This window comes from Miscanthus floridulus, chromosome 12 (genome assembly GCF_019320115.1).
Source record: "Miscanthus floridulus cultivar M001 chromosome 12, ASM1932011v1, whole genome shotgun sequence".
Classification (NCBI taxonomy): Eukaryota; Viridiplantae; Streptophyta; class Magnoliopsida; order Poales; family Poaceae; genus Miscanthus; species Miscanthus floridulus.
The window spans coordinates 44,929,928-45,000,741 of record NC_089591.1 but is presented as its reverse complement, the minus strand read 5'-3'; the positions used below and the strand labels follow the sequence as shown (position 1 = coordinate 45,000,741).

The following is a 70,814-nucleotide window of genomic DNA, read 5'->3' as shown; positions in this document are numbered from 1 at the left end:
ACGCCATTATGACCGTTGCTACTCATGTCCTTGTGGTTGTTCGGTCCCACTACCCAACCATCGACGTTCAGTCGATAGGGGGCGGTTTCGCCGAAGGACTGAGCGATGCAGAGACCCAGAAGCTGGAGGATGAGGTAGAGGACACAACGAAGAAACTGGCCGGCGACATAGATCTATTTGGTGAGATAGATGGCAGTGACGTAGCCCAATGATCTGCTTGGGTGATATCATCTGTAATTTCTGCACAATGCAATTAGAACGCGCGAAAGCGCAAGAACACTTATATATACGATAAATGTTATAATGTGCATGTGTATGCAGTTAGATTGTATTTCGGCAAAAAAATCTTCGTAGTTATGACCATAAGATATTTATACTGAGTATAAGTAGAGTTCGAGCAGTTAATTTGCTACTAACCCCCATGGCCTCAGCTAGCCCATAGTCCATGACGTCGAGCGCGGAGCCCGAGTACATGTAGGGGGAACACGTGTGACCAAGGGACCTTAGCCGACCACCCATAACGCAGAGCGCGGAGCCCATAGCATGTGTAGGGAGAGATCAGAGACTAGGTCTTCTCCATAGAGAAAAGAGTGAAACGTATGCTGCTCGGCAGCTATCGAAATGACTACAGATGGCATAAACGGTGACCGTGCAATAAATTCTGCTCTGAGCTCTCAGCCTCAGATAGCCCATAACCTATAACGTCAAGCACAGAGCTCGTGCACGTGAAGGAAAAATAGGCGTGACCAAGAAGCCACAGCCGACCACCCATAACGCAGAGCGCAGAGCCCGTGGCACGTGTAGGGAGAGATCGGAGGTTGGGTCTTCTCCGAAGGGAACAGAAAATAAAGTAGGTTGCTCGCTGATCGGCAAAATATCTTTAAAGGTTTACAGTGAATTATTCGGCGGTTTGGAGAAAAACATGTGGCGAGACACGTTGGCGATTTGGAGGAGACGTGTTTGGAGAAAAATTATTCGATGTTTTTTGGCGAAAATGTGTCGGTGTTTTGGAGAAAACATTCGGAGTTTTTTGGAGAGAACCGTTCAGAGATTTTGGAGATTTGGAGAACTTTATTCGGCGAAATCGTGGTCGGCGATTTGGAGAAATTGTTCGGTGATTTTGGAGAAAACCGTTCGGCATTTTTTGGAGAAAACCGTTTGGCGATTTTGGAGAAAACTGTTCGGCGATTTTGGAGATCGTTATGGAGTATCATAATGCTCGGCGACCGTATGCGGAGATCAAAAGTTAAAGGGGAAAAAATGGAGACAGATTATGGAGACCAAAACTTTATTCATCATAAAATGGAGAGTACATATCTGAAGCGTTTCAAGGGTAGAAACATACGAGGTGCTTGATGTGCCATGAGTTTGGAACATCAATCCCATCTAAGCCGCATAAGCGATAAGATCCTGGTCGGGTGACCTCTTTGACGACGTAGGGCCCTTCCCAAGGGGAAGAAAGCTTGTGCAACCCTTCGGTCTTTTGTTTTCTGTGGAGAACGAGGTCGCCGACGATGAAGGAACGACCTTTTACGTTGCGGTTATAGTTCCTTCATAGGTCTTCTAGATACTTGGCTGTGTGGACACAGGTGATCAGGCGTTCTTCCTTGGCCCGGTCAATGTCCTCTGTTCGAACAGACATGGCTTGCTCTTCAACATAATTTTCCACAATAGGTGCTCGGAAGGCAACATCTGTTGGTAGTATGGCCTCTGAGCCGTAGACCAAAAAATATGGAGACACGTTGGTACTGTGACTTGCTTGAGTGCGTAGTCCCCAGACCACAGCCGGTAGCTCTTTGAGCCATCTGCCCGGAAGCTTTTCTTCTTTCTGATATAGCCTCTTTTTGAGGGCGTCAAGGATGATACCGTTAGCCCGCTCGACCTGGCCATTAGCTCTAGGATGAGCAGCGGAAACGTATTTAACGGAGATGCATCGGTCTTCGTAGAAGTCCCAAAAATGATGGCCGATAAAAGTGGTTCTAAGGTTGGTGATGATGCTGTTCGGGAGACCGAATCTGTGTATGATATCTTCAAAAAGCTCGACTGCTTTCTTTGTAGTAGCTGAAACGAGCGGTTTGTACTCAATCCACTTGGAGAACTTATCAATGGCGACGTACACATACCAGAAACCTCCTGGCGCTGGCTTGAAAGGCCCGATCATATCCAGTCCCCAGCATGCAAATGGCTAGGAAGCTAGGATGGTCTGCAGTTCTTGTGCCGATATATGTATTTCTTGGCAAAAAACTAGCACCCCTTACATCATCGAACGTGGTCTTCTACATCGGAGATGGCTGTGGGCCAGTAAAAACCTACTCGGAAAGCTTTGCCGACCAGGGTTCTCGGAGCCGCGTGATTGGCACAGGAACCAGAGTGAATTTCATAAAGTAGCTTCACACCGTCGTCTTGGATGATGCATTTCTGTAGTATCCCTTCCTTGGCACTCTTCCTCATCAGGTTACCATCTATCAGCATGTAATGCTTACTTCAGCGAATTAGACGTTCGGTTTCGATCTTGTCGGCGGGTACTTCAGCATTGGTGAGGTATTTGATGAACTACTCCCTCCAATTGACGACCGGCGAAGGCACCGCAAGTACCAACTGCTTGGCAGGGGGAACCTCCTCAACTTCCTTTTCTTCTTTAATGGATGGCACCAAAAGATCTTGGACGAAGACCCCCGGCAGAACCACAGCACGAGACGAACCTATTTTTGAGAGCTGGTCAGTTGGTTGCTTTTGATCTCGTACCACATGGTGGTACTCGATACCGTAGAATTTCCCTTCGAGCTTCCTGATTTCAGTGCAATATGCGTCCATCTTCTCACTGGAATAGGACCAATCTTTGTTGAGTTGGTTAATAACCAGCGTGGAGTCCCCATACACCATGAGGCGTTTGACGCCAAGCTCGATAGCTATACAGAGACCATGGAGACATGCTTCGTATTCCGCGGCGTTGTTGGAGGCCGGAAAGTGTATGTGGAGAACATATCGGAGTTTGTCCTTGGTCGGCGTAATGAACAGAATGCCCGCACCAGCACCGTTGATGTTAAGGGCGCCATCAAAATACATCACCCAATGCTCGGGGCAAGTGGTGGCAATGGGTTCTTGGATCTCGGTCCACTCAACGACGAAATTAGCAAGTGCCTATGACTTAATGGTAGGTCTGCTTCTAAATTCAATGGAGCAAGTGTCGAGCTCAACAACCCACTTAATGATGCGGCCATTGGCTTCTTTGTTGCGAAGAATGTCCCCCAGAGGGAACTCAATAACCATGGCGATCTTGTAATACTCGAAGTAGTGTCAGAGCTTTCGCAACGTAATCAGAATTGCATATAACAGCTTCTGTACCTAAGGATAACGAGTTTTGGGCTCATTAAGCACCTCGCTGATGAAGTATACCAGACGTTGCACCTTGTAGGCATGGCCAGACTCCTCGCGTTCGACGACAATAGTCATGCTGACGACGCGAGAAGTGGCGGCGATGTAGATCAGTAGAGTTTCATCTGGCCGTGGAGCTATCATGATCGGAGGTTTGTTAAGAACAACTTGAGCTGCTCGAAAGCTATGTCCGCCTCCTCTGACCAGGAAAAACACTCGGAGGCTTTAAGGAGCTTGAAGAAAGGTAGCCCTTTTTCGCCGAGTTGTGAGATGAAGCGACTTAACGCAGCCATGAAGCCTGTAAGCTTCTGTATATCCTTGACGCATGTCGGCCGCTTCATGTTGGTGATGGCGGAGACCTTGTTAGGGTTTGGTTTGATGCCTCAAGCACTAATGATGTAGCCCAGTAGTATATCGGATGGAACTCCAAAGATGCACTTTGAAGGGTTTAGCTTCCATCGGTATTTGTTCAATTTGGAGAAAGTTTCTTCAAGGTCGGCGATAAGATTGTCGGCAGTTTTGGTCTTGATGACCACATCGTCGATGTATGCTTCGATGTTGCGGCCGATCTATTGGTCGAGGCACATCTAGATAGCCCTTTGATAGGTCACCCCGGCGTTTTTGAGTCCGAAGGACATAGTGGTGTAGCAGTATGCACCGAAAGGTGTGATGAACGACATCTTGACCTAGTCTTCTTCCTTGAGGGAGACCTAATGATAGCTGGAGTAACAGTCAAGAAAGGAGAGCAGTTCGCAGCCGGCGGTGGAGTCTACAACCTCGTCTATCCAAGGCAGGCCAAAGGGGTCTTTAGGGCAGTGTTTGTTAAGATCAGTATAATCAACACACATTCTCCATTCTTTATTCTTTTTTTGAACGAGAACATGATTAGCTAACCAATCTAGATGATACACTTCTTTTGTAAATCCGGTAGCTAAGAGCCGTTTTATTTCTACCCTAATAGCCTTCTTCTTGTCTGGCGCGAATCGGCGGAGTTTCTGCTTGATCGGTTTGGCGGTCGGTGAGACATTCAAGGAGTGCTCGATCTTCTCCCTTGGTACCCCTAGCATATCTGCATGTTTCCAAGCAAACACATCGGCATTGGCACATAGGAAGGAGACGAGCGTGCTTTCCTATTTGGGGTCAAGGTGAGCCCCGATCTTCACAATCTTGGAGGGGTCATCGAGGCCGAGGTCGACCTCCCTGACTTCCTTGGACTTGGTAGAAGTGCGAGGAAGCTCCAGCTCTGGGATCTCCATGTCATCAGCGGGCACCATCTTGGCTTCGGCGACTACGCTAGCCATCTAGATGGAGAGGTCGGTGGCTTCGGCGAGGGTGAGACTCTCTATCTCGCAGGTGTAGGCGACGGAGAGGTTGGCGTGTAGAGATAGGACTCCTACAGGCGAAGGCATTTTTAACACCAGATACGCATAGTGCGGTACGTCCATGAACTTGGCCATAGCCAGCCGACCAAGTATGGCGTGGTAGGCGGTGTCAAAGTTAGTGACGTAGAAGTTGATATGCTCAACGTGGTAGTTGCTTGCCATGCCGAACTATACTGGTAGGGTAATCTCTCCAAGTGGTCTGGATGCCCTGCCAGGTACCATGCCCCAGAAGGAGGAATCCAAAGGCATGAGATCTGTTGTCCTGAGACACAACTCTCTTAGGGCCCCGACGAAGAGTAGGTTAAAAGCGCTCCCACCGTCGACAAGGACTTTTCTAAAGAGTACCTTCTAGACGGTCGTGTCGAGGATGAGGGGAAAATGCCTTGTGTAGGGTATGTCTGCCCACTAGTCAGCCCTACTGAAGGTGATGGGGACCTCGGACCATGGGCAATAGATGGGGTTGGCAGTGGTTTCCTCTGAGGTGACAGCGAGCACTCATCGGGCGGTGAGCTTCCATTCTCTCCTGCTCTCATTGGAGGCAAGGCCCGAAGATGGTGGCGACCACCTTGTCATGATCCTGGAAGGCATTATTATTGCCCCTAGGTGGTTGGCGGCCTCCATTCCCATTGGCGTCATCATCTAGCTTCTTGTCCTAGAACTCCTTGGCCAAGCCAAGGCAGTCTTTCATCTTATGTTTTGCGTTCTTGGGCAGGGGGCACAGGCCATCAAGGATCTTCTTGTACTGCTCATCATAGTTATGCTTGGCTCATGGTTCATTGATGTTGTCAATGAAGTGGTCTGGTCGGTGGCGGCGATTCTGACCAGGCTTGAACCCTTCTGGCTGATCACGGCCGCTGGCCCGGTGGAAACCGCGGTTGTCATAGCGGCGGTCGTTGTGCCATCGGTCGTCGTAGCAGCGAGGTGGGCGATTAGTGCCTGTATCTTCATTAAAATGCACCTCTGCTTCCTCGGCGTCAGCGTACTGGTTGGTGGTCGTGATCATCTCGTCGATGCCTGTAGGCGGCTTATGGTTGAACTTGGATCGAAGCTCGTGGTGGTGAAGTCCTCGGACAAAGGCGGTGATGACCTTAGCTTCCATGATGTTGGGAATAGAATTCCTCATCTTGGAGAAGCATCTGATATAGCTGTGGAGGAGCTCGGATGGCTTTTGGGTGATGCGGTTGAGATCATGCTTGGTGCCCGAACACATACATGTAGCCATGTAGTTGTCGATGAAAACTTTCTTCAGCTCTTCCCAAGATGCGATGGAGTCCGGGGTGAGGCTTATGAACCAACTCATGGCGGCTGGTGTGAGCATGACAGGGAGGTAATTTGCCATGATGTTGGTGTCGCCTCTAGCAGCGCGAACGGCCATGGTGTAAGCCTGCAGCCACTGGGTTGGGTTCATCCTTCCTTCATAGGGCTCGACCCCAGTGATTTTAAAACCATGTGGCCACTAGAGTGTTTGGAGTGCCCTAGTGAATACTGAAGGTCCTTCAAGATTGCTGGCTCCATCATCTACGATGTTGCCGATGGCGATCGGCTCTAGAGCTCAGTCTGGGTTACCGTACTCTCGCTCGCACTCCTGGTGGCGTACTTCATCTTCATGGTGACCGAAGCAACGCTGCTCGATACGCCGTCGTGCATCCTAGAGATTACTGAGGTGCACTCAAGCGTCCTATTCGACCACCTGGTCGTGTTGGCGATGGTGCTCAGCGCGGTGGCCCCCAACTCCACCATGGAGGGGCAGTGACTGGTCGGCGAAACGACTTTGGCTAGGGCGGTGATTGGATCTTGGCGCAGCTGATCGATGAATTGTGCTTGTCGAGCACGAGGGTCTTTGGTCCTAGTGGATCTCGTTGACCTGACAGTGCGCCACTTTTAGCATGGCAGCAACCTCAGGAGTTTGCGAGAGCTGAGCGAGCTCATTGGCTGCTACGGTTAGGTTAGCGCTTGGAGTTTTGTAGATGTCGTGACCGTCGACACGGAGAAAATCTTTGTCAAGGTTGTGATGAAGTGGCCTCCCTTGCGAGTCGAATTGGTTATTGCGAGCGATGCGTGTGGTTGATGTTCCTGTTTTCATGAGCGGCGCGTTCCTCATCGGTTTCGCCGTTCCGAGGGGGCTGTTGATACTAACATTGAAGATGGCACCACCCCAAAAAGGCGGGAGAGAAGGTTGCTCGGTGAAGGTTTCGGCGAGGGTCTCCGTGGAGCCCTGAGATTCAGAGTCTGGACCTTCCTCCAAGATGGTTTGGAAGGATGCTCTAGGGCATCGGCTGGTGTGCAACATGTTGACCATCGGCGGGAGCTGGTCGACGATCTGGTCGGCAAGAGGGTGGATATCCCCCACCTGGTCGGCGAATTTGGCCCTCAGGGCATCTTGGTACGTGGCGGTGGTGTTGGCGAGCCCAAAGGGTAGGGCCGTAATCCCTGGAGTTTGCCGAGCAGCTTCTGATAGATCCAGATCAGAGAGTGGCCGGCGCCGAATGAAAGTGTCTAGAGCTAATTCGGTGACGGAGAGGCAATCGGTGAGCTTCAGGCTAACCCGATCGATGGATTCGATTAGATTGTCATTGTTGATGTGCCTCCTCTGGTAACGAGGAAGCGAACAACGAGTCATTGATGAAGGCAACCTTAGAAGTGGATCCAAGATTGGATCTGTAGTTGCAGGTGCGAGGGTAGTCGGCACAGAGCGGATCTGTACCGGCTCGAGGAGCTCTCCAACTCTGTCAACGTTGATGACCCATGAGATGGATCCAACCGTGAAGATTTGGCCAGGCTGCAGGAGGGATGAAGAGCCTACAGAAAAAGCCATCTTGTTCAACAAGGAAACAGCACGCTAGCCCCTACCTGGCATGTCAACTGTCAACATAATATCATCGACAGTCCTCTGAGGGGTATCCCACGAAGGTAGATTGATCGGTAGAGGAGCACGAGATCAAGAACAAGAAAGCAACAGAGACACACGAGTTAGACAGGTTCAGGCCATCAGTATGATGTAATACTCTACTCCTGTGGTCTGTTGGTTTATATTAGCTATCGTATGATATGCCATGATTTTAGAGTGGGTCCCTGCCCGCCTTATATAGTCTAGGAGGCAGGGTTACAAGTTGGTTAGATCTGAGAGATAACCGAAAAGTAATAACTGATTACAGGAATCTTAGGATCATACATATCCTAACAGATCTCGTTGTATCTTCAGGATATCTTCCCGATGTCTTGCGGAAGGCGCCGAGCAGAGTCGTGCCTCGCAAGGCTTCTTCTTGTGGGCTAGGCCACCCCTAGGGGCGCAGCCCATGTGGTCTACCATGGGTATCTAGGGTTGTACCCCCCACACTACTATTGTACATAATTTTCTCATGATTTTTTATCATCCAAGATTAAAGATATAAGCCGAAGAGTGCAGACTGCTCCAAAAAGATAGGATAGGGAAAATAAAAGAAAACCAAGACCCGACTATTTATTTCATTAATCCTTATATCTTAGGCCTATAAGCTAAATGAAATTGTAGGCAAATGCCATAAGATCAATGCAATCATTTCAAAGATGCAAAACAATCCTAAGCACAATGACAATTCAACAAGCAATAAATATGCATAATTCAATCATTGACTCAACTTGCGATACTATCGTCCTCATTATGCTAGGGGTAACAATCCTAAGACTCTTCTTTAGATTATGCAAGAAGATGATGAGGAACCGTTCTAAAAGCATATCAAATCAAGGAGTGGAGATGAGAACAAGGACTTTTAAATAAGCACCAAGGTAGAGATGAATAGCAAGAATAGAGATATAGTAGAGAAGAAAATATCAAGGTTTATAGAACAAGGATTTTATATCAATTTCAAAATCTTAAGACGACCAATTTCTAACTAGGCTTGCGTCCTATAGTTAGCATTGCTTTGATACCACTCTGTAGCACCCAATTTTATGAACAAAACCAGATACACACCATATGTGAGCCTAGGAAGTCAAATCTCATATATAGCTACAAATAAGGGTAATATCAATAAACAATGCTTAAATATATAACGTATTAGTTTAAAGAATATAACCTCAGAGTATAGACAGCAAAAAGACAACTCTGATCTTCAGGCAAAGACTCCAAATCCACAGGGACAACTGACTGGTTGATCACAAGCTTAATTCCTCTAAACTCTAGCAATCTGGTACCCATCCGAGATTTTTATCCAAATAATTGAAAAATAAAGCAAGCGTAAGTACATGCCATACTCAACAAATGTAACATGGGGTTCATGAGACTCAAAAGACTGACACTGGTTTAACTGTGATTAGCTTTTAATGAGTCATGATTTTAGCAATTGAGTAGCAACAAGTTTATCCACAAGCCCATAAACACATGATCATGTAAACATGAATAATGAATAACATAAACAATTAACCATTAGTGAGCATCTTCATCACCCATATCATTAGTGTCCATCATCTATTCTATAAGGGTTCCAAGGCCGCTCGTGACCGTGAGCACATCGGATATACCAGTTTTACACTCTGCAGAGGTTGTACACTTTCACTGTGAGTCATGATTTACCCTTTCGCCCAAGGTGATCAGCCTCTTGACCCACTACCAAGGATGGTCGGCAGGGTTCACTATGAAGCCTTTCAAAGGTTCGTCTAATAAGTTAGGGCCATTAGATTCACTCGGCAAATAGATGTAGAGCCCCCCTTCCCGATGGCACAATGACGCGTAGCCTATACACAAGGGGATAGAGGCCGCACTATACCTGATTTGGCAAGCCATTCTTACGCCAATAAAGGTAACCACTAACAAACTAGAAAAGGTCCTCATACTGAGCTAAAGCCAGAGCCATGTAGCCCTCACAACTGTACTATAAGTCCCAGATGATCACTTACAAATAAGTCCTTAGGGAGAGGAATCTAGAGCACCATAAAATAGCCCAGTGCTCTAGCCCCCTTGTTCCATGTTGCTAAAAACATCTTTTAATGTTTATTGCATACTCCATTAGTCAAGTTACAAGATCTTGGTTGTAGTGGAGCACTAGCATCGTACTACCCAATGCAATAACCCATAGGAATCAAGGCACAAGGTACAAAGTACTAGGAAATCCTTAGTGGTAGTCAAGGTAGACACATGCAGTATGAATTAAATGATTAAAGGTGAATAGGCAACAAGAAAGATCCCATGCTATACTTGCCTTAACTTGCTTTTCCCCCAAAGCAATATGCTCAAAAGCCTTTAGTATTCAACTTTCAATCTTCTGCTTCCAATTCTTAGCTTCTAGTCTTCAGAGAACAACTTCTTAATCACCACGTAAACCTCACTGATTGACTGAACCATATATCACCACACAAGTATCCATATAATCATACACGAAGCAAACAATAGATCTAAATTAGAACAGTACACCAAACATAAAATCAAGATGAAAAGTTTGTGAAACGAATCTACGTCTCGCTACGAACACAAAGACGCGAGAAGCACGCTAACCGGAGCTACGGTTGAAAAGATACATCTACCGAAAGATCTACACATGAAAGAAAAATATAAAACCATTAGCTTCATGTGTTTTAATGGTATAAAAACATATAGGATATTTTATAGATAATATAAATTAAGTCAAACTTAGATTTGAATTATAAAACTAAAGTAAAAAATCATATTTTATTTACAAAACCTAGTTGCATAATTCTTATTTAAGATATGATTAAAACCATGAAATTCCAGTATTAGTGACATGATAAACAATGTTACTAATGCGTAGTTTATGTTGTTATGAATCCAACGCAACTTGAATGGGCTAAAACAGAATTAAAACGCAGAAGATATGATTTAAACAAGATTTCCTTTAATAAAATAATAGATTAAATCTAACCTCGAATTTTAAAAGTTCAAAGCTTTTCTAATAGTAGTATGAACATGTAGATTATGAAATTATGAACCTAACGCAATTTGAACGGATCAAATCGGAGTTAAAACGGAGAAGTTATGGCTAAAACAAAATCAGTGGCAAATCTGTAAATAAGTGAAAACGTATTTTGGATCTAAACCGAAGAAACTACGCTTTTCAAAGAAGAAAACGTAATTTGTGATTTCGCTATGGTCTGCGGGTTGATTTTAGAAAACATCAGGGCCCTTTTGCAAAATTCCCAGATGAAGGGGTATGGATGAATATCGGTCGTCGGATCAGACGCAGGCGGCCGAGATTGGATCAGCGGTGGAAGAGGCAACAGTGGTCGACCGTAAGAGGGAAAATCACGGCGGTGCGCCATGGCCGGCGACGGTGCTCGGCGGCAAAACTCAAAAATGACCCTACGGTGCATGGTTTTTGATGGAGAAGACTCGGAAGGATAGAGGGGGAGATGGTGAACTTACTGTGAAGGATTGCGGCGGCGCAGAGCAAGCGGAGGCGGCGCGGAGCTTGGCACAACGGACGGCTCGTCGGTGGAACGGACAGCGTGGCGGCGACGACAACGGTGACGGCAACAGCGAGAGAAAGAGGAGAAAAAATATAATTTACTATACAAGGGATTTTCCAAACTAGGGGCTTCCCTTACGGTAGTTTTGGTGTACTTTGCCCAAAGGGTTGGTTGATATATATAGGAAGAAAAACTCACCATATCTACGTCAACTAGCGATATGGTATTAACTGATGTTACACCCTCCACATTTACTAATGTGCCTAAATAATCATTAAAGCCCATTAGTAAATAAATGCATGGGCCTTTAGGATTTATTAGGATTATTGCACATGGGCTTTGAGCGTTGGGAAAAATGAGAGATTTATTATTTTCAGAATTAATTAATTTCGTGGATAAAATAATTCTAGAAAAGTCCAGAATTGATATTTAAGCCACGAAAAATACTCTGAGACCTCCAAAAATTGGGGGAAAATTCTTAGAGACACTTTGGAACATGATGAACCCAAATAAAGTATTTGGAGCTCATAAAAAGATTGTTGGGAACTTGGAACATAAAGATTAAAGTGAAGGAGGTAGGAATTAAATTCCAGAGTGAAGCTGGTAAATTCCTAGAGATAGATATTCGTCTCCTAAACGTATAAAAAACACACATTTTTGCACATAGAAACACGAGGTGCGACCGACATGAATGCAACAAACACGTTTCTACCTTATGATAAATTTTAAATTAATGAAAAATTTTATTTTCCTATGTTTTCATGTGCACAAAAATTCACAAATAAATTATTTTAACTCTATTTTCAAAAGTGGCAAATTTTAGGGTGTTACATCTCGTTTCTAGGTGGCTAGCCGTTCCTCTATTTCTTACCCAATTGCTTGCTCCAATAGGATTACTCGCTTATCTCTAATTACATATTGTTCTTATATATATCCATCTATGTGGCGAGTCGGTGTGTTTGAGGTTGCTTGATCATTGATAGAGGGCAGTGATAGCTAAACTCGGTGCCAAGCCCATAAGTATGGATTGAGGCCAAGCCTCGCAAGTGTCAGTGGGTAGCGATTGCATGGTCAGTGGCAGTGGTTCTTGTAGTTGACCTTGTTCAGTGACAGTTGTTCTCTCAATTGATAGTCATGGCTTGTAGCAAGAATGTCGGGGGTGGTCTCGATGATGATGAGAGGTGTCCACCTCGTCTGACAGAGCAGGAAAAGGCAAAGGGGCCAAAGAAAACGGTTACAAAGAAGAAGCGCAAGTGTGGTGACATAGATGCAGAGAGGACAGCAATAGTGGACACTGCATCAGAGCGTGCTGAGAGAGGTGGCAGGTGTAGTGGTGTTTGTATTGGCGATCAGTTGTCACCAGCTCAGAGGGCCATAGTGGAGGAGTTTGAGGCTAGGCATGGTAGTCCACGTGGTACTATCATGCTTGGAGGTCAGCGTGTATCTCTAGAGGAGGCACCAGAAGGCACTCGTGTGGAGGAGATTAAGCCCTAGTAGGAGACCGAGTAGCACCAGGAGGAGGCAGAGCAGGCTGAGCAGCTACGGCTTCGATGTTCTAGTCGTACTCGCACCCAGGTGTCACCGAGGCCTGAGACATAGAGACGTGGTTCTCGTCTGCCTCCTAGACCACATGGTCTGCCTCTAGTGGTACACTTAGACTTGAGGGCAGCCACAGCTAGGCAGGTGCAGCAACTCTGTTTTGTGGAGTTCGAGCAGTGGTTTCCACCGGGGCGGTATAAGCGAGCTTCAGAGCAGTTCTACACAGTGTTGCAGGAGGACTTCTACAATGCCTACCTCAATAATGGTGTGACATTTAGGTCTCAGAGAGTGTGCTCTAAGAGGCTATAGTTGCAGTAATAGGGGAGCAGATCCATCCCCATCTTAGCTACCTGCCAGGTCTGGTAGATCTCTTAGGACGGACTAGTCGATATGTTCCATCATGGGTCAGAGAGTTCTTTGCTTCTTTATGGATTGACCCAGGGCATAGGTACATTCACTTTGCTTTTAGACACCATGACTATAGGCTACAGAGCTCGAGGGCTAGATAGATATTAAGGATTCTAGAGTCTTCTATTTGGATTCATGAGATCTGCTATGGAGAGACAGAGCCACCGAGATGCCCTCATGGCGGACGGGTACCACCCACAGACTTAGTCAGAGCTTGCTTCACTGAGCCATTTGGAGAGGGACCGAGCCACACATCGCATGACCTTACACCTACAGCTCGTATCTTTGACTCAGTCATAAGGAAGTCTTTGCTCCTGAGGGGTGGCTATCATAAGGGATCAACACGTATTCAGCTTTGGTTAGTCCACCACTTGATCTCTGACTGTGTTTGATATTTGGGATGTGATGCTCTCAGAGATGGAGGACACCTTAGCAGAGGGTTTCAGGGGCCATCGTCAGTTGCCATATGCTCACTGGATCACCTTTCTTATTTGGAAGGCAATTTCATAGATGTCCCCAGAGACAGTGGCTGCATGGAGTGGTGCTACTATAGAGTTCCCAAAGTACGACAAGAGCCAACTATTACATCACAGTCATGGGAGGACTCTTAGCCAACCGAGCCAAAGACCAGAGGTGCCAAAGACTATAGCTGAGCAGGATGAGGCCATCAGGGCCATTGTTGAGACCGAGCTAGAGTAGCTAGAGGCACAGCAGAAGGACATGTTGATGAGCGACCGACTGACAGCTTAGATGAGGACTACCAGCCTATCCTACATATGCCACCATGTGCACATGATAGAGAGGCCGGTGGCTCTAGCTTAGCTCCACCACAACCACCATAGATAGACCCTGCCTTGCTCGCTATACTTGAGCGCATGTGGCAGGACAAGGCTCATTAGGCATAGGAGACAGTAGCTACCATTGCTCAGGTGTAGGCACGTCAGGATTAGTTCTAGCAGCAGCAGCATCTAGTCACTCAACAACTGCTTCTTGGTTTTATGCATCATGTCCTTTTGGCTACAGGGATTGCTCCTTACCATCCCATGTTGCAGCTTGATTAGATTGTTACTACTACCCTAGTGACTCTAGCTATACAACCTAGTGGGCTTTAGAGTCAGGGATAGCTGACTACACATTTTGCCTCATCTTCTGAGCAGGTGTCTTAGTGGTTTGCTTCACCAGGGATAGAGCAGGCTCAGCGCTTCACTCCAATAGTTACAGGCTTCACTCCTACTCAGTTCGAGTCAATGCTAGTGACAGACACTCCAGTCTCCAGGAGTTTGGGTGCTACTTTTAGCGAACTCATAGTACAGCCTACACCTCCTAAGTTCTGAGTCCTTGCTCCTACCATAGCACTCCAGTCATAGGGACTACTGAGACGATCCCATCTTCTGTTGTCTCGTCCGAGCCACCTCTGATAGTCACTCCTACACTTGAGGCTTCAGCAATAGAGATAGCGGTAGTTGTGGCTCCACTTCCTACAGAGACACCTTCTGAGCCATAGGGCTAGGCTACTACCATAGCTTTAGAGTCTCTATAGGCCGACCTAGCTACCGAGTCCACCGAGCAGTCCTAGACCGCTTCACCTCCACTTCCAGTGATAGAGGGTCTGCTTGAGTCCGCTCTAGAGGGTCTGACTGCTTAGAGTTCAGGGTCCGAGGATGATGCAGCTCAGTTTCAGATCTCTCACCGCACCTTAGCACCTGACTCATCTGCTCCTATCCCGCCGTCCGACCCTTAGGTTTTGGTGCTTGACGCCAAAGGGGGAGAGGGAGCGAGTATGTTAGACTTAGGGGGAGCGTGTGAGATGGACTTGTTCTTTTGTGTGCTACTTCATGCATTCACGTTTACTTTCATGCATTGTGATATATGTGATATATGTGTGATTGTGAGACTTATGTGACATGTGTGCTCTCTACTTGAATATATTTATGTCATGTCACTTGGGTTATGCTCATTTGCTTAGCTTCCGTGTTCTACTTCGATTCAAATGAGCTTTATATTTTGTACTCATGCTTAATTCATATCTTGTGTGTACATTGTGTTGGCTTGGGTCATATAAGCATGCCTAACCCCCTGTTCTTATTGTCAAATGCTTATATGAACATGGACGCTGAGGTCCAGTGTTCGGTCAACACGACCGGAGCGTCCGGTCAGCTCGACCGTTGCCCAGTGAAGGGGTAACGGCTAGTTTAGCCCTTGGGGCTATAAATAGAAGTGGCCTTCGGCCATGGCTGGAGTGGAGCACCTCAAGGGACTTAGTGTCCATGCTTGTGAGTGCTTAGGAGCCCTCCATCACACATATACTTGATAGTGATCATTCGATTGTGTGAGTGAGCGATTCTAGTGCGATTGCATCGTGAGGTTGCATCGAGTGGCACTAGGTGATCGAGTTGCAAGCCGGTGGTGCTTGTTACTCTTGGAGGTTGCCACCTCCTAGACGGCTTGGTGGTGGTCTCCGTCGAAGCGCGCAAGAAGCTTGTGCGGCGCTCCGGAGAAGTGCTTGTGAGGGGCATTGTGCTCGCCCCGCGGGAGCCGCGAAGAGCAACTCTAGTAAAGCATGTCATTGAGCTACCCTCACTCAAGGGGTAGGTTCTTGCGGCGCCCGACGTGTGGGCTTAGCGGGTGATGCTAATTAGCCACCGAACCACCAAGTGAGCGGTTGACACAACGGGGACTAGCATGTTGGCAAACACATGAACCTCGGTAGAAAAATCATCGTGTCAACCTTATTCTTCCTGTTGGTTTGCATCCCCATTACACAAGCTTGCAATTACTTTTATACATATTAAGCTTGTGTAGTTGCTCTTGTAATTAGATAGCTTGCGTAGCTTGCTAATTACCTTCTTGCTTGTGTAGCATAGAAGTAGCTCCCTTGCGTGGCTAATTTGGTTTTAGTAACCTTGTTAGTCACATTGCTTAGTTTGTGTAGCTAAGTATTTGCGCTCTCTAATTAGGCATTGGTTGCCTTGTTATTGAGCATTGCTAGTGAGCTTAGTTAGCTTTGTGCTTTTGCTTACTACATGTGTAGGAGCTCCCTTGTCGCTTAAAGTACTAGTGGTATAGGTTTGTGTAACCTTGCTCCTAGAATTATTTAGGAGAGCTCTAGCTAGCCTGGCACCTTTGTTGCATAATTGTTATCTTTGCAAGGTGCTAGTGAACATATATAGTGGGGTGTAGTCTTGGCTAGACCGTTAGTTTAAATTCCGCATTTGTATTGGTTAGCCGACACGATTAATTTTAGAAAAGACTATTCACCCCCCCTCTAGTCCACCATCTCGACCCTTCAAGTGGTATGTGAGCCCGGTCTCTCATTTGTGGTCTTCACCGACCTGAGAGGATGGCGTCTAATGGGCTAGATGGTTGTGAGAATCACATTTTTAATGGCACTAACTTTGTACTTTGGAAAAATCATATGCTTGATCATTTTCGTGCAAAGGGACCTAAATTTTGGTGGGTTGTCACTAGTGGTCTCTCCCATGTCTTGGATCATAGAACTCTAACCAAAGCTCAAAGAGTCCTCTATGAACTTGATGCACATGCTTGTTGTTTTCTATTGGATGCTTTACATTTTGATTTGATGAAGCAAGTAAACTACAAGGGGACCGCTCGTGAGATATGGGACTCCATCAAGGACACCTTCGGTGATTCCTCCACATGGGATGATGGAAAATTCAAGAAGGAGGATGAGCCCAAGAAGGAGACACATGAGTGTATTGAGCATAACCACAATTTGGTGATTGTGGAAGATTGCTCCACCTCATTGTCAAGTGAGGATGATGATGATCAATCCACTACAAGTTCACTTGACAAGGTTGATGATGTTGCCACGAGTGTTGCAAGTGAAAATTCTACCCCATGCACACTTGATGGTAATGATGGTTCATGCTCAAGCCATGATGATGCTACTACAAGCTCATCCACTACACCACATTGCTTCATGTCACAAGGTGACACTAAGGTATCAAATGATAATATGATTGATCATGTTAATTCATATGATGAGCTTATTAGTAGACTTGCTAGCATGACCATGTCTTTAGAAAATGAGAAAGCTAAAACAATAAAATTAGAAAATGAAAACTCATTTCTAAAGAACTCTTGTGAAGATCATAAGAAATTACTTGATGCATATAAATCTTCACTTGATGAGCTTAAATTGAATCATGAGACACTACTTGCATCTCATGATGAATTATTAGAAAAACAAGCTTCTCTCATTAAAATATTTACAAAGAAACTTAAAAATAATGAGAGCTCATCACATGGGTCAATTGATCAATCACATACTATTGCTAACCCTTGTGATGTAGGCAAGAAGCATGTATCCATCTCTTGTGATGATTTATTAGATATGCCATGCTCTTCACATATAGATGCTTGTTCTACTTCCATGTCTTGTGAGACTAACCTTTTGAAGGAGAACAATGAGCTCAAAAATGAAGTGAAGAAATTGAGCAACAAGTTAGAGAGGTGCTACAACTCAAAAGTCACCTTTGAGCATATGTTGAAAACTCAAAGAAACTATGGTGACAAGTGTGGCATTGGCTTCAACAAGAGCAAGATCAAGGGCAAAATATGGGGTAAGAGACGATATGAAAGAGAGATGAAGAAGCAAGAACAAGAGAAGCTCTCTCATTTCATGTGCTTCAAGTGCCATGAAGTGGGACATCTTTCAAATGGTTGCCCCAATGAAGAAAAGCTCAAGTTGAAGAAAGAAGAAGAGAGGCTAAGGTATGTCAAGTGCTTCAAGTGCTGCACTTGGGGTCATCTTACCTCAATGTGCCCAACCAAGCAATTGGTGAAGCAATAAGTGAAGCCTCAACCAAAGCCACAAGTTGAGCAAGAGAAGACACCATAAGAGCAAATCAAGATCAACCAACATGATGGTGATGATTTGATGATCAAGAAGAAGAAAACAAGAAGGGGTGGAAAGGCAAGGCATCCAATGAAAATTCAAGATGCCAAGATGATGAGCAAGAATGACAATGAGAAGAAAGTCTATGCTCACATCAAGTGCTTCAAGTGTGGAAGTACGGGACACTTTGCCTCTAAGTGTCCTAACAAGCTTGAGAAGAAGGCTCAAGCAATCCATGAGAGGCAAGGCAATGAGAAGCACCACATGAGCAAGGAAGAAAAGGCTCAATCAAAGAGGAAGTGCTACTCATGCCGGGAAAGGGGACACATGGCACATTCATGTCCCCTAGGTAAAATTTCTAAGCCTATTTCAATTGATGATCATGATATGCTTAGAAATGATGAAAATGGTACCTCTATGATTGCCATTGTAAAACATCCCGCTACTCATACTAAGGCTATGCCTAAGTATGTTGCTCCTAACTTGAGAGTACCCAAAGTTGTTTGGGTACCATCAAAAAGTGGATGAATGTGTGTAGGTACCATTGGCATTGGAGGCTTTGATTCAATTGTCTTCATAATGATCATCATATGTTGAATCAAGATATGAAGCTTAGTGCACATCCAATCCCAATGCCATGACAAATTGAATGAAGTCCAAATGCTACAACATACAAGTATCATATTCAAGTTGTGGTGATTTATTGGAATATTTGATGACTTGCAAATAATTAAGTTGAAGCTTGCTAGTTGGATGATCATGAGCTAATCAAGGTATATCTCTTGTTGATCATTTCATTTGGGTGCATATGAGTTGATTGAATTGGATAAATATGCAATGTTGCTTGCTATGAGATGTTTGAATGGATAATTGCTTAGTAATCAAGTTTGGATTGATTTGTGTTGGATAAATTTATGAGATGACATTTAGTAAGTGATTTGAATGGATATATGTCTTATGGAAGTATTCAAACAAGTTAGTATCAAGTTTGATTCATATTTGATGAAGTATAGCTCAATTGCTTGAAATCTGTCCTATATTCAAAATCTGAGCTAGCTGTGATCATAGCCATGTTTGAGTGATCAAATCTTATTGGATTGGCATGAAAATTGGTGTACATGCTCTAGACTTATGATATGAGATGCTGTAGAAATTTCATGAAAATTGGATAAGAAATGCTTCGGTTTTGGAGTGGTTCTTGTCAGCTATAGTGCAGCAGTTTTCAGCATGTAGTAGTGGTGGAAGCATTAAAATTTGGCAGTTCATATGAGATCAAATGAAGCTAACATTTTTATGGCTGCTAGATAACTTAGTGAAGCTCATCTCCACCAAATTTCATGGTATTTGGATTTGTACTTTGAGAAATATGCTTATTTCTTCGGAGGGTACAAAATCTGTCAGAAAAGTGACAAATGTTGGATTGATCTAGAGTCACTTTGATTGAAAGGTCCTCAAGTTGGAAACATGTTTACAAGTGTTTGAGGTACCTAAGTTTGGTTTTGAAATGATCTAGAAGCATGACAAGATATGAGTACAAGGCCATTTGATTGAGGAGTGTATTTTGCACATATTTGGTACTCAAATTGGAAGATCAAGATCAAACTCAAGATGAAGATGAAGTTTAAGTTCTAGTTGTGATTGGAGATCATTTGGTAGAAAGAAAAGGACTTAAACAAGTAGAAAGAAAAGGACTTAAAGAAGGAATCAAGGTTACTCATCAAGTTAAGTCTATCACTTGGATCAATCAATCAAGTTATTTCAAGTGAGTGTCAACAATGGTTCTTGGAGAGAGGTCACTTCTCCCTAGTGTAGGGGCTTGCCGCCTATGTGTAGGTAAACCAAGTGTGGTACTTGGAAGGCTAACATGGAAGTGGTGATCCGAGGAACATTTTGAGATGCTTAGTTGAAGCAATCAAAAGGGTTGATCAAGAAAAGCAAGCAACACCCAAAAGAGAGCTAGTCATGATATTTCAAGTAGTATTCTCATATTGATGCTCTCATGCAAGCTAAGATCAAAAGATGAAGCAAGTCAACCACAACAAGAAAATGCACTTGATCATAAGTGGTATTCATTTCATATGGGTGAAGAATGGAATTCAAATTGGTATCTATTGGTCTTCACCAAGCTTATAATTGGACTTCACATTGCTATTGGAGTAATGAATTGGAATCTATGTGACTATCCTCTACTCCAACATAGCAAAGGTATCATTGTAATGTGCATGATCATTTCATCCCTTACTAGTATGCGGTCAGTGCATATAGTACATGCTTTATAGGATCATGCATTACAAATGAAATGTTTAAAATTCATAGCCTACCACTATTGCTTGAATGATTACTTGATCTAGTGGTTAGTACATGAATTTGTTCATGAGCTAGTGATCCCAAGTATTTGACTTAATTTGGATTGCTAAACAAGTGACAAGTACAACATTGACAAGATAACCCTTAAAAGAGGTGTGAAGAAGCTTGTCATTGGTTCAAACCGGACTTGAAAGCTTAGGCAAATCAATTTAGTTCAAGTCAATCATAGAAGCTCATGATAGTGATAAGAGTACAAGCACAAGACAACAATAAAAATGGATATCTAGTTTGTATGTTTCAACACACAAGTAATATCCTATAAGTGGTACTCATAAAGATAGCAAATGTTCAAGAAATGGTCTTTATTGATAAATCAAACAAGTGGTTCCATACTAGAAGATTCTTTCAAATGGTATTCACTTCCTACAAGTGGTATCTATACATAGTAGATGATGGTTCCACAAGTGATCCTCAACTTTAAGTGATCAAATAAAGAATGCATCCCTCACCTACAAGAGCTTAAGTGAAATAAAATGGATGACCCATACATAGAATGATAAGATACAAGTAGTACAAGTTGCAACTTCTAAATGATATCTACAAGTGGTGTCATTCCAACATTCAAGTAATGTCCTTCAAAAATGCAAGTCTCAACCATCTACCCCAAAGTGCATACCTTGGCATCAATAAGAAGCACACCTTTTATGGAAATTGATGACAAAGGAGGAGAAGTTGTACAAAGATATGAAGCTTGGGGAGAGATTGTACAAAGGGAGATGAGATATAAAAGAAATAGAGGTTGGACATGGATAAAAAGGGAGCAACATTGAAGAAAAGAGATGGATCAAAATTCTTGGACAAGAGAAGCACACAAGTAGGGGGAGCAAGCTCATGAACTTTGATTGATTGCACTTAATGTGTGCATATTCATATGATTGCTTGCATTGCATAAGTTCTTAAATTTAATATGCATGCTTGTGTGATGTATGCTAGTTGTAGAACTTGGATGATGATTTGATAACTAGCATGCATAGGATGATAGCTAGACACTTGGTATATTCTTTAAGTAATGCTAGTACCTTGATTTTAATGATGATCTCATGAGGTATCTAGTGTTTTATTATCAAGTGATATCTAGCTAACCATTGTGCTAAGGATGAACTTAAAGGTGCAACTCCGATTGGTACACGCTTCAAAGGTTTATTCTATACACCTTAGCATCATTTTGTAGTATTTACTCTCCCACAATTTCAATCTATGCATATGTGCAAGCTTCAAATTAAATACTCTAGCACATATGTAGGGGGAGCTAATACTACCATTTCGGGTTTATGGTACTTGTCCAAAATCATTTTGACATGGTAAAATTGCTTGGGCAAGCAACATGAATCCAAAAGAGCTTAATTTCCATATCTTTGTAGAGTTGTCATCAATTACCAAAAAGGGGGAGATTGAAAGGTCCTTGTTTGGTTTTGGTAATTGAGTGACTACTTAGGTGGACTAATTGTGTTTATGTGAGATACACAGGTGATTAGTCCATAGGTACATGTGTGTGAGCAACATATGCCATGAAGGTGAAAATGGCTTGGAGATGTTGCAAAGCTCACACATATGATGATGAAGGAGCTTAAAGGCACATGAGACATGACATTGAGTCATGTGATCAAGGTGGAGAAGATCAAGACAAGACTTGGCTTGATGGACCAGTTGCAAGCGTGAAGGGCAAGTCGAAGGCTTTGGAGTGATGGACCGCGTGACGGTGAAGCTTGAGCAAGACTTGGCGCCGATGGACGATGGCAATGGTAAAGAGCAAGTAAAGTCAAGATCGATGAACCAATATGATCATGTGATGATATGAAGTGGATCATATCATTGTTGATCGTGTTGGTGCATGTGTTGCATCAACATTGGAGGAGATGGAATGGAATGCGCAAGGCAAAGGTATAACCTAGGGCATTTCATTTCACCGGTCATAGGTGTGTAGAGAAGTTTATGACTGGGTTTAGGATAGATGGCCGTACTATCAAGAGGGGTAAACTTGTTTGCATATCGGTCATCTAGTGCCACTCTAGTGATCTAACTTTACATTATCGCTAGGATCGAGTGGCGTGGCAAGTTGAGTGGCTAACATCCTTTGGGAAATGATTGTGAAAATGCTAACACACATACACATGGTGGTGTACACTTGGTGGTGTTGGCACATTTACAAAGGAGGTGGTGTTTGTAGGGGTGAGATGGCTTTGACGTTCCAGTCGTACTCGCACCCAGGTGTCACCGAGGCCTAAGACATAGAGACGTGGTTCTCGTCTGCCTCCTAGACCACATGGTCTGCCTCTAGTGGTACACTTAGACTTGAGGGCAGCCACAGCTAGGCAGGTGCAGCAACTCTATTTTGTGGAGTTCGAGCAGTGGTTTCCACCGGGGCAGTATAAGCGAGCTTCAGAGCAGTTCTACATAGTGTTGTAGGAGGACTTCTACAATGCCTACCTCAACAATGGTGTGACATTTAGGTCTCAGAGAGTGTGCTCCTTAGAGGCTATAGTTGCAGTAATAGGGGAGCAGATCCATCCCCATCTTAGCTACCTGCCAGGTCTGGCAGATCTCTTAGGACGGACTAGTCGATATGTTCCATCATGGGTCAGAGAGTTCTTTGCTTCTTTATGGATTGACCTAGGGCATAGGTACATTCACTTTGCTTTTAGACACCATGACTATAGGCTACAGAGCTCGAGGGCTAGATAGATATTGAGGATTCTAGAGTCTTCTATTTGGATTCATGAGATCTGCTATGGAGAGACAGAGCCACCGAGATGCCCTCATGGCGGACGGGTACCACCCATAGACTTAGTTAGAGCTTGCTTCACTGAGCCATTTGGAGAGGGATCGAGCCACACATCGCGTGACCTTACACCTACAGCTCGTATCTTTGACTCAGTCATAAGGAGGTCTTTGCTCCTGAGGGGTGGCTACCATGAGGGATCGACATGTATTCAGCTTTGGTTAGTCCACCACTTGATCTCTGACTGTGTTTGATATTTGGGATGTGATGCTCTCAGAGATGGAGGACACCTTAGCAGAGGGTTTCAGGGGCCATCGTCAGTTGCCATATGCTCACTGGATCACCTTTCTTATTTGGAAGGCAATTTCATAGATGTCCCCAGAGACAGTGGCTACATGGAGTGGTGCTACTATAGAGTTCCAAAAGTACAACATGAGCCAACTATTATGTCACAGTCATGGGAGGACTCTTAGCCAACCGAGCCAAAGACCAGAGGTGCCAAAGACTATAGCTGAGCAGGATGAGGCCATCAGGGCCATTGTCGAGACTGAGCTAGAGTAGCTAGAGACACAGCAGAAGGACATGTTCATGAGCGACCGACTGACAGCTCAGATGAGGACTACCAGCCTATCCTACATATGCCACCATGTGCACACGATAGAGAGGCTGGTGGCTCTAGCTTAGCTCCACCACAACCGCCGTAGATAGACCCTGCCTTGCTAGCTATACTTGAGCGCATGTGGCAGGACAAGGCTCATTAGGCATAGGAGACAATAGCTACCATTGCTCAGGTGTAGGCACATCAGGATTAGTTCTAGCAGCAGCAGCATCTAGTCACTCAACAACTGCTTCTTGGTTTTATGCATCATGTCCTTTTGGCTACAGGGATTGCTCCTTACCATCCCATGTTGCAGCTTGATCAGATTGTTACTACTACCCTAGTGACTCTAGCTATACAACCTAGTGGGCTTTAGAGTCAGGGATAGCCGACTACACATTTTGCCTCACCTTCTGAGCAGGTGTCTCAGTGGTTTGCTTCACCAGGGATAGAGCAGGCTCAGCGCTTCACTCCAATAGTTACAGGCTTCACTCCTACTCAGTTCGAGTCAATGCTAGTGACAGACACTCCAGTCTCCAGGAGTTTGGGTGCTACTTTTAGCGAACTCATAGTATAGCCTACACCTCCTGAGTTCTGAGTCCTTGCTCCTACCATAGCACTCTGGTCATAGGGACTACTGAGACGATCCCATCTTCTGTTGTCTCGTCCGAGCCACCTCTGATAGTCACTCCTACACTTGAGGCTTCAGCAATAGAGACAACGGTAGTTGTGGCTCCACTTCCTACAGAGACACCTTCTGAGCCATAGGGCTAGGCTGCTACCATAGCTTCAGAGTCTCTATAGGCCGACCCAGCTACTGAGTCCACCAAGCAGTCCCAGACCACTTCACCTCCACTTCTAGTGATAGAGGGTCTGCTTGAGTCCGCTCCAGAGGGTCTGACTGCTCAGAGTTTAGGGTCCAAGGATGATGCAGCTCAGTTTTAGATCTCTCACCGCACCTTACCACCTGACTCATCTGCTCCTATCCCGTCATCTGACCCTTAGGTTTTGGTGCTTGACGCCAAAGGGGGAGAGGGAGCGAGTATGTTAGACTTAGGGGGAGCGTGTGAGATGGACTTGTTCTTTTGTGTGCTACTTCATGCATTCACGTTTACTTTCATGCATTGTGATATATGTGTGATTGTGAGACTTATGTGACATGTGTGCTCTCTACTTGGATATATTTATGTCATGTCACTTGGGTTATGCTCATTTGCTTAGCTTCCGCGTTCTACTTCGATTCAAATGAGCTTTATATTTTGTACTCATGCTTAATTCATATCTTGTGTGTACATTGTGTTGGCTTGGGTCATATAAGCATGCCTAACCCCCTGTTCTTATTGTCAAATGCTTATATGAACACGGATGCTGAGGTCCAGCGTCCGGTCAACACAACCGGAGCGTCCGGTCGGCTCGACCGTTGCCCAATGAAGGGGTAACGGCTAGTTTAGCCCTTGGGGCTATAAATAGAAGTGGCCTTCGGCCATGGCTGGAGTGGAGCACCTCAAGGGACTTAGTGTCTATGCTTGTGAGTGCTTGGGAGCCCTCCATCATACATATACTTGATAGTGATCATTTGATTGTGTAAGTGAGCGATTCTAGTGCGATTGCATCATGAGGTTGCATCGAGTGGCACTAGGTGATCGAGTTGCAAGCCGGTGGTGCTTGTTACTCTTGGAGGTTGCCACCTCCTAGACGGCTTGGTGGTGGTCTCTGTCGAAGCGCGCAAGAAGCTTGTGCGATGCTCCAGAGAAGTGCTTGTGAGGGGCATTGTGCTCGCCCCATGGGAGCCACGAAGAGCAACTCTAGTAAAGCGTGTCATTGAGCTACCCTCACTCAAGGGGTAGGTTCTTGCGGTGCCCGACGTGCGGGCTTAGCGGGTGATGCTAATTAGCCACCGAACCACCAAGTGAGCGGTCGACACAACGGGGACTAGCGTGTTGGCAAACACGTGAACCTCGGGAGAAAAATCATCGTGTCAATCTTGTTCTTCCCATTGGTTTGCATCCCCATTACACAAGCTTGCAATTACTTTTATACATATTAAGCTTGTGTAGTTGCTCTTGTAATTAGATAGCTTGCGTAGCTTGCTAATTACCTTCTTGCTTGTGTAGCATAGAAGTAGCTCCCTTGCGTGGCTAATTTGGTTTTAGTAACCTTGTTAGTCACATTGCTTAGTTTGTGTAGCTAAGTATTTACGCTCTCTAATTAGGCATTGGTTGCCTTGTTATTGAGCATTGCTAGTGAGCTTAGTTAGCTTTGTGCTTTTGCTTACTAGCATGTGTAGGAGCTCCCTTGTCGCTTAAAGTACTAGTGGCATAGGTTTGTGTAACCTTACTCCTAGAATTGTTTAGGAGAGCTCTAGCTAGCCTGGCACCTTTGTTGCATAATTGTTATCTTTGCAAGGTGCTAGTGAACATATATAGTGGGGTGTAGTCTTGGCTAGACAGTTAGTTTAAATTCCGCATTTGTATCGGTTAGTCGACACGATTAATTTTAGAAAAGACTATTCACCCCCCCTCTAGTCCGCCATCTCGACCCTTCAGGCACCCAAGCATACCTACACAATCCACCAAGTCTCAAGGGTGCTCAGCTTCCAGCCCAATGCCGGCCACCACTTCTATTTATAGCCCCATCAACAAATTGAGTCGTTGCCCCTTCACTGGGCTAAAACCGATACCATTGGACCCTCAGATACGGGGCGTTGGACCGTCCAACGCCTGGGTCTGATACCCTGCTCAGCCACTCCTACGCTGCCACATGTCCCTATTGAATTTCCTGACCGTTGCGTGCCCAACGGTCGCCTGCCTCGCGCTGAATGAGCCATCGGACCCGACCATCGGACCCACCATTAGACTCCACATCAGGAGGGTCTGACACGGTCCAGTAAGGTCTAGAGATGGTAAAAACCATCAGATTCTAGTCCGATGCCTCCCATCGTACTCAGGGCTAAGTCCGACACTGCCACGTGTTAGCACCACGTCAAACCTCTCTTCTCTCGCGCGAAGCAACAGTGCGCGCGTCTGGTCCGATGCCACCGAACCCCAAGGTCTGACACTTTCCAGAGCATGCCCACAGGCTAGGGTTGGCCGTCGGACCAAGAGCCACAGGGTCCGATGCCCCTCCTTGCCAGGGTCTGACGCACCTCTCTTTCACTCTTTTCTTCTCCGAGTTGATCCGTTTCAACTCCAACGACTTATCCTTTATAAATGTGCTAACACCACCATGTGTACAACACCTTGTGCATGTGTGTTAGCTTTTCACAAATATTTTTCAAAGGATTAGTCACTCAACTTGCCACGCCACTCGATCCTAGCAATGACGCAAAGTTATATCACTCGAGTGGCACTAGATGACCGATATGCAAATAAGTTTACCCCTCTTGATAGTATGGCCATCTATCATAAACCAAGTCATAAACTTCTCTACACACCTATGTCTAGTGAAATAAAATGCCCTAGGTTATACCTTTGCCTTGCGCATTCCATTCCATCTCCTTCGATGTCGATGCAACATATGCACCAACCATATCATAAATGATATGATCCACTTCATATCATCATGTGACCGTATTGGTTCATTGATCTTGACTTCACTTGCTCTTCACCGTTGCCTCGATCCATCGGCGCCAAGTCATCACTCAATTTGCCCTTCACACTTGCAACCGGTCCATCGAGCCAAGTCTTGTCTTGACCTTCTCCACCTTGATCACATACTCCATATCATGTCTCATATGCAATGAGCTCCTTCACCACATGTGTGAGCTTTGCAACATCTCCAAGCCATTTCACCATGAAAGCATCTAGGCCCCTAGCTGGGTTTTGGTGATTATGTCAACACAAGATTACTATGACTAACGTGTGTTTTGTAGAGGTAATTTAAGTTAGGTCATGGTAATGATGATTGTTTAGGTAATTATGGTTTTCATGCCCCTATCAATGGCAATTGTTTTGGTTTTCAAAGTATGAACGACAATGTTAAGGACGGACTAGTTCTAAGTGTCGTTTGGAGTTGGAGAGACACTTAGAGTAGTTTAGGACTTTATTTTTCCTTTGGCCATACTATTAAGGGGGTATAAACGAGTAGCTTGACCTAGGAAAGTCTAATGGTTTAGGTGTGGTGCACACTTGTCAAACTTAGCACTAGGTAGCTCAGGGTTTGCCCTAAGATCGATTGGAGACAAACTTATTCACAAATATGTTGAATTGGAAGTGAATGGAGTGCTCATTTACTGACCGAACACTGGTTTGATAGTGACCGGACGCAGCAGTGAGAGTCCGGTCAATACATTTGCTCGGGAGCAGAAGGCAGACTGCGACCGGACACTGAACAGTAATGTTCATCGAACGCACTGACGATTGCACTGTAGCAGCATGGACTTGCTATTGACTAGACTAGACACTGGCAGGTAAGTGACCGGACGTAGGGCTGGCAGAGTTTGCTCAACAACAGAGAAGGTTCAGAGAGGATAATTCTTGACCAGACGCGTCAGGTGGACGCTGACCGGATGCTGACCAGCGTTAGGTCACTCTAACGATCAAGTGTGACAGCTAATGTGTTCATGGCCGTTGGCCACTGATCGACGCGCACGGTCACCTTGACCTGCGCGTCCAATCACTACGTAAATGTGCTGAGTTGGATAGTAATGGTTATGTTTTGAAGTGGGGAGTATAAATACTTCTCCCACTCATCCAACTTAGCTCTCTTGCCCATTTGTTCAGCTGAGAAACACCTTTAGAGTGCAAGGGAGAGCAAGAGTCTAGTGGGGTGATTGAGATTTGAGAATCCAAAATTAAGGACCCCATTAGTGCATAGGGAGTAGCAAGTGTGCATCCACCTTTCTCTTTAGGCTTATCTTGGTCAAGTGAGAGTTTGTGCTTATTACTCTTAGTGATCGCCATTGAAACTTGGTGATCATCCGGTAGAGCTTATGGATGACCCAAGTCATGGAGTGAGCGGTTGTGGGCGATTCACTGCGACGGAGTGTCAAAGAATCAGCCCGTAAAGAGCACTTGATCCTTGCGCGGATCAAGGGGGAGCTACACCCTTGCGCGGGTGCTCCAATGAGAACTAGTGGGGAGTGGTGACTCTCTGATTTCTCAGAAAAACATTGTCGTGTTCCTCTCCTTCTCTTTACTTTGAGCATTTACATTTGAGCAATTCAATTCATGTCTTTACATTCTTAGAATTGCCATGCTAGAGTAGGATTGGAACCTAGGGTGCAAAACTTTTATGCGGTAGAACAATAGAAACACTTCTAGGCATAAAGGGGTGAAATAGGCTAAGTGTAGGGCTTAATTATTGTAAGAAATTTAGAATTAGCCCAATTCATCTCCCCTCTTGGGCATCTTGATCCTTTCAACCTCCATGGCAAAGGTTGCTCACACATGATGTACCTGTGGACTAATCACCTGTGTATCTCACTCAAAAACATATTAGTCCACCTAAGGTTATCACTCAATTACCAAAACCAAACAAGGACCTTTCACCCCAGCGTCACCAATTAGCGACCATTATCTCAGGTCATCATAACGGCGGAACGAAAAGAGACGCTCTCTTTTATGCATTATAGCTACTGGCAATTGGGAAGAGGACCCCAGTTAGCCCCAACATTTCGCCTAGGCGAAATAGCAATCCAACAATGGGGCCTCCCATGCGCTAGAGCGGAGCGGCCCAAAGGAGTATGAGTTATAGCCATTACTCTTGTGAATCTAATTGTGTTTTTAGGTTTCGCCACGGTGATCGGCCGTGCGGTTTTAAAGCGCCAAGGGGATTTCGCTCAGTCGGGCCCGCGGATATAAAGGATGCGGGGACCAGGCGGGAGCTGAGGCCGGCGGTAACCAGGGGAGGCATTGTCCATGGTTGACGCCGGTGTCCAGATGAAGACGGAATAGACCTCGAATATGTAGTGGTTGCAAGGGTATTTTTGTCCATTGAAAGCCTACGGGCGTGCATAAATAGTGCCCCAGAGGGGTTGTAAGGAGAGGAAGAATAAAACCCTAACTCTTTCGATTGACAGTGAATATTTCAACATCATTCATTCCTTTCTTTCATAGTCATCCGAGTGGATGGTTGGGCAACAACATGGTGTTCGAAAGCTAAGGGCTAGAACAACATTGGCTTCCACCGTGGTTGTTGCTCGAGCTTACCATGGCCCCAAAGAAACGAACGAAAACAGGCAGTGAGAATGCGGAGACATCCAAGGCAGTTGCAACTGCCACTGCGGCGAAATCAGCAGCGAAAGCCGCGGCGACAGCTGCAGCGATAGTGGCGAAATTGAGAGGCTACCATCCACCAAATAGGTAATCAAGCCTTGATTTTGACCATCCTCTTTAGCTCTACAGATGAATATGACTAACATATCTGCAACTAGATTAAAAAAATAAGTGGGAGTGGACCACCTTGCTGTAGGGCTTTTTTGTTTTGAAAATAACACCCGACATTATTGTTCAATTTCACAACAACACTCCCACTAGAAATAAATTATTGGATCCATTGATGCAAAAATGTGCAAATCCTTTCATCCTTAGTGTTTGCTGGAGGAAAGTCCATTTTACTTTGTCATATACTTTCTTAAAATAAACTTTAAAATCATTTTTTTGACTCGGACTTTAAAATTATTTCGTTTAGTTTTTCCTTATGCAATTCACGGATTATTTCGTGCAAAATCATCTCTCCCTTTAAAATACATCAACTTGAAAGGAAGGTTGTCCGGGAGGCTTGTATTACCTTCTATAAGCCACATTATATATTTTATTTGTCCCTACTTTTGTAAATATTGTGAAGCTCACATTTAAAAGTTAGATAGATCCGTATTGTTGAATGATAATTGCCTCTTAGCATTTTGGTAGAAGTGTTATGATTCCGAAGTTGAGAGAAAAAAAAGGGGTAGATAGTGAAAGTGAATGAGCCCACGACGCTTTGGCACTTCGCTTGTCAGTTGTGTTTTTGGCATCTTGTGAGTGAATTAGGGTGACTATGGTCCGTAGAGGGCCATACATAATACACAAGAATTTTATAAGAACTATAGAGAAATATAGCAAGCACTGTAATTTGCAATGCGGATAAGTTTCGCTGAAATTTGGCTTATGCTAATGCTTATACTGATTTGTTATGAGAAGAAAACTACTGCTAAAGTAGTTCAGGCAAACATGGCTATATCACGCGGGTGCGTTTCTTCTTTTGGTAATGCTATGAAGTGGGCGTCCAGTAATGCTCCGCGTGCCCCGCACCTGCCTGCGCCATTCCTCGCTCCCCACGGTCGCGCTCGCTCTGCGTGCACCGTCTGCCCGCCCGCACCATTGCTCGCTCCCGCCCGCGCGGATCGCCCTGGCCGTCGCGCGTCTCGTCTATCGCTGTTGTCTCGCCAGGCCACCTCTACTGCGTCAGTTCACCGTGTCGCCTGTCCATGTTGCACTGAAAAACGTATGTTGCAAATGTATGTGTCTAAGTGTTTTATATGGATGTTGCAAAAGTATATCTGGATGTTGCATATGTTGCAATGGCTATACACTCATGTTATAAGTTCTATTGAAAATGTTTCATCTACTTCAGACGTTGCAAGTGTTTTATCTAGATATTGCATATGTTACCGTGATATATATATATATATATATATATATATATATATATATATATATATATATATATATATATATATATATATATATATATATATATATATATATATACAAATATTTCATCTACTCTTGACTATTTTGCGGTAAGTGCTTTCATGGTGTAATGGGTAGACGCAGACGGTCCCCGCGTGCCTAATACAGACCGGGCGCGGGCGGTCCCCGCGATACGGCCGGTGTAGCAGCAGAGCAGACAGCAGCAGACGATACGGCGCAGCAATAGTGCAGGCAGCCACATGCGGTACGGCGGAGGCTGTTGAGCAGGCACTGCAACATGCGAGGGCGTCAGGACACGTGATTCTGTCCTAGCCTATTCCTTGTTCTTTAGGCCATGTTTAGATTGCAAAAAAATATTAACCTGATAAATAGTAGTACTTTCGTCTTATTTAATAAATATTGTCTAATCGTAGACCAACTAAATTTAAAAGATTCATCTCGTGGTTTTCAACTAAACTGTGCAATTAGTTATTTTTTTTACCTATATTTAATACTCCATGCAAGCGGCTAAAAATTGATACGATGAAAAGAGAGTGAAAAAACTTAGAATTTGGAGGTGATCTAAACAAGGCCTTAGAGGTATTAGAGGGATGAAGAGACTTGCTGTGTGAATTAGCAAGTGTCATTTTCCTCCTAATTTTTTACTATTTAACTTTTTTTTAAATAAAATTTACATTTAACTTTCTGAAAGACTTAAACTCATCTTTAGACTCTAGAGTCAGCGTCATGAGTCCTGACGTTAATATAATACATCTCAGCGCCACAGATTTTGATGTCGAGGTACCTAGCCATACACAGAAGAAAATCATAAGTGACTGACACCTCAGCGCTATAATACATGGCGCCGACGCCGCCACAGGTCTCACCGCCGACCTCGGACACACGGATAGTCATGACACGGTCAGTGCTACAGTGTTCGCTGCTTTTCTCTATGTACAGTGTTTCGCTGCAGTGCTTCTTCCGGGGGATGGCAGCCTTGCTCGCCCACGCCGCGAGCAGTAGCAGGCACAGTGATGGGACGAGGCGGGACGGCTCGCCTGCCTCTCTCTGTGTCCAAAATCCCCGATTAAAAAAACGGAAAAGCTATACCTTAATCCATAGGCGACGGACTGGCCCGTGCGCAGCGGAACTGCATGTGCAAGTGATAGGGGCAGGTGCAGCGACAGGTGCAAGTGTAGGTCTGACCCGTCGCATCAGCTCCTATACACATGCATGCTTTGGAGGCACGGCCTTCTTTGGAGGCCATAGGCCCATAGTAGTACTTTCTTTTTTTTTCCATCTGAGCTTCACAAATTCACTGTTCGCTCGGAGAAATTTAGAAGATTCTGAATGAATTTAGATGATTTTGAAGAAATTTATAAAAGAAAAATACTGTTTTGGATGAAAAAAAAGCGGATCAAAATCCGGTTTAAGGACACATGAACAGGACCAAATAGTTCTCGTACACGATAAATTCCACTATCAACGCAAAAACATAAAACTCCTCTCATTTACTTGGAGGAGGCGCTGCTGCTGCTGTCGATTTTATTACGCTAAGACGCCTTCTTTCTTATCACGCTTTGCGGACGGGATGAAGATGTGAGAACCAGGCCCACGACGTGCAGTGCGCTGCAGGCCTCGTCTCCGAGACGGGAGCCCGGTAAACACTGCACTACGCGCATTGCACTGATCAACAAAAAGAATCTGGTACATGAAATAAAACAGGAGTTAAAAAAATTAGGATAATAATGCCAGACATTGATGACATTGTTCATAAATCCAATGGCTCGCTTCATATTTATTTTATCTAGCCACGTAGAATTATATAGTCAGGAGATATAAATTGAGGAAAACACGACAGGGAGATATATTTAGCTGTAGTTCGATATGTATTTCAGTATTTCACTACCACCGTACCGTACGTTGCAGTCTTCCCAGTCCATTCCCAAACAGTGACAGTACCACTATTCCCAAACAGTGACAGTACCACTATCATGCACGCAGCGCTGCAACAGTGCCTCGTTGCCCCAGTGCCTTGCCTGCTCTGCCCGTGGTATGTATAGCGGATTATTAACCGTGTGGTCGGGTACTCGGGTGAGTACACGCGTGTAGTCGATCGTCGTAAAGACGGTGGACAGGCAGGCAGGCTTCACGGATCAGCATGGTCGTCGTCACTGTGCCTGCTACTGCTCAGGGGCGTGGGCGAGCAAAGGCTGCCATTCCCAATTCCAGAAGAAGCACAGTACCAAACACTGTGCAGGGGGAAAAAAAGCAGCGAAACACTGTACAGGAAAAGCAGCGAATGCTGTAGCACTGACCGCGTCATGACCATCAGTGTGTCCGAGTGGTGTCGATCTCGACGCCATGTATTATAAGGTGGATGTATCGGTCATGTAGGATTTTTTTTTCTGTGCATAGCTAGATATCTTGACGTTAAAATTTATGGCACCGAGACGTGTTAACTCAACGTCAGACTTATGGTATCGACCCTTAAAACCAAAGATGAGTTTAAGTCTCTTATGGGACCAAATATAAATTTTATTCAAAAAAGAGTTAAATAATAAAAAATTAGGTACTGTCCTCACAACACAAATACATTTATTTACAAATATTTATTCCAAATTTGAAATATAATTATACATGAAATAATTATTCTCTTCTGACGATAACAAGGCAATTAAATCAATGTAACAAATTCCTTTTTTTTTGAATAATATAACAAATTCTTATGATAGCACGGTTTGCAATCCTGATGAATGAACTACCGATTAGTGGAGCAAAGAGGCTACAAATCACCTAGGCCATGTTTAGTTCACCCTAACTCCCAATTTTGATACTATGCAAAAAGAAGATTTTCCATCACATTAAATTTGTGGTACATGCATGAAGTACTAAATGTTGATGAAATCAAAAACTAATTGCACAGTTTTGTTGTATTTTACGAGACGAACGTTTTAAGCCTAATTAGTCAACGATTAGACAATTATTACCAAATACAAACGAAATACTACAGTACACGCTACAGTGTCAAAAACTCTGGCGGCGCCAAATCTGTGGCCAACTAAACATGGCCCTAGACTACTTCTGTTTTTTATATACTATACTATTACTAATAATATATATGATCTGTTTGACACAGCTCACAATAACTTTATGAGCTGTTGTGAGCTGGTTTTTTTTTTACCAAACACTCATTTCCAAAGTAGTTTTATGGGTGAAACTATTTTTCTCCACCTCTCACAAAGATATGAGTTAGTATGAAACTAAAAAATAACTTATCCCAGCTTCATCTCTTATATTATAATCATTCTATTTATTGTTCCATCATGTAAAGCTGTTTTGTCAAACACTTAGTTTCAAAATAACTCAACTTCAAAAAAAAAAATTGCTCATGAAGCTATTTTACAAATAAACAACTTATATAGTGAAGCTAAGCTGTGCCAAACAAGAAAAAAAAAAAAACCAAAAATTGTCGACTAATCCCCAAAGGCGGCACTTTTATTACTGCTCTGCTTCCCGTCATCAGGCCGACGGAACATAGGAGCGGAGGAGGCGGCACCGGCCAGCGAGGCGCCGGAGCCCCCCGAGGACTGTGGCGACGTGCCAATGCTCCACGAGCCGAGGAAGCGTCCGTTCCCGTGGCCACCGAAGAGCCCGTTCATGGTGCCGCTGGGCTCGGCGGCTTCGAGAATCCTCGAGTAGTCGAGGTAATCGACCACGTCGTCGTCGCCTGCGGCGGCCTGCGACTGCGACTCGAGCAGCGTGGCGGGCGGGCCGGCCCTGGCCGCGGCGGAGGCTGCCTCGGCGTCCCTGGCGCGGCGCGCGGCGTCAGCCTCGGGAAAGTTGAGCTTGGCGCGGCCGCTGCGGAAGCGAAGCGCGGCGGCGTCGTAGGCGCGCGCGGCGTCCTCGGCGGTGGCGAAGGTGCCGAGCCACACCCGCGCCGCCTTATGCGGGTCCCGGATCTCCGCCGCCCACTTCCCCCACGGCCGCCGCCTGACCCCGCGGTACTTCCGCGCCGCGGGCGCGGGCGCCGCCACCCCTGCGAGCTGGCCATGGTGGACGGCGCTGTCGTCCGCGCGGTGCCACTGCGGCATGACGAGCGCCGGCGCCTGGCGCGGTGGCCCGCGGCCGCTGGATACTACGTGCGTGAGCGCCGACACGATCGCCGCCGTCTCCGTCGCCAGCAACTGCTCCGAGCACCCCATCGTCGGCGTCGACGTCGTGGCGGTAAAGCCGCATGGCATCACGAACGCTCCCTGTTTTATAGCTCATTCTCCGAGAGAAATGGCAGGAAGAGCAAGAGGCCAAGAGCACGCCGCAGCGTCGTCGCCACGCGGAAGCGAACTTGGATTAGGCCTGCGATTAGCAACAGCAGCAGCAGCCCGCGGCACGGACGAGTACGCAGGCACGCGCCATCCCCTTCTTGAAGCTGCTAACAGCATCGCGATCAATAAACAACGCCATAAAAATCAACGAACCGACCTAGGCAAACGCTGTCTTGGCGGCTAAGGATACGACGGTGCGTAGCAGTGTAGCACGCTGCCATGGCTATGGATGTCATGTCATCGTCTGACGTCTGCAGTCTGCACTTCCCCGTTTGGACTCTTCTTCCTCGTTTGGAAGAAAGCTCTTAGAAGCCGCGAATCGCCGAGACTGCTAGCGGATACTGGATAGGAAGCGAAAGCAGAGATACATACATTATTTTATTCATATAGAAGGAGAAGAAATGTTTTCTTGGTCCCAATTTTAATATCGACATTTCCAAAAATATAATTTCAGTCTAGTCAACTCTGACGTCAGACTGCTGATGTAACATTTGCTTCCGCTAGCAGGATTGTCCTATACGTGGCCGAGGGGGAAGAACCGCATTTTTTTCTTGGGGAAATTCCTTCTAAATTATTCAAAACTATAATTGTTCCATATGTATGTACCAATAAAAAAGGATTTGCTAAAATTTAAGTGTCTGAATTTTAGTTTTCTTTCAGGCAACGGTTACATATATTTGGTGTTTGCCTAAACGGCCTAAACGGCCGATTAAACGGCCACTAAACGGTAAACCCTGGGCTACGGTTATTACATATATTCTGCTACAGTACTGCATGGGCCCCTAGGCCGGCTCCACTTGCCATATCAAATCCACATGTATTAGGAGGGAATGGGTTTGTATGAATAACCCCTTAAAAAGAAATCAGGTTCTAGGAGGTCTTGCATGTTGCTTATTCTTTACGTTACACTTTAATGGCAATTATGCTGACACTTAATCTCTGTGTTGGTAGCGGTTCCAAAAATGTCAATATGCCAGGACAAGACTTGTAAGAACTGAAGGGCGTGGATGGGGCCTTGTGGCTGATGAGAATATTATGGTGAATGAATTATGTTGGTGCTTTTTTTCCTTATATCCTCCAATATACTGAAGTGAATATGCTTAAGTAACTTGGAACTAAAATGATTTTAGGCTGGTCAATTTGTTATTGAATATTGTGGAGAAGTAATATCATGGAAGGAAGCCAAACGTAGAGCTCAAGCTTATGAAACCCAGGGTCTGCAGATACTCTCTCCCTTCTAATATTTGAATTGTGGCACACTGGTCCTTTTTTAGCTAGCTATAACATCTAGCTTCTGTAACTGTTAGGTTTAAAGGACGCCTACATCATTTACCTCAATGCTGATGAGTCAATTGATGCAACAAGAAAAGGGAACCTTGCGAGATTTATCAACCATTCATGGTAAAGTTTGTATTAAACGTACAACATATTTAAATTTCATTCTTGCTTCTTATGTGTGTGATTTGATTATTGAAATTTTCTGTCATTGACTTGTAAGTAATTAAGTCTAATAGTTCGCAATTGAAGCATACAGCCAACCGAATTGTGAGACAAGGAAATGGAATGTCCTTGGGGAAGTAAGAGTTGGAATCTTTGCAAAGCAAAACGTTCCGTTTGGAACAGAATTATCCTATGACTACAATTTCGAGTGGTATGGTGGTGTGATGGTGCGCTGCCTCTGTGGAGCTCCCAGCTGTTCTGGGTTTCTTGGGGCTAAATCACGTGGTTTCCAGGTGGATGAACAAATTTATGATGTGCATGTGCCTTCCTATTTCATGCTTGACACTAGTGTTCGGCAGAAGGAATCGCCACTATCTTTTAGTTGTTGTATGCCAATCCTCTTTGTCAGACATTGGAAGATTGATTGATTGCACTTGTTTTCTGCATTTGCTCATTTTCTGACATAATGTTTTGAGCCTTTGTGCTATCTACTTATTGCTTGGAAGATCGACATTCTGCATCATTATCTGGCCATTTTTGTATTTCCTTGTAAGTTGATATTTGATATGTTCAATATGTGCCTAATGAGCTTTGTTGATTGGTATGTTGCAGGAGGCCACGTACCTGTGGGAAGATGATGATGACAGGTTGGTTGCACTTGTTTGACCTTTATGTTAGTCTCTGTACAATATAATAATGTTCAGTTGTTCTTTTCAAAATATATTTGACATGGACCGATGAGAAAGCTTTGATTCTACCTCAGTCAGTTTCTAAACTTAGGTTCACTTGGATTATCTCTGGGAGAAGTTTTATGTGCTTGTTTCTAATAGGCAAATAATTTTGTTTACCAACATATTTGCTTTGCCTGTTAAGATAAACTGGAAGAAAGACTGAAAACTTATTAAATGGCACATGCAGGACTTCGCATATTTTAACCAATATTAATACTACTCCATGTCTTGATTTATCATCACAGAGAGAGGAAAGAAAATCAGTGCTGACTTTTCAAGATATACATTATGTCTAGAAAAGCTAAACAAATTAGAATTTGGAATGGAGGGAGTACTTTTTAGTGAAAAGTATGCTTGCTCTGGTTTCCAGATCTACTTATCCTGACTAGTAAAATCTTTGATGCTTGAATAATTTTCTTTATGGATGCAATGATTTTGAGTAGCAATTATACAACAATTTCTGTTGATCTGTGCAGGTTTTCTGTTGAGAATATCCCTCTTTATGATTCTGCTGACGATGAACCAACAAGCATTAACAAGGATATCCTCTTATCAAGTCATGGCATGGTTACTGAATACAGCAGCATCAGCACAGTCCAGAGTACCGAGAATCCTGGAAACGCTGGAACAAATGAATTTGCACCAATTATTGTCGACGAACTGACAGCAAGCTCAAATGGATTAGCACCAATGAATATTGAACCATTGACTGCAAGCTCAAACGAATTCACACCAATGACTATCGAGCCATTGAATGCCATGCCAATGGTAGCTCATGTAGTCGAGAATGGGTCAACTGAATGTAGTGTACAAGGCACTCATGATCATGACGTTTCTCAGAATTCAGTGCCCAAAGCTGCAAATCATGCGAATCAAACTGGATCTCAAAACAACAGCAACCATTCAGCGTTGGTCCCTGTAAAGGCCGCACCGAAACGTCGTGGTAGGAAACCTAAACGCGTTCTGCACAAGCAGCTGGATATTCCAGATATCTGTGACCGGCTTACATCATCTGTGGCGTGCGAAGAAATACTGTCTTGTGAGGTAATGGTCTGCTATGATTAAAAACTCCCTTCTCTTGAAGCAGTATAGTAGTGGCAAATCCTGTGAAGTTTAAATGCATGCAACATTTATTTAATCCATCTAATTCTGCAGGAAGTGAAGAATCAGGCTTTTTCCGAAATCGACGCCCTGTATGACGAGATACGGCCTGCGGTTGAAGAACATGAGAGGGATAGCCAAGACAGCGTCTCCACAAGCCTCGCGGAGAAGTGGATCGAGGTCAGCTGCTGCAAGTACAAAGCCGAATTCGACCTGTATGCTGCAATAATCAAGAACATTGCCTCCACACCGCTAAGATCGAAGGACGATGTGGCCCCGAGAGAGCAGAACGGATTGAAGTACTTGGAGAACGGTTCATGATTTAGCTTGAATGAACGCCTTCATCAGTCTGTAGTTTAGGAGGTAGATTGTTTTTTTTTTACTGTGAATGTGATTGGTCTTGTATTTAGGTAGAGCGCCATTGTAAGGTTACAGAGTTATAATAACGTGGAATCATATCATACACATTTTTTTTTTCTCGAACGTACCTCAGGCACGGTTTTCATTAAGCAGAAGCAGAGTTTTTTTTTATAAAGGACTGGCCGGTAATCCTAGAATTACCAGCGCAATCCCACAAGCACAAACGATACAACAAGAAAGAAGGGGGTTCCTCCACCACCAAACCCTTACAGACTGAGCCTATTACATGAAGACAAAAACACATTGATAGCCTAAGGTGTAGTGTAGCCGCGATAGCCAGCATCCACCAAGGAAGCCAAGGGAGCCGGCTCGACAACAGCGGCAAAGCATCCGCACGGGAAACGACCACGGCGGCCAAGCATCCGCCGGAAAAGTACCATTACGGCAAAGCATCCGTAATGAGGGCCATCACACGCTCTGCAGCTGAATGAGCGTGGAGACCGAAGCGACGAGGTGGCCAAGCATCCACCCAAGCAGCAACAGCGGCAAAGCATCCGCCAACGAACCGAACGACAGCAACAACAACAAACACCGAAGGATAAACCAATGTGAAGATAGAGTTGAAGCACAGATAGGCACAGCAGAGCAGGCAAGAACACCGACGATCGACGCGCGGGTAAGAGAGTTGTGGCAGCAATAGTGCCCCAAACGAAGCCTTCAAGAAGGGAATGACATCCGCAGATGCCAACAACGAGGAACTCCTCCAGGAGCGAACGGCAAGAACCACAAAAAGACGACGACCACACGGGATTCTTCAGCGACGCCTTCAGGAAGGAGGTGGCACCCAAGTGAACGATCCTAGATGCCATCGTCGCTGGCCTTAGAGGGTTCTAAGGCGGGGCTTTCGCCTAGAATCTGGTGATGTTGGCACAAAAGCACGGGGTTCAGAAGCGACGCCTCCAAGGAGGTATGTGGCGCCAAGGCGTCACGTCGCCCGCCCGAATAAAATTGGGCTGAGCTTTCGCCTAGAACCCGTGCAACTACCGTCGCTCCACCAAGAGTCCCATGAGCCCCGCCACAGCAGCCCCCAGTGCGCCGACCATCCGCGTGCCTCCGCGGACGGGATGGACCGACCGGGCCAGAGCCATGTCCGACCGACCAGACCCCCACGCAAGTCCGGCCCTGTGGCCGGCGACAGCCGCGGCGCAGACGTCGGCACCGCGCGGATCCGGGCTCAGGGCGAGCAGCTGGATCTGGTGACAGCGCGTCACCAAACAGCTGCCGCCGGCCCCGTGACCGGAGGGCCCCGCAGCGCGGACGCCAGCATGCCAGGCCGGTGGCGACCCCCGAACTGGCCGTCTGTCGAGCGCGGCCCTGGCGACGGCCGCGTCCACCGACGCCCCATAGCAGCGGCTACAGGGGGCCGGCGCGGAATGAGAGGCCCCGGAGGCCGCCCATGCCGAGCACCCTGCTGGACGACAGCAGCAGGCGCCAGATCCGCACACGGGGGGGCAGATCCGCCGCCAGGCCGGCCGCACCAACACGTCGAAGAAGCCGCCGCTCAGGCCCTACCATCCATCCCTCGCCGTCACACCGACGAGGAGGAGGCCAGATCCGGTCCAGAGGAACCCGGATCTGGGCTGCCGGCCGGTGAGCCCGCTGGGGAAGCGCCGGGGAAGTCATGGTGGTGGAGGATTGGGAGGGGGAGAGAGAGGTAGAGGGGGGGGGGGAGGATGCGGCGGGCACCATTTTTCGGGCCACCGCGGGCCGCCGCCGCCACACGCCGATGGACGACGACGGCATTCGATCTCATGTTTATGTTGTCTAGGTTTGCTAACACGATCTGCAGGTGAGCGACACTGGTTGGATTTCAGTTTATGAGCCGGGCAGGTGGATTGGTGGGCAAAATGGATCTCGATGGCATCGCATCTGCGCTCCTATATTAAGATACTGAGCACCATCTCAGAGCGTTAAATTTCTTGCATTGGCGAGATGCACACTTGCACAGGCACAGCTATTGGACTTGCAAACAGCCCGTAATAATAAATAATAGAGAATAGGCTTTTTTTTGTCCGTAAATAACGAGATTTGTTTGGAGTTTGACTTTGGACTTCTTTCCCTTCAGCAAACAGCCCGGCGGCACTTTTCCTACTCTCCCGCTTTCCCGCGCGCGCTCTCTCGTGCGGCAGCTGGGCGACCGCCGCCCTACGCCAGGTGCCGAGGTCTTCGTCGGTACCTTCGCCAGGTCGTTCGCCGGGTCCTTCGGCGGCGACGAGCACCAACCAGGTATGCGCACCCTTTCTCTTCCCTACTATGCGAAACCGAGCACCCGAACCCTAACTTAAGCTATCTGGCTATTTGCATTCGGATCTGTTCTGAGCACAAGTGTATACATGCCTTCTAACTTCGACCTTTTTTTTAAAAAAATACGGGGTGTACATTTGCATTGCGTGCTCATGGTTACACTCATGTCCTTGTACTTTCTCCGTCCACTGCTCTTAGCATAAGTTGATGTTGAACTTACTGTGTATTGGGCAATGAGACTGCATGAAGTCTTGAAGAAGTTCCAGTTTGGGACAATAGCATTGCCAATTTTCATCTGAAAACTGGGCTTGTTGATTTTGCTGAAATAACTATTCAATGTGCCATGCTTTATTATAAATAAGGAGCTGACGATGAGTGATTTGCCCGTTGAGAGAGAGAATTAGAGATACCCCCATACACTTTTTTTATTATTATTTAAGTGTTCACACTTGGCTGCCTTATTTGCTGTACTATCACATCAATGCCCGGGCATTGATTCCTTTAATTTTGTCCTTTGGTCATTTTTCTTATTAAATTTTTTTATGAAGACTATTTCTGCTGGTTCAGGTGCGAATCATGGGGAAGTTTATGCATGACAATCGACTGCTTTCTCAGAGAGAAGTAAATATACGTCACTATAGTCTTGCGGCAGTTGCTGTCGGTTTGGGACTAGGAGTTGCTGGGTTATGCAAGGCATTGCATAGTGGTTTGTCCATACCATGGGTTTATCCAAGGAATTTATTTTTGGGGTCAGGGAGAGTATACTATGTTGGAGGTCTGCGAAATCTTGGCAACAATTGCTTTCTTAATGTCATCCTCCAGGTAAATATCGACTCTGTAATTCTACTAACATCCAGCTGGGTTAATGCTAAATAAGATAGCCTTTCCTTGGCAGGCACTTGCCAGCTGTGATGGTTTTATTTCCTTTCTAGATAATTTGCTTGCAACTGATGGCTTGCTACCTGAAGAAAAGGCTGTAAGAATGCCTCTTCTTCTCGCTCTAAGTTCTCTCTTGGAAGGTAAGATTGTTACTATGGACTATTGAACTTATCATTTTCGAGATCCCCACTTTGAAATCTTGTTACTGTGGACTATTGAACTTCCTATCATTTTCGAGATCGCCACTGTGAAATCTTGTCACAACTCTAGATTTGGTTTCCATTGCAAGTATTGTCCCTTTACTGCAGTAAATTTCAGGGGGGGGTCCTTCTATTGAGATTTTTGGAATTGTATGTGAACCCCTATACAGTACGGGCGTGATTGGTTCTGGAATGTACCCAGCCTGGCTAGCTGCTGCGAACCAGGCCGCCGCTGGCCAAGCTAAGCGCATGCAGGATGACGCTGTTTGGTGGTGGCCTGGCTCCTGCGAGAAAGTGTTCGGTTGCCTGTTTTTTCATCATGAGATGCCTTTCCGCTTTGTTGTGGGCAGGAGCGTCGCACCTTGCGGGCCTGGCTCGCGAGAAATGGAATTCATCCGCGTTTCCGCGGTGCCAGGCTGAGACACGCCGCTTGCACCCACTCTGCCAGGTTTGGATGGTCAACCAAGCAACCAAACAGCTAAATGTTGCATCCCTGGAGCCTGTTTGTCCTGGATACACCCAACCAATCACACCCTACATGGCTTATAAGTTCAAATATCAAGTGGGGTTCTCAGCTGCATATGCAATATAATGCATCGGTGGTGGAATCCATACACCCTGTAATTTTTCAACAGTGTTTTCTCCTATGCTCTAATCTTCTTGGGAATTGATGGGTCCTTGTTATTTGCATTGCTTGGATCCTTTGCCCCACATAATATATTCTTGGTTCTATATAAAACCACTGAATGGGACTTATTTTATTTTTCCGCTTTATTCTTCTGAAATTAGTCATGTCCTGCAAAATGTAAATGTATGACACTCTGTTCTTCCTGCCGCCATTTGATTATAAATGTTTTTTGGTTACATGATCATAAATTGTTATTATTGTACCTGAGCTTTGCATGTTGCAGACTTGAGCATAGTTCGAGATGAAAGAACTGTGTTGAATCCACATGGAGTAATGCATGCTTTGAATTTCTATGTTAGTCACTTCAATTTGACCAGACAGCAGGTATAATATTTACTTCTCTATCTTGTTTTCATATTTTAGTATTGTATTAGATGAGCAGTCATCATGGGAACTAATTTTCCTTATAGGACGCTTCTGAAGCTTTTCTCCATCTTCTGATCTCATTGAGGGATGAATTTTCCCATTGTTATGTACCACATAGGAGTTCTCTGGCAGACATCACCCTTTCTCACTCCAAAGTATACAAGCAAAGGGAAGGTAACCTGCCTGAATGCAAGCGCTGGAAAAAAAATCTATTTGGCCCCTTTGATGGGACAATTGGCAGCATATTGTCTTGCAGAAACTGTTCATCTGTGGTAGATTCCTATGCTTCTTATTTTGTCGCTGTTAAACTGTGGCTTATAAAAAAATAACCTACTGTTGTCTTCATAGCTGAATGCATTTTATTCCCTCTATACAACTAGATACATAGATATTGACACGATCTCCAGTGCATGCCCCTACCTTTTGTAGCTGTGTGGTAAAATTAAAGAATCATATTTTGGAAGTCATTTAGCCAACCACTACTGATGCTGTTTTCATATTACCAATCAAAGTAATTTTGTGCATTTTGACAGTTAGCTTAAAATACTCCTATTTTGTTAACTTTTAATGTTCTGCCCTTGTTACATATCACACAGCTGTCATTGGACTTCGAGAATTTCCACTGCTTGCCTCTTTCGCCAGTGCTTAATGCAAATGGAGATATTGTATGACTGCATGAACCTTCCTAAATTTCATTGCGTGATTCAAGATTTTTTTTATTCATTTGCTGTGCATTTTATGCTCATTAATGATACTTTTGTTTCTTCCATTTATACTATGACATGACACTAGACCAGTGGGTGTAGCTTGGTGGATTGCCTAAAGTACTTTACTGTGGTGGAGCATCTTGACAATTATCGTTGTGATCGGTGTTGGCACATCATTGCTGCCAAATTTCTGTCTCTTAAATCTGAAGTTGATGAGGTAATTATATTCTACTTTGTATTAATTGTCACTGCACTGGAAATTCTATGGCACCCATGTTTTGTTATAAAATTTGACTTTGAAATGTTGAGTATGACAACTTCATTGATAACTGTTACAGGAAAAGGTTAGCAAGCTTAACACCTGCGTCGACTATGACACTTGCAGTTGCGGGGATATGTTCCCCATGGAGGAAATGCCACGTTCATCATCTTCACGAGCAACAAAGCAGTTGATTATAAGTCATTGCCCGAAGGTATCCAAAATTGAAGTACTTGTTGAGACTTACATGAACTGTCATAAAATTAAGTAACAACCTCCAATATGTCCTCTTCCAGATTTTATGCATCCATTTGCTACGTGCTTCAGTCAGTCTTGACGGTGAGCCCATCAAACATCAGGTAAGCCTGCTGCTATATGCGAAATGTGGTTACTCTATCACACAATGTAGCATACCGAGAGATCAGTACTTCAACTGCAGGGACATATTTCTTTCCCTTTAATTCTCAATCTATCCCCATTTGTGGGAGGTGCATCGAGCGCTGGACCTTTAGTGATGAATGTGCAAAGAGATGGCCAACAAGCTCTCCATCTATATCGACAACTGAATATGCAGATGAGCTTAAATGCCTTGCCTACTGGAGGGCACTTATCAAGTCAGCCGTGTAAGGAAGAAGCAACAAACAATAGTGGCCACTCAATTCACGTGGTTGGTTACTCCACTTTAAAATTTTACTACCTGATTTGGGTGGTAACTGATAAGGATCTGATCACTTGTCATTTTCAGGCAAATGTTGATGCGTCTAGTAGTTCATCATCATCACCGCATCCATCAATGAGCAAGTTATATGGTCTCTCGGCTGTCGTTGAGCACTACGGGAAATGTGGAGGAGGGCATTATGCAGTTTACAGGAGAGTTGCATCAAATCCTGACCCTGATGATCCAGGGAAACCTCTTGCAGGCCTTGGCAGGCGGTGGTTTTACATATCGGATGGCAACGTATCAGAAGTTCCAGAGGAGGATGTTTTGTGTGCAGAGGCCACGCTCCTTTTCTATGAAAGATTATAGTCGCTTGTTGAGTAGCTAACATATGCATCATAACAAAATTTAGGGCAGTTTTGTTGTGAAGACTCGATGTTCTTCGCTGTACGGTAAGCCTCCAAGTAGAGGAAGAAACTAGCCGTGGCACGAAAACATCTCAGCGTCTCGCCATGGCTGCTTTCAGCTTGATACATGGACTTTAGGCGTGTCCTAGGCAGTGGCCTTCTGGGCATTTTCTGGGCCCTGCAAACGGGAAAATTCTTCTTAATGCAATACGTTTGGGAGGTGTTCCTCTTAAGAATAAATCAGACCTTCATTATTTTGTGACATTGTAAGCAGCAATTGGTGGATCATGTGAGTTTTGTTCTGATGATTATGAAATCCGTGAATCAACTTTCGGCTCACTGTGTTTCTGGTTTTCTTTTGTCCTTTTTGACAAGGAGTTTGTGGTTTTCTATCAGCAGCATAATAAAAAAACGCCAAAAATGCAGTTCCACTGCAAAGAGCCTTTTTTATAAAAAAAAAAAGGAAAAAAAGAAGGGTGTATGAGAAGCCAAATGCAGAAGGCTGCATGTGAAGCCAAATGCAGTTTCAGTGGGACCAGAAGAAAAGGGGTGATGTCTATCAGGAAGGACAACTGGGTAATCACGCCAATTGATAATCAGCTGTATTTTTTTTGGAATGACTCTATCACTCTATCTTTAATCTCTCCTTTCGTTGGCAGGCGTTTCCAAGAGCTGGAAAACTGCAACTCTGCCGTAAGGGAAATTGTTTTGGCAGCCCCTCACACGACGCAGCAAGGCACAGCCCCTCACACGATGCAGCATGCCAGCATGCCTTTTACCTGTTTTCCTGTGGTACCTGCCAAATGTTTGGCGAGCCAGCTTGCAATGCAAAACCAGCCGCGATTTATTATCTGTGGTATTCTTTTTAAAAAAAGGTATCATCTGTGGTATTGCCAGTGCCAAAAGAATACAATAATACCGCCGAATAGCGCGATATATCGAAGAATGAAAATATCGCCGTTATATGCCAACTTGTGTATGGGCCAGGCTTTTTTGGGCCATTTGTGCCCAATCCCAGTTCCCAGCCCGAGTGATCCTTAAACTTGATTCAAATTGAGCGGGAACAACCGTGGTCCTCAACACCATCTTCTTCCGTGGATCAAGATGAAGATGCTGAGATGGGTATGAGTCTAGGAGCTCCTCTTCTGAATCAGAAATGGGTCGTGAATAAGATGTTTGATGTTTATGGAACAGTACAGCTTGTAAATCCGATGCTTAACTGTTTAGTGCTTATTACCTTGTTTGTGAGTTGTAGGCTCGTGGCTGTAGTTAGTATAATCCACTGCTGAAGAGTTGTTACTTTGGAGTATGAATTGTTATCTTGGTGTTAACTTCCCTACTATCTTGAAGAACTTGGATTTTGGCCTGCAGAATTTAGAACTTGGATCTTGAAGAACTTGGATCTTGAAGAGCTTGCCCTGGCATGGCAAAATGGTTTTTTGAGGTGTTATCAAGTGGGAATTCCTTCAGGGAGACATTTTCCATTTTGGTAAAGCAAAGTTGTAACTTCGATTTGATGCATTGCTATTGGCAAAGCAAAGTTGTTACTTTGAGTTATGAATTGTTATCTTGGTGAAGTTGAACTTGTTTACTTTTACTTTTGGAGTGTAGAAAGTTCCATAAATGTCGTGCCGCGTGATTGCCCTAGTAGAATTTTAGCTCAAATTGGTAGAACCATTCAACCATGTATTCTTAACAGGGATCGTTGTACTTCATCAAAACACAAAATTTCACATACAAAGATATATCAAAGAAAATAAACTACCATAGATTTCAAACTTTGTCAAAGTGCTATGTGTCTTGATTAGCAAAAACTCCTAGCTATGCAATATCATAGTAGGTAAGTTGCCATTAGTAATATTCTTTTAACATTTATCGCCCGATTTTTTTTTGTGTGTGGAGCATGTTTGATATTCTTTTTAACTCTTTATCGCCCGATATATCGCACTTATATCGTTAAACGATAAACAGAATTTCAGCCGATATGCGGCGCTTTATACTATCTCTAACCTTGATGATGAGGCACAGAAGCTGCTAAAAAATGCTGTTGGTGGTGTAAATCTTTTCTTTGTGCCAACCTCTCCATCACAAATGCGCCCCCCCCCCCCCCCCCCCCCCCCCCCCCCCCCCCCCCAACTCCCCTGCACACCCCACACCCTCCTCTCCTCCTGCATCCACTGCGCCATGTCTCAGGAAGGAGCCAACCTGCCCCAAGAAGTGGAGGGGGGCCATGATCAGGCCACCGCCCTCCACGGCAGCATCCCGGCGACGCCGACCGTGATGCCGGCCGGTTCCAACTCCAGCTCTGTCAGCATGCTGGCCAGCGCCGTCAACAACGCTGGGTTGTCCGAGCGTGCCAGCCCGGCGGTGCTCTCTACCGGTGAGGACAGCAACGCCGCGTCCAAGATAGCCAGCTTGGCGGTGCTCCAGGCCGGTGAGGACAGCAGCGCCGCGTCCAAGATCGCCAGCCCGGCGGTGCTCCTTGCCGGCGAGGAAAACAAAGCTGAGTTCAAGCTCGCAAGCCCGGCAGTGCTCCTTGCCGGCGAGGAGAAGGGCAACGATGCTGCTGGGTCCAAGCTCGCTAGCCCGGCGATGCTCCATGACTGCGACAACAGCAAAGCCGGGTCCCATGCTGGCGTGGACAACAACAACGCCCGATCCAAGCTCGCCAGCCCGGCGGTGCTCCACGCCGGCGATGGTAACAACGGCGGATCCAAGATCGCCAGCCCGGCCGTGCCCCAGGCCATCGTGGACATCACCACCGGGTCCAAGCTCGACAGCCCGGCGGTGCTCGCCGGCGAGCACAACAACGCCGGGTTCAAGGTCCCAAACCCCACAGTGCTCCATGCCAGCAAGGACATGGACAACAACGCCGGGCAGCCGAAGTTCGCCAGCCCGGTGTTGCTCCATGCTGGCGAGGACAACAAAGCTAGGACCAAGCTCGCCATCCAGGCGGTGTCCCATGCCGGCGGTAACGCTGGGTCGTCCAGGCTCACCAGATCGGCGGCGGCTGCGCTCCATGCCGCCAAGGAGAACGCATCCAAGCTCGCCATCCAGGTGGTGCCCCGCCCCCATGCCGGCAAGGACAACAACGCTGGGTCGTCCAAGGCTGTCACCAGACCAGCGGCGGTCGACGCCGGCGAGAGCAACCTCAGCAACGCCAAGGAGGGAAAGAACAACGTAGCTGGAGAACAACGTGCCCATAAGGCCGACGTGGGCGGCGTCAGCGGGAAGGGCAACGCCGCCGCGGTGGAGGACGCGGACCCCAACTTGCACATCTTTACGGAGAGGGAGCGGAGGAAGAAGATGAAGAACATGTTCAGCACCCTGCACGCGCTCCTCCCCCAGCTCCCCGACAAGGTCCGTGCATGGCTCTTTTTTTTTTTTCTTTTCTTGATTGAAGTTTTCCATGAGCGATGTCGAGATGATGTGCGCACGCAAGTTGAAAAATCGTTCCTTTGTTTTTCTTCGCTGTTTTCGTAAATCTTTCTATTCATATGCAGATCCCCAACTACATGCGTTGTCGCGAATTCTAGATTTTCACTTATTAGTGCTTGCTTTGGCAATGGTGTGATCATTAGAAGTAAATGGGGGAACTTCTGTATTTCTTATTAGGCAAAATTTGCTTGAGGACACCGCAGAAACATGTAATTGGTCAGCACACGCCACCAAACGGAAAATTTGCTTAGTACCATACAAATCTGTGGTTGTTTGCCGATGGACGCCGCGCTAAATAAAATAATTATTTCCACCATTACGAATAGCGGTGCATGTCAGGCAGGTAGAGGCAAAAATATCTACTCACTATGCTTTCTCTCTCCTGAGCAGTGGAAATGATTATTTTATTCGGCGCGGTGTTCACTGGCAAACAACCATAAATTTGTAATGGTAGTGGGCAAATTTTTCGTTTAGTGGTGTGTGCCGGCCAATTGCATATTTCTATATATGGTGTCCTCCAGCAAAATTTGCCTTCTTATTACTAAAGCATTTACGAAGTTCCCCACATCCGAATTTTATCTTCTCCGTCTTCGCACGACATCCTTCATCAGCTAGGTTAGGTTTTAGATCTCTAATTTGGATGCAAGTAGTAAGGAGGCAAGGGCATTCTGGGTTTTCTAGGTATATAGTTTTTGCTATGCTCCAAGACACACATTATGTGTAGATATATAATAAAAAGGAAAAACGGTGTTTTTGCCCCTGTCCAGAGGTTCAATTGTGATTTTACCCCTGTTTTTTTCAACTTTGTGATTTTACCCCTGTTATTTCGAAACGGAGCCGTTTACCCCTGATTTGGATATCCGTTATTTAGAGACTGATTAAACGATTAAAAAAAACAAAACACATAAAATCAGATGCGAAATGACTGAAATACCCCTTCCTCTTCTTCTTATCCGCCAAGACGGCAAGACCGGAACCGGGAGAGGCGCCCAGGCCCACCACAGCGAGCACTCCTCCGGTCCTCCCCATTCCCGAGTCCCGACCAACCACCGGCACCGACGCGGCCGCTCCCTAGCATGGCGTCCACCTCCGCGGCGCCGCGCACCACGAAGGAGCTCATGGACGCCCTCACCGCGCACCTCTCCCTCTACCACGCCGCGGCGAACCCTAGCCCCGCCGCCGCCGCTGCCTCCTCCCCGTCCTCCTCACCGCACGCCGCGATCCTCCGGTGGCTCGCCTCGCTCTCCCCCGCCGCGCGCGCCGTGGCCGCCGCCTCCCTCCTCTCCCCCGCCGCGGCTGCCACGCTGCTCTCCATGGTCCGCCGCCTCCACCTCCGCGGCCACTCCTTCTTCTTCGTCCTCCACTCGTCCCCGTCCACCTCCTCCGCGCACGGGGCCGAGGAGCCAACCGTCCTCTCGCGCCTCTCCCGGGGCCTCCTCGCCCGCGTCGCCGCGGGCTCCCGGGCGCAGGCGCTCCTCTTCGCCAACATCCTCCTCTTCCCCTCCTCCCCCGCGTCGTCACGGTGCCCCGACGCGATCACCGTCGCCGAAGCCTTCCTCGCTGACCTCGACGGCTTTGTCGCGGCCATGGACGAGATCTCTGGCGGGAGGTTCCTCTACTGCGGGGAGGGGGAAGTTGACCTGGCCGCACTGGTGTGCCAGGATTTCCCGGAGCTACCCTGGCTTAATGCCAAGGGGTACTACGTGATCGAGGAGTTTCTGGCCAACAGGTTGGAGATCGCACTGCGAATGTCATGGGCAGCGGCAGGGGGAGGGGGAGTTGGAGGGAGGAAGGCGGTGAGAATTGGGAAGGGTGTCAAGGAGAAGGCTGGACTTGCTGCAAACGTGTTCTGGAGGGAGAAGGGATATGTGGATTGGTGGATGAGGCTGGAGCCTCGGATGAGAGCAAGGATCATGGGGGCATTCTTTGGGAAAGGTGCAATTGCCCTGGTAATATGCTTTCTGTGCTGCATTTTGATATAATCTGGCAATTATGGATTTCAAATACTTTTGGGTTGCATTTCACAGTTGTATGCCTTATTTGCATAAGTGAGCTCCAGATTTCAGAGTCATATCTGTAATTTCGTATAAACTTTTACAATGATTTTAATTCAAGTGAGATGGTTTGGGATAAGATGTTTATTTGTTATTATTACATGAATACATGAACATTGTCAACCTGTGATTTAGTTAAGATGTGCATGAGTCAAGTAACTCTGGTTTGTGTTTATTAGGGGTGGTGTATCCCATACTGATGCATTTTGCGGTAGCTATTTTATTGTAAGAAATGTGTGGAAAGGCCGTTGATGGTGATGGAAGGATGGAAAAAGTGAGAGAAATAACATGGCATACTCTAGTCTTGCAATCTTATTTCTAAAAAACAGTTTAGGGAAAACAAATCATATTTCTTAATCTCGTAATAGGCCCTTGTATAGGAAATAGAAGCAAATTGTCTTTTCTTGTATTGACGTTAATTTATGCAAATGTAGGTGCACCTTTCCTTTAAATAAAAAAAAGCAAGGCAATCTAGTAGGTTTCAAAGAAACTTTTTCAAAAAGTATCTGAAATATGAAAGCACCTGGTTCAGGAATATGATGAAGATGGATTTCACATATATTTTTAAAGCATTGGTTCTTCTCTTGTTTTGGAAATGACATACAGAAGTTGCCTATTGTGTTATGTTTCTGCTGAGAAAAAAACCCTTCTTTTCCTCAAAAGGCACTAACATGTTCAAACTGTTTGGCAAGTGATGTTTTCTGAAATCCGCGTGCTTTATCTAACTGAAGTTTCGGCATAGTCTTAAATCAGGCTATGGAAGAGTTCATGGCTGCTGTATGCTGAGAACTTATCTGTGCATTTTCCTTAATGGCAGGAGTATGATGAGCTTATGGAAGAGTTCATGGCTGCTGTTAAGCAAATCTACGGTGAGAAAGTCCTCATTCAGGTGAGTTAGACTCAAAATTGTACTTTTGCTATGCCAGATTAATTGAGATAACCATCCTTCAGTTTATTGCCTTTTGTGGTTGGAACACTCACTAGAATTGCTGCCGCTCTGTCGAGAAAAATATTTTAATGTTAGTATATTATATAAGCAACTTTTCTCTGCCAGTAACGATGTGGCTGTAGTTCGTTCTCATCAACTTTCACATGTTTTCTTATACATTCATTTCTGGAAGGACATCTGGTATAATTTTGCCATCATTCTTTCTGTCCTGAGGGAGCGTTTAGCCACCTGGAGATCGCCATCACCTGCGTCCTGCCGCCGCCCCTGCGCCTTGTGCCAGAGACCATCCTGCGTCTTGTGCCAGAGACCATCCTTTTGATCCTAAAATTTTGAATATTTATCAATATTAAATCTGAGTTCAAATAATTGCAAGTTGTGCCAAATATGTTTGACCAAATTTAATCAATTGTCAGCATACAATAAAAAAGTCTAATTCCAAATCAAGGTAAAATCACAATTAGGCATAAACAGGGGCAAAATCGCATGGGCATTTATGTCCTTTTGTACAAAGTTTAACACCGTTAGGGGTGGATGACGGAGCAGGGGCAAACTGGTGCTTCGTGAATGGCACAGTAGGGGTAAATTCACAAAGTCAAAAAAAATAGGAGCAAAATCACAATTTCGATACAAAACAAGTGTACAAACGCAAGAGCCCCCTAATAAAAACTATGTATCTAGAAAAGGTAGGATGACTTGCAATTTAGAGCGGAGGCAGTAGTAAATAGCGCGTTAGCACTAGATCTTTATGTTAGGCTATTGGATATGAGTTAGCATGTCAACGGATTGGATGCTACAAATTTGGCATGATGTTACCGAAGACGAGCACTAGATGTGGATACCCGATCCAAATAAGGAAGAAAGTCGATATAGCTTGTTGGGTTTGGATCCGTTCGATATGTAAAATTAAAGTACTACTGTACATAACGGCTTGACGTAGTTTCTTGTCTTTGATCGAAATATAGCTATGATAAGCCATGACTGAAAATACCGTTGGCTGATTTGTTATGAGAGAAAATATTGTTCATTGGCTGAAAAAGTACGGTTTATAAGCCAAGCGAACATGACAGAGGCTTGATGTAGTTTCTTGTTTTGGATGGAAATCCAGCTCACAAAATAAATTAGGTGAGAAAATCACATAACTTAAGAGCATCTCGAGTAGTTTGGTAAAAACAACTCCCTATCTTAATTTTTTAGCAAAAAGGAAAAAAAAGCCTCCTTCAACAGTTCGATAAAAGAGCTCCTTAAAAAATAAAAAGTTGTCAAATATCCTCAACTCGTAGATTTTCAAAGTCCAGAGAACTCTATCTCTCCTCCGTAGACCTGTTTTCACGGCCAGAGTTTGTTTTTACCAGATATATTGTTGGTTTGATCTATTTCGCCGCCGCCTATCGGTCCGACCGCCGCTGCCCTTCTTCTCCGACACAGCTGGTAAGTACATGCCCTCCGCCCTTGCAGCCTTGTTTCCACGGTTGTGTGCCTGATGGTGGCATATAGCAACAGCCAGATGCATGGCCAAGCGCCCAGGCCATTGCTGAGGCTGCTTTGAGGTTGTAGCAGGTGTAGGTCTGCGGTGCCAGGTGATGGTTGCTGGCGCCTGGCAGAGCACTCACACATAGAGGGATGAAAGGGCGGTGGCAGTGTGCACGGATTAGATCCAAACCGATCTGAAAATAAATAAGACGTGAACCCTACTTTAGATTTTAGAAAATTTAAAAATAGAAAATTATTGGAGAAGGACAAAATATAAGGTTGCTATTTTTTTTATTAACTTGCTAAATCAATTAGTTTAGCAACTAAATTATATCAAAATCCTGGAGATGCTCTAACTAGCTTCTTGATAAATCATATACACAAGCTAAACCTGTTTATGGAAAGGCTAACCCAACTAGTGCATTGAGTGGGTTACACTAGTCCACTCTAATTCTCTGGGCCGGGCTTGGGCTTCATTTTCTTGCATCTGGGCACTGAAGCCCGAAAAGAGCCTAGACTTATCAGTAAAAATGCATGATGGCTAGGGACAAGCTCGGGCTTTTCTTTTTCTTTGGCTCGGTGTTAGCCTTTGGGTGGGCTCGAGCTGTAGGATTTGTCATTGGGCTTTTTAAAGCCCATCCCAGCCCGAGGTCTGAACATGTCTAATGTCTGCCCTGGTACTTGTTTTCACATACCCCTCCTCCCTCCAGCTTCAGTCGCCTTATTCTAACATCGCCTCTTCCATCATTCTAATCTCTCGTCTTAGCCATCTTTCTTCGCAACATAAAGCATCCTCCCTAATTTTCAATTATGGATTTTATTGCATACTAACCCCTCCCCCCTCGTCATCATATCCCTCCTCTCCCAGACCACGCTAGCAGCATGACTGGGAAACTACAATGAGGATGTGGAATCACTTGGCAATTGCAACATTTGATATCTAAATGTGGAATACTCCATGTTCAGTGAATTGTGTACTAGAGGGTGTGACACCCCCTCCCCTGAAGGGACAATATTTCTTAATTTTCATTAAAGCTAAGGAAACTGCAATACCTTATTTGCCATCGGTGTGCCCATGGCATCTGTGGCCTAGGCATATGGTGATGACAGATAAATAAGGGATTATGCAAAATTGCGTTGACAAGTAAGAAACTATTGACCTGATGAGTATAGTTGGTCCTGTCTTATTAATATAGGCTGTTTATTTAGAGGGTAATAGTCGGCACCGATGTTTGGCCAAATGAGTGGTTACTACTATGCATTATGGTTATAGTAGGAATGTGCTTTGAACCTTTTATGAGTGTTTTCAGTTAATTTTATTGGACTTAGATTCACCTTTTGTCCTGTCTTAATCTTTCATTTTGTAAATATGCATGTGTTCTGTTGGTAATTCAATGATTTTTCAGGGAACGTTTCCAGTTGTGCAAATATGCGTCGATTTCAGCGAATGTTTCTTCGTTCGATTTTATAATTAGTAATTCAATGATTCTTCAGTTGTATTGGTAGCATCTGCTGTAGCACAGTTATAATGGGAAAAACTGTAGAACGAAACTACTACCTTGAAATTTTGCAATGACTTGTATATATTTGAAGAGTTAAAAGAAATGGATACAATGAATACCGTACAGTTTATGCTCAAATCTATACAATAGTATAATAAGCGTCTATACAATAGTATAATAAGCGTGCAGTCCAAAAACTCCGTCTCCTCTCACAGAACACTGTTACCGGCACAGTCAACGCGCGATGTGTTTTCCCTGCTGAACAGTAACGGGTTTTCGTAAACAGTAACCAGGTTTTGGAACAGTAATGGGTTGCTATGAACAGTACTTACCCGTTAAGGAACAGTACCGCCCTGTTTTTTTCTCTTTTTTTTTTGACGCAAAATAAATATTTTTTCCCCACTATTACCCGCGCAAAGCGCGGGGTTCCCTGCTAGTTTATATGATGCTGCTGCAGGCTGACAAGGCCACCATAGTTGGGGAGGCCGTAACCTACATCAGGACTCTGGAAGGCACCCTCCAGAAGCTGGAGAAGATGAAGCTGGAGCGCAAGCGCGCGCGGGCGGCGCAGCAGCAGCTGGCGGTGGGTGCCGGCAGCAGCCGCGCGTCGTCCGCGCGCCACCCCGCACCAGCGCTGCCAGCACCAGCACCAGCGCCGGCGGCGTCGTCGAGGGAGGCGAACCTGGCGGACATGGTCCACAGCCTGGCACAGCAGGCCGCCGTGGCCGCCACGAACAAGGCCCTGGCGGCGGCCGGGGCCGGTGGCTCCGCCTCCTCCGCCGCTGCGCAGCTGCCCCGTGGTGCGGTGCCCTTCCCCGCGCCCGCGGCGGGGTTCCAGACGTGGACCGGGCAGAACGTGTGGTGGTGAGCGTGGCCAACAACGAGGCGTACATCAACCTGCACTGCCCGCGGGAGCCCGGCACGCTGACCAAGACGCTGTTCGTGCTGGAGAAGCACAGCATCGAGGTCGTCACCGCCACCATCTCCACCCACGACGGCTTCCGCATGTACGGCATCCATGCCCGCGTAAGTCACCAAACATTACCAGCTGGGTTCTTCTCTCTCTTGTATGAGTAGCTTCTCTCTATAATCAATCTATAACTGGGACCTTACAATTTTTTGTTTGCGTCGTGGACGACGGACCTGCAGGCGAATCCGGCGTCGGCCTCAGCTAGCTTTCCGGAGAATCTGTGTGCTGAAGACAGGTTCAAGCTGGCGGTGTCGGACATGGTGCAGCTCATCAACATCTGATCTGAGGCCAACGCGCTCATGCCCATGCTCGCCAATGCAACAAATCGCTCTGCTCCTTGGACTTGGAGTTGAGCTAGCTATGCTGCTGCCGTCGTCCTCGTTTCGTGTTAAGACTTGAGTCTGGTCGTCGTCGAACTCTTTTAATTTGTTTCTCAAGGAGTCTGGTTCGTGTCAAGTTTGGTCGTCGGTTTGAACTGTTTTTTTTTCTGAAAAAAAAGAGAGTCTGGTTCGTGTCAAGTTTGGTTGTCGGTTGAACTGCATGTTTTATGTCTCAAGATAAGAAGAGTCTGGTTCGTACCGTATAATAAGTACTGTTTGAAGTTAAACCTGTCGTGGATGACCTGTATGATATAGTTTGCTGCTCAGTAAGGTAAGTTCGGTTCCCAGAGAATCACGTCCTGAAACCGTTCCAGCCAGAAACACTTGTGTAATTTGTATAGGCCAGCCTTCACCAGGAATCATTCCTAGCAGGAATGATACTAGCCGAACGAGCCCTAAGGCTTTGTTCGGTTCCTTTGGATTTGACACAATGCGGATGGTTTCAGAGAGTCAATCCGGAGGACCGAACAAGGCCTAATGGAGTTGCAGACATGCTTGCTATTCGATCAGAAAATTCTGGGGGCCACGACCTCGTTGCTGTTCGTGACCCTCTCGTAAATTTTGGGCAGATCTGATGTTCCAATGCATGCGAAGTGAATCTACAAATGCTATGCATGGATTGTTGGCTTGCTGCCTTGATGCCCAACACTATCTGTTATTCTGTTTCCTCGTAGTTATTAGGACTGAACTAGTCATCGAACTGATGAGAGCATCAGTTCATTGGTTCACTGGTTCAACTATTGAGAATTGAAATAGCTGTAGACCATATAAATTGAACCGGCGACAAATTACATACTTCGACCCTCATATACAAGTCCATACATACACAAGAGTTGGCTATGTAATAGTATACCTAGTTTTTTTTTTCTTTTAAAAATTGAATCTCCAATGTTTCCTTATGAAACACAGTTCCTGTTTGACAAACCCAATCTTATAGCTTTCCTATATCTGGGAATTATTAGTTACACCCATGATCAGAAACTACAATAGTTTTTTTTTTCTTTGGCAGGTGACATGACGATGACAAATAAAATGATTTCATTTTTGCTATAGTTTTAGTATTTCATTTTGCCATTGGCAAGACAGCTTGCTCCTTCAATACTTTGTTCGTTCAAGCGAACAATTCATTGATGTTCGACAACCCCAAAACAAATTGCTGGAGAAGATGATGCGAGGTAGGAAGGGCTGTTCGATTTAGGCCATGACAACAACATTTACCATCTTAGTATTTAGCCAACAAAATAAGCCATTATGATCTAAAAATTACGAGATTAATCAAGAAAAATACATCCATAGTTTGATTTTATGATGAACTGATGGCTTAGATTAAATCAAATCGTTCATTCCTAATATATCTGTAAGATAATATTCAGAAAAAAGAAAATAACCTAGGTTGTTGGATTTTACGATGACGATCTAAATGTTTTAGATCAAATCAAAGAGTCGATGCCTAATTCAATTATAAGATTAATTTTAAAAAAGGATTAACATACAACTGGAAAATATGCCATTTTCTGGCTCCTCACTCACAGATTTGACACAAATGATTACAAAATTATCATTGGAGCTATTTTTTGCCAAACATTTTTCAAAATGTCTCAGCTTCACCAGAAAAGTTGCTCCACAAGAGGAGGTGGAGTGCCCTTTTAGGCCGAAGCCTAGCCAAACTAGCCCTTAGTGGGTGACAGTTGTAGCCCTATTCATCTATTAAAAATGTCAACCTTCCTAGGAAAAAAAGGACCAAGGCCTCTATGGGAGATGGAAGTGTATAGTTTGACAAAAACCTGTTCTGTATTGTAATGTAATCCTACTCATCTATGATATAAAGGTCAACTTTTCCTACAAAATAGGGTTAATTAGAGCAATTCCTTTATAAATTCAATGTTTTTGAGAAATACCACTACTTTCATCTAATAATGTTGGTACCATTATAATTCGTTTGAAACATGAAATATGCCACTTTGTACACCCATGGGCTACTTGGACCCACCTGTAGCCAATAATATTTTTGTATAGACCAAAATGCCCTTGCCATTTTGCCTCTCTCCACTCGTAGACACGTGGGCCCCATCTGTCATCCCTTACCTTTCCTTTACCGCTCAACTTCAGGCACCATGTGCCACATGCCGCTGCCATCACATGCGGCTCTCCTCTCCTATGTCGCGAGCCACCGCCGCCTAAGGTCCCCATCGTTGGAGTAGGCAGCACTCGAACTTGTCGTCCTCCGTGCGGGCCTTGCAGTGGTCGGCAACGATGGTTATGAAGGCCGTGGGCGTACCTGCTACACGCGCACTCTGCTCGCACGTGTGTTGCCTCCTGCACAGTCGTCATTGGTTGAACCTATCTCACTGGGTAAATGTCTCTGGTGAGTGGAGGAGGACACCATCAGGCGCGTCTTTGGTGAGCAGCGTGACTAGTGTTGCAGTGGAGGAGGTGAAGCGAATGACGGAGATAGGGTGGCGTCGATGACGCCTTTTATGGGGAAGTTGTGGTTGTCTGGTGAAGGACAAGAAGGGGATGATAGGTGGGACCCACATGTCAGTGTCAGACTGGGCACATTTTCACCAAAAACCGAAGACCGAACCGAAGACCAAACCAAACCAAAATTTTGGTTTTTTCGGTCTTCGGTTTTGGTTTCGGTTTTAAGTTCAGTGAACTTCGGTGTTCGGCCTCGGTTTCGGTTTCTGGGTGCCACCGAACCGAAACACCGAGCAACCAAGCAACGTTCAGTAGCAAGCGACACAGGCTAAATAAAAGCAGCGAGCCAATAGCCAACACACGGAGCAGCAAGCGACAGCCCAGCCCAATAAAGGCCCACCACACTCCAAGTCTCCAAGTTACACGAGTATAGCCCAGCCAGCTGCCGCACGCGACCTGTATCAATCATTCACTCGTCCCAACCCTATCCATCCATCCATCCATCCACGCACCACGCAAGTTGCAGCGGCTGCAGCGGCGACCGGTGACGGCGGGTCGGCGGCACTCTGAAAGCTCTAGTTTGGTTTTGGTTAATTGATGAAACCCTAAGTGCTAACATAGTTTATCAAAGTGATTATGAGATAGGTAGCACTACTCCAAGTGATGAAGCAATGGCGAAGATCATGACGATGGTGATGGCATGGTGATGATCAAATGCTTAAACTTGGAAAAGAAGAAAGAGAAAAACAAAAGGCTCAAGGCAAAGGTAAAATTATAGGAGCCATTTTGTTTTAGTGATCGAGACACTTAGCGAGTGTGATCACATTTAGGATCGATAGCCGTACTATTAAGAGGGGTGTAACTCGTATCGAAATGCGGTTATCAAAGTGCCACTAGATGCTCTAACTCATTGCATATGCTGATATGCATTTAGGATCTAGTGGAGAACTAACACCCTTGAAAATGTTTGTGAAAATATGCTAACATATGTGCACAAGGTGATACACTTGGTAGTTGACACATTTGAGCAAGGGTGAAGAAGTTAGAGGTGAAATGGAGTTAGTCGCAAAGATGCTGGGTCGCTCATCGACTGGACACTGAAGGGTTGCGTCCGGTCGTGTTGTCGGTCAGCACAGTAAGAAGTCACAGTGTGACCGGACGCTGGCAGAGTCTGGTCGAGCATGACCGGACGCGTCCGGTCGGCAAAAATGGGTTTTGGAACCTTACCGTAAACGACCGGACGCTAGGTGTTCAGCATCCGGTCAACTCAGGCACAGTGTCCGGTCAAGTCTGATGATCGTTGAAGTCAGGACACGTGGCTGACTGCGAGCGACCGAACGATGGGTGCTCAGCGTCCGGTCAACTGACCGAAGCGTCCGGTCAGCCCGCGTTATGCCCAGTGAAGAGGTATAACGGCTCTATTTCATGGGGGCTTCTATTTAAACCCCATGGCCGGCTCAAGCTCACTCTCTTGCACATTTTCATTGACATAGCAACCTTGTGAGCTTAGCCAAAGCCCTCCCACTCATCTCTATCATTGATCCATCATCTTTGTGAGATTAAGAGAGAATCCAAGTGCATTGCTTGAGTGATTGCATCTAGAGGCACTTGGTATTCGTGTTGCGCTGCGGATTTCGCTTGTTACTCTTGGTGGTTGCCACCACCTAGATGGCTCGGTGCAGCAATGGAGGATCGGCACGAGTTGGTGATTGTTCGTGGCCGTCTCCGATGATTGTGAGGGGAGTTGTACCTTCCCCGGCGGAGTGCTAAAAGGTAACTCTAGTAAATTGCTCGTGTCATTGAGTTACCTCACTTGTGGGTAGGTTCTTGCGGTGTCTAATCGTGTGGACGAGGTTTGTGAAACACCTCTTAGCCGCCGAACCACCAAGTGTTGGTCGACACAACGGGGACTAGCATGTTGGCAAGCACGTGAACCTCGGGAGAAAAATCAGTTGTCTCTTGCCATTTGATATTCTCCCGGTGATTGGTTTCATATACATCTTGTGATTGATTCATTCCTCTACACGGCGGTATAACCATCCTACTCACTCGTTTACATTCTTGCAAATTAGTTGTAGCAAGCTCTTTAGTGTAATTAGATTTGAGAGCTTGCTTTGCTATTTAAGTTTGCTTAGTGGAGCTCTTTAGAGTAGAAAGATTGAGAGCTCTTAGTGAGTAGTATCGTAGCAAATTGTGTGTCTAGCTATCATTGCAACTAGAATTGTTGGATAGGTGGCTTGCAACCCTTGTAGAGCTAGAGCAAGTTTGCATTTCACTATTTGTCATACTAATCAAATTGCTCTAGTTGATTTATAGATTTTTAAATAGGCTATTCACCCCCCCTCTAGCCACATTAGGACCTTTCACACTCGTAACCCTAGCCCAGCCTCAGAGTTGGAGGCGGCGCGCGATGCCAGGCGAGCGGCGACAGTGGCGAGCCACTTCCGGTGAATCGGCAGTTGAGGCCGACGACAGCGGCTTGCTGGCCAGGCAAATCAGCGGCGGCACGAGCGGCGTGGCGGGACCTGGAAGGCGAATCGGCTGCAATGCTCATCGCGAGCAGCACTAGCACCTGCGGGCGCGAGTTGAGTAGGGCATCAGAGTGGGACATCGCGGCTGCGGGCGGCATCAGCGGACCACTGTACCTTGCTCGATTTGTTCGTTCTGCCGTTCTTCATTCTCCCTATTGATTTGTTTTGGTGTTTGCCTTGGTTGGTTCGGTGGAACCGAAAAACCGAACAACACCGAATTCGTCGGTTTTCGTTTATGTGGAAAACCAATCAGTTGTTGATTTCTGCAAACCGAAGTTTACAGGAGCCGAACAAACCGAACCAATTCGTCGGTTTTAACCGAATGCCCAGGCTGATGTCAGTGAGTAAGGAGTTGGAGAGCAGTGGAGGCATTTTGGTTCCATATGAAAATATGATGGTTTGCATGTGGGTCCATGTAGTTTACGGGGGAAGAAAGTGGCATATTGTAAGTTTTGGTTGAATTGTTATGGCACTAGTGATATTAGATGAAAAATAATAATGTTTTAGAAATGCTAAATTTATAAAGGCATTGATTCTAATTGTAATTAACTCAAAAATTAAAAAGGGTCTACGTCTTCTATGGGAGACGAGAAGTACATAGTAAACATGTTCAGTATCGGGCGCGTCTTCGGCGAGCAGCGCGGCCAGTGTTGCAGTGGAGGAGGTGAAGTGAACGATGGAGATGGGGTGGTGTATTGGTGTCGACGACGCCTTATGGGGAAGATGTGGTTGTCTGGTGAAGGAGAGGAAGGGGATGACAGGTGAGACCCACATGTCAGTGAGTAAGGAGTTGGAGAGTAGTGGAGGCATTTTGGGTCTATATGAAAATACGATGGTTTGCATGTGCGTTTATGTAGTTTACGGGCAAAGAAAGTGGCATATTGTATGTTTTGGATGAATTGTAATGGTACTAGTGATATTAGATGAAAAATAATAATATTTCAGAAACGCTAAATTTATAATGTAATTAACTCAAAAATTAAAAAGGGTCTACGTCCTCTCTATGGGAGACGGGAAGTACATAGTAAACCTGTTCTGTATAGTAAGCGGCAAAATCGTCAAAAACAAATAAAAATGTTCTGATTGCAAGAAGAAAAAATCGTAAATTTTTTTTTTGCAAGGCGCACCTGGTGTATTAACCAGGTAGGTCCTGGTGGCTGCCAATTTTTTCTTGAACAATGTTTAGGTTCGCTATGTGCACATACCGTGCACCGTGCCACCAGCACACGAGCTACGGCTAACTCGTGCTCTGAGTGTGCCTTCATTTGTGGCATGCCTGTCGTTGGCTCCGTCGCCCATTTCAGCTCAATCGCGCATGCCTAGCCCTCCTCTATGGGACTAAAGCGAGAGCCACGTCTCCTCCTGGTATCTCCACAGTTGGTTCACTGGTTTATTACCTAGGCTTTTATGTGTTTATTATTAGAGAGAATTTCTTATTTGGCCCTGATTGAAACTTGCTTTTCTTTCTTGGCCCTGAAACAAATTTTCTTACCTATTTAGCCTCACTTTAACTTTTGATTTCTAATCTGGCCTTACCGTCAGCTGCGGCCTCTAACGGTGTTAAGTGGTACATGAAATGACCAACTTACCCCTCAGATGTTATGAGGAACCAAAGAGCATTTGTGGGGTTTGGTGCTTGATTGTTCCATGCTTATTTGCCTGCTCAAAGTTGTTTATAGTAGCATTTGCATCACAATGCTAGCAGCGGTTCCAGGGCCATGGAAAAAAAGCAACACGCTTTCCTTTCCACAACCATCGCAAAAAAAACACGAGCTCCGCTCGGTCTGGACTCCACCACTGCTGCCTGCCGCACGCGGCCCCTGGCAAAGCCGCACCCCCCACAGAGCTTGCAGCTGCGCCTGGCGTCCACCACCGCCCGCAGCCCCGTCAGTGCCTCGCCGTCTGTCGCCCGCGCTTGGCATCCGTGCGCCGCCACCTGCCGTGTGCCGCCCTTGGCCCCCGGGAAATCACACCTGCCGCCGCGCCTGCCTATTTTGCTTTTCCATTTGTTGATTGTCATTGGCGATGTGTTCAAGAGCAGTGCATTAGATCTAGGACAGACCCACAGCTTGTGTAACGAGCAGATAACTGGGTCATCATCTTCCTGGCAGCCAGCAATGTCAGCCCATTGCATATTTCTGAGTCCAGCTCCTAGCAGTAGATTCGTACTTCGCGCGATCAGTCTTGTACATGTGAGCAATCTCTGGGACCAATGGATCATCAGGGTTTGGGTCCGTTAGAAGGGAACAAATTGAGAGGAGGACCTGAAAATTATGGGCATGTATTAGCTAAAGATGCAAACTAGAAAAGTTAACAGATAAGTGTGCAGGAGGTTGGTATGTTTTGGTTAATCTGCAGAATCTGCTAGATGATCCCAACTTCTTAAATAGGTCACACTAGAGTTATCTTGAAGTAGCTTGTAGCAATGTTACATGGAGAAGAGAATAAATACTAACCTTAGAAACTGTCAAAGCAGGGCTCCATTGTTCCTTCAAGATATCAAGATAGATGCTCCCATTATTGTTGATATTCGAATGGAAAACCTTTGTCTTGAATGCAACCTGCAAAATGTAATAAATGATGAGCACACAGACAGGTATTTCAGATTCAGTTGGATTGCTAATGCGCATGTGTAGATAGAGCTAAGTTTTGCAAAGAACAAGGTTGGTTCTCACATTAAACAGGCTAAATCAAACCAGTGGTCCAATATAGAATGGAATGGCAAAATAAAGAGCTAACAATTTCACAGAAATCATAGTATGCATGCATAGATTATAACATGTCATGGGCAGTGTCGATATTTGTTGACAAGCAGCACATAAGTGTCAAATTCAGAATTAGTTGGAGACGTTCCATGCCAGTAATTCTTCTAATTGGGATCTAGCCATCTAGGAAATAAGTGGACAACTAGGGTAACAGGAATGGGGGTGCAATAATTCATATGAACTGACGTGCATAAACAAATGGAAACTAATTGCTAGTTCTGTGTACAAGTACAACTGAAGACTGTTGTTATGTACATACATCAGCATATTAGATTTGCTAGTGTCACAGTGTAGGGGCTGATGGCCCTGAAAGCACTCAGCAGGTTTGCATGCAAGTACATGACTATCATGGTGCGTGAGCGCTGCACTTATCTAAACAACAACGGCTTGTTTGATGCCGACAAAATTACTCAACCCATCTGAACAGAAAGGTGAATTTATTTTAGGGCCACGAAAGAAAAGCAAGTTTTAATTAGGACCAAATAAAAAATTTTCTCTTATTATTACGTCAGGTCGATCAATGGAGCCTGGCTGTGTCTTTTCCGGGCTGAAAGCTTCTATAAGAATTTAGTTTAGGGCCCGTTCAATTATCTCAGTTCCGGGCTCATCCCGGACGAAACCGTTCCGACGCTATTTAAATTAGGAAACTCAGCTAAGAATCGTTCCCAACCCCAACCAAACGAGGCCTTAGTTGCAAACACGCTGAAACCGATGGGATCCTGAAAGCTTGCGCGTAACTTGCAAATTGCAATCTGCTCCGAATTTCTGTTTTCTAACAGTAGACGACATGCCACGTGTCACATAGCTCGTGTGCTGGTGTGACATGTGACATGTGACATGTGTGTCCAAATATCTTGTGCAAGAATTCTGTACAAACAGTGGAAGCAAAGGTACAATGCAATCTTAGTCACAACACAACACGTTGTGGATTACGGATGGATGGGGTTGCAGACAAGTTTCCGTTTCCCAGATGATTCCCGTCACGTCAGCCAACCATCGCAGCAGGAGGTGTAGTTGTGATGCCGGCGAAGTTAGGGCGTGTTTAGATTCCAAAAAATTTTGCGCAGTATTCGTCACATCGAATCTTGCGGCATATGCATAGAGTACTAAATATAGATGAAAAAAAACTAATTACACAGTTGGGTGATAAATCGCGAGACGAAACTTTTGAACCTAATTAGTCCATAATTATACACTAATTGCTAAATACAAATGAAAGTGCTAACCAAAATTCAAAAAATTTTAGATCTAAACGGGGCCTAAGTTAGTTGCGTGTGCACAGGTGCGCGAACGCGGCGACGAGCAGAGCAGCCTTGAGCCTGACGCTCCATGGGATGCCGTAGCTTCCCTTGCCGACGAGCCCCCTCACGAACGGCCAGAAGCAGAGCACCAGCCATCCACAGCACACGAGCTCCCCGGCGCCCGGGCCACCTGCGGCGGGCACTGCACCGGCGACTACCCTCCACGCTCCGACGGCGACGGCGACGATGCTCAGCATCGCGAGCGCCGTCGGCGGGACGAACACCGGCGACGAGTCGAAGGTGAACCGCCCCGGGTCTGCGCCGCCGTCCACGCTGTCTCCATCGCCGCCGGCGACGTCGGGCGAGCTCTGCTGCTCCTTGCGCGTCACCTCGAACACCGTATCCGAGAGGCCGACCGTCTTGAGGACCACGGTGAGGAACGCGAGCAGCCAGGCGGACGACGACACGATCCGCTGCATGCTGTGGTTGTTCCACCAGGCGCGCACCGAGAGCCGGCAGTCCTTGTACTCGCCCAAGTTGTACACGTTGTAGGCCAGGAACAGCGCCAGCGGGATGACGAAACCCGGTTCTGACAACTGCATCACAAGAAGATGAAATTTCAGAAACTCTGCCACTTTGGCAAGAAGGACCGGCCGGTGATGGAAAAAGATTACCTTTGGCAAGAAGGAGCGATTCGCAATGAGGCAGTAAGGTGCTAGCAATGCATAGCACAAGTCGAAAGGTGCCCTGACGGGCCACACGTCGATGACTAGGTAGGCGACGCATTGCCGGAAATCGAGGCGCTTGAACGCGGAGAGGAGGAGCGGGTTATGACGGCTGAGGAGTATCTCCAGCAAGCCCGTCGCCCATCTCTTGTACTGGGTGAGGCTGGCCGGCCCGCCGGTGGGCGCGCCGCCGAGGAACGCCGGCGGGTCGGGGTTCAGGATCGCCGACCTCCAGCCGGCGGCGTGGATGCGCTGCCCCGTCAGGACGTCCTCGGTCATGGACCCGTAGACCCAGCCAACCTCCTGGCCCCAGCTCGTGCCGGCCTCGTAGCTGCAAGCAGAGACTTGGTTCGCTGCTTCGATGCGACTCGTTAGGTCGTCTGCCACCACAGTCGTTGGCGCCTTGGACATGTCGCCGGAGATGGTGCTCCTCGCCGATTCGATCAGTTCATTCGATCTGCCGAACCTGTTCTGTAGCTCCTTGTAAGATGGTGAATCTGCCAGAGTTTGTATTGTACAATACAACCAGTCAAGAGCATAGTCTGAATCAGAATACATTGCGGAGCACAGTCAGTCATTCGAAAGATGTCACCTTTGATGCTGGTGGTGGTGGTGGCGGAGTCTGGTGGCACGCCGTACATGACTTTCCTACGGTGAAAGCAACCCGTGCCACAGTAAAATAAGCCTTGAAGTCCGGCAACTCCGTATCCAATTTTCTACATAAGCTCACCAGCACAGACGACGACAAAGGTGTCGATATATACAAGCTAAGACAGTGTTTCTCTTAGTGATCGAGCTAGTACTCCTATGATAATGATAGTCATCTGCACGACTGTACCTCGAATAGAACCTGCATCTGGTTGCCAAAAGGATCGTCCTTGAGGGCGCCGTAGAACTTCTGCGGCGCCTGGACGAAGCCGCTGTGGACGTCGTCGTCGAAGCCCATGAGGAGGCACATGGCGTGGAGGGCGACCTGCGGGTTGTTGGCAAACATGTCGCAGTCCACGTTTAGCATGATGGGAGAGTTGGTCACCACGCCGGACACCCTCGTCTGCAGTCAGTGCACAGGCAAATGCATGTTCAGGCTCAGGAGGCACCTCTCCACTCATCAGTTGCACTACGGACGGTGAGCTTATCCTGCTGCATGCCATGCCGTTGCCTTGCCAGTTGCCACCCATGGCAATATGCGGCACGGACTGCCCGTGAGACGGGACCGAACGCTCATGACTGTACGCACCAGGACGTTCATGGCCCCGGCCTTGAAGTGGTGGTGCTGTGTGGGGCTCTTCTCCCTGGAGACGTATATGAGGCTTGGAATTCCATCGCCTGCAGCCTGATTGCTCTTGCTCTTGCTGCTGTTGTCCCACAGCACCTGAACACTCGCCGGCAGGACAAGAACGTGGGCCGTGTTTGTTAGCAAGAAAACAAAGCAACGAGATGTGGGCACGCGTTTCACACGAGTACCATTTTGCCATCTATCAGTTCGTCTCTACCTTGACTATGGTCAGATGGTTCCGGTGGTCAGCGCCCACGAACTCGGCGAACTCGCCGTCGCCGCGCCGGACTAGAGATTCCTCTTCCGCGTTCTCGATCCGGCGGACCAACTCCTCGTACTCGTTCTACATGCAAGAACACGACCAGACACTGGCACGTAAGTGTACGTGCACGGCGGATGTTACTGACATCAAGAAAAAATTTACAGTAGCTAGCAGCTTTACCTTCATGAACGTCCAAGCGCGCAGGAACTCGGAGTCGTCGGCGGCGGCCCCGGCAGCGCCGGAGGAGAAGTACACGAAGGGAGCCCGGACCCCGACACCGTACTCCTTGCAGAACGGCACCCAGAGCTTGGCGAACTCGGCGGCCTCGCGCAGCGCGTAGCAGGTCACCGGCGAGCACCCATCGTCGGAGACGTAGCACGTCAGCTTGCCCGCCGGGTAGTCCAGCGCCAGCAGCGACAGCACCGTGTTCACCGTCACCACCGGCGGCTCCAGCTTCGGGTCCGCCGTCGTCACGAACATGTCCACCGCCGGCAGCTCGTCGGTGCTGCAGACGACGAATAAATAAATAAATCATTACGATCGTTTTCCGGGAGAAAACCTAGCTTAGTCTTGGTGGCACAGTACTTGCCAGCACCACCACTCACCGTTGAGCGAGGCGTTCAGGGTGCGTGTCGAAGCGGACCGGGTTCCACTTGGCGTTTATGTTGATGAGCCACACCACCGTGAACCACGCCTCGCAGATGAGCGCGGCGACCCAGCACCACGTGCACGCCGGCGCCGCGCCGCCCGCCGCCACCAGCGAGGACGCACGGCGAGCGAGGAGGGCCAGGAGCAGGAAGAGAACGGCGAGGTCGGCTAGCTTCCACGCCGTGCGGGGGAGCCGGACCCTCTCCTGCAGCTGCAGCTTCGTCTTGGTGCTCGCCATGGCCGACCGATCCAGCCGGACGGGCGCTTGGTCACTCTCACCACTCAGCTGTGTAGCACGCGAGAACCACAAGAAAACATATACAAGAACCAGTTGGTACGGTTCATCATATATAGGCGACACACGCTCGCAGCCAAGGCATAGTGTCTAGCTTCGCCTGGCACATTGCAGTACATTGTCTAATCTCCAACATAGTTAAATTATTTTCCTTTGTTTTAGACATTCTCAGCGAAGAGTTTCGTAGAGATGTTTCCGAGAACGTATAATCTCTATCTCTTCTCTTCTCTTCTCTTCTCTTCTCTTTTCTCTCTACAACTAAAAAATTCCTATGGTCAACATCTACGCAGCAGGACGATAGGTCGTGCGACCTTCGCTTCACCCCGACGTATGACTCCCCCGGCGATTCCTGACCGCACGGAACGATCACCTGCCTGATTGGCTCGTGCATGCAAGGAACGCTCGTGCATGGAAGCAAACAAATCGATCACTGATTGGCTCGTGCATGCAAGGAAACATTAATCATGCGGTTCCCCACCGGCGAGGCCACTAACGCCGGGCGGCACGCTTCGCAACGGCCTCATCCCGCACCGTCGCCGCGTCTTTCCCTCCCCGCCCTCTATTCGCACCGCGCTGGTGTTCCTGGGCCTGGCGGTGCTGCTCCCGTCGACAGGGGGAGGAGATAGCGGCAGAGCCAGGGGTGGGAGGGCAGGGCGGCAAGGGCATGAATGCCGCGCTCCAACGACATGGGCGACAGCACCACCACCACCAGTTATGTAACTTCCTCTCCTTGCATTCTCCACTTGCATATGCATCTCTTATGGCTAGCTTCGATTCTCTCATCTATTTGTCTCTCCTAAATCTCTGTTCTCCCGTTTTTCCCAAATCGGCAAACCCTATCCATAGGGGTGGGCGCCTGGGTGGCTGCTGGGCTACGAACTCCAGCGAGGCCAGGATGGCGTGTCGGCGTGTTAGCATGAGGCTGCGGCGGATTGGTCCACGTTTATTTTTAGGAATTTAAATTAAATTTGGTGCGGATTAGCGGAGATACATTTAGATGTGTACACGATAGGAGAACAAGGATTAGTACGTACTGTCGCGTGCATGCAAGGGTTACGATAGTGTACGTATTTATATACATTATAAACTTGTTGCTATCACAACAACACTAATTTACCATACTATAATTTTGATACTTACAAGAATTGAATTACGATAATGCAAGTGTATGTCAAGGCGTCCATGTGCAAAGGTTACAGAAGTGTACACGCCTGTTACGAGAATACAAAGTGCCGCTAGCTAGGAGGTATTTGGTTACTTGTCGATACGGGACCCACAGGATACCCCGCAAGAGAGAGAGAAGATCTAGTCTAACTAGGATTCTTTCCATTTAATCTTAGTAGTAGTACTATTCAGTAATCCTACTAGAAACTCTCATTGTAAACCGACTATGACTCTTGCCTTCTGACTATATAAAGGAGGGCAGGGCTCCTGGGGAAGAAGACAACAGAACAATAATTGTACGGCACTTCATAATCAATCCAACGTAGAGGCTAACGCCGGCTGGACGTAGGACTGTTACTCGATCAACGATCGAGGGTCCGAACCAGAATAAGTCGTTTGTCTCTTGCGTTCACCATCGAGTTCTGCATACGCTAAAGCCCGAACATACTGCCTCGGGTACCCCCGTGGCAGGCTATCGGTGGTAAAACATCGACAAGAAGCGCTACAAGGTTTCACTCCAGAAAGCACTCGGATGACGTTTGTTCCTACTCAACAAGACCTGAAGGAGCAAAACGAGACTTTCAGAGCTCAACCATGAAGTGCTCGGGGGCTTGTCGATGCGGGACCCACAGGATACCCTGTAAGGGAGAGAGAAGATCTAGTCTAACTAGGATTCTTCTCATATAATCTTAGTAGTAGTACTATTCAGTAATCCTACTAGGAACTCTCATTGTAAACCGACTAGGACTCTGGCCTTCTAACTATATAAAGGAGGGCAGGGCTCCTGGGGAAGAAGACAACAGAACAATAATTGTACGACACTTCATAATCAATCCAACGTAGAGGCTAACGCCGGCTGGACGTAGGACTGTTACTCGATCAACGATCGAGGGTCCGAACCAGGATAAGTCGTTTGTCTCTTGCGTTCACCATCGAGTTCTACATACGCTGAAGCCCGAACATACTGCCTCACAGGATACCCCGCAAGGGAGAGAGAAGATCTAGTCTAACTAGGATTCTTCCCATGTAATCTTAGTAGTAGT

The 70,814-nt window shown here is 46.2% G+C and overlaps 4 protein-coding genes and 1 pseudogene across 4 annotated transcripts; 3 read left to right on the top strand and 2 right to left on the bottom strand.

The window, feature by feature from the left end:
- Positions 1–34,705: 34,705 nt before the first annotated feature.
- LOC136498667 (ethylene-responsive transcription factor ERF110-like) lies at positions 34,706–35,875 on the bottom strand. The gene has a single exon (XM_066494548.1). It carries the CDS (start codon positions 35,500–35,502, stop codon positions 34,735–34,737), a length of 768 nt encoding a protein of 255 aa, XP_066350645.1. The 5' UTR covers positions 35,503–35,875; the 3' UTR covers positions 34,706–34,734.
- On the top strand, positions 35,803–39,316 carry LOC136495791 (histone-lysine N-methyltransferase ASHH1-like). Its single transcript, XM_066491620.1, has 8 exons — positions 35,803–35,853; positions 36,535–36,621; positions 36,714–36,798; positions 36,891–36,984; positions 37,118–37,316; positions 37,636–37,670; positions 38,231–38,798; positions 38,910–39,316. The coding sequence occupies exons 1-8, from the start codon at positions 35,803–35,805 to the stop codon at positions 39,174–39,176; spliced, it is 1,386 nt and encodes a 461-aa protein (XP_066347717.1). The 3' UTR covers positions 39,177–39,316.
- A 2,040-nt stretch (positions 39,317–41,356) lies between these two features.
- Positions 41,357–45,961, top strand: LOC136498086 (ubiquitin carboxyl-terminal hydrolase 27-like). Its single transcript, XM_066494026.1, has 11 exons — positions 41,357–41,501; positions 42,087–42,341; positions 42,415–42,538; positions 43,510–43,610; positions 43,697–43,924; positions 44,249–44,317; positions 44,445–44,576; positions 44,698–44,832; positions 44,915–44,977; positions 45,058–45,285; positions 45,364–45,961. The coding sequence occupies exons 2-11, from the start codon at positions 42,096–42,098 to the stop codon at positions 45,643–45,645; spliced, it is 1,608 nt and encodes a 535-aa protein (XP_066350123.1). The 5' UTR covers positions 41,357–41,501; positions 42,087–42,095; the 3' UTR covers positions 45,646–45,961.
- A 1,906-nt stretch (positions 45,962–47,867) lies between these two features.
- LOC136495386 (probable endo-1,3(4)-beta-glucanase An02g00850) lies at positions 47,868–56,347 on the top strand (annotated as a pseudogene).
- Positions 56,348–65,227: 8,880 nt separating this feature from the next.
- Positions 65,228–68,606, bottom strand: LOC136497085 (cellulose synthase-like protein H1). The gene is made up of 8 exons (XM_066492868.1): positions 68,270–68,606; positions 67,845–68,169; positions 67,620–67,745; positions 67,364–67,498; positions 66,965–67,177; positions 66,719–66,842; positions 66,076–66,623; positions 65,228–65,997 (listed from the first exon to the last, which is right to left on the bottom strand). Exons 1-8 carry the CDS (start codon positions 68,548–68,550, stop codon positions 65,425–65,427), a joined length of 2,325 nt encoding a protein of 774 aa, XP_066348965.1. The 5' UTR covers positions 68,551–68,606; the 3' UTR covers positions 65,228–65,424.
- Positions 68,607–70,814: the final 2,208 nt, after the last annotated feature.

Bases quoted from the DNA above. Each gene is read 5' to 3' on its own strand.
- LOC136498667 (XM_066494548.1), bottom strand. From the start codon at position 35,502: ATGCCATGCGGCTTTACCGCCACGACGTCGACGCCGACGATGGGGTGC.
- LOC136495791 (XM_066491620.1), top strand. From the start codon at position 35,803: ATGGCTATGGATGTCATGTCATCGTCTGACGTCTGCAGTCTGCACTTC. The intron at 36,985-37,117 runs GTAAAGTTTGTA...TGAAGCATACAG, and splicing joins AGATTTATCAACCATTCATG to CCAACCGAATTGTGAGACAA. The intron at 37,671-38,230 runs GTTGGTTGCACT...TGATCTGTGCAG, and splicing joins TGGGAAGATGATGATGACAG to GTTTTCTGTTGAGAATATCC.
- LOC136498086 (XM_066494026.1), top strand. From the start codon at position 42,096: ATGGGGAAGTTTATGCATGACAATCGACTGCTTTCTCAGAGAGAAGTA. The intron at 42,342-42,414 runs GTAAATATCGAC...TTTCCTTGGCAG, and splicing joins TTCTTAATGTCATCCTCCAG to GCACTTGCCAGCTGTGATGG. The intron at 44,318-44,444 runs GTATGACTGCAT...ACATGACACTAG, and splicing joins TTAATGCAAATGGAGATATT to ACCAGTGGGTGTAGCTTGGT.
- LOC136497085 (XM_066492868.1), bottom strand. From the start codon at position 68,550: ATGGCGAGCACCAAGACGAAGCTGCAGCTGCAGGAGAGGGTCCGGCTC. The intron at 67,178-67,363 runs GTGCGTACAGTC...CACTGACTGCAG, and splicing joins CCGGGGCCATGAACGTCCTG to ACGAGGGTGTCCGGCGTGGT. The intron at 66,843-66,964 runs GTACAGTCGTGC...GAGCTTATGTAG, and splicing joins AGATGCAGGTTCTATTCGAG to AAAATTGGATACGGAGTTGC.